At 44.4% G+C, this 68,288-nt stretch overlaps 7 protein-coding genes across 7 annotated transcripts in view; 1 reads left to right on the forward strand and 6 right to left on the reverse strand.

The window, feature by feature from the left end:
• Window positions 1-1,876: 1,876 nt before the first annotated feature.
• Window positions 1,877-9,949, reverse strand: LOC137903085 (sperm acrosome membrane-associated protein 4-like). The gene is made up of 3 exons (XM_068747212.1): window positions 9,847-9,949; window positions 3,882-3,992; window positions 1,877-3,639 (listed from the first exon to the last, which is right to left on the reverse strand). The coding sequence occupies exons 1-3, from the start codon at window positions 9,896-9,898 to the stop codon at window positions 3,416-3,418; spliced, it is 387 nt and encodes a 128-aa protein (XP_068603313.1). The 5' UTR covers window positions 9,899-9,949; the 3' UTR covers window positions 1,877-3,415.
• Window positions 9,950-14,003: 4,054 nt separating this feature from the next.
• On the reverse strand, window positions 14,004-19,204 carry csnk2b (casein kinase 2, beta polypeptide). Its single transcript, XM_068747082.1, has 7 exons — window positions 19,093-19,204; window positions 18,553-18,634; window positions 18,092-18,194; window positions 17,181-17,296; window positions 16,390-16,465; window positions 15,325-15,514; window positions 14,004-15,240 (listed from the first exon to the last, which is right to left on the reverse strand). Exons 2-7 carry the CDS (start codon window positions 18,622-18,624, stop codon window positions 15,150-15,152), a joined length of 648 nt encoding a protein of 215 aa, XP_068603183.1. The 5' UTR covers window positions 18,625-18,634; window positions 19,093-19,204; the 3' UTR covers window positions 14,004-15,149.
• A 3,460-nt stretch (window positions 19,205-22,664) lies between these two features.
• prrc2a (proline-rich coiled-coil 2A) lies at window positions 22,665-33,473 on the reverse strand. The gene is made up of 18 exons (XM_068747586.1): window positions 33,359-33,473; window positions 32,166-32,343; window positions 31,932-32,038; window positions 31,773-31,835; window positions 31,517-31,660; window positions 31,106-31,338; window positions 30,833-30,921; window positions 30,536-30,669; window positions 29,936-30,038; window positions 29,629-29,818; window positions 29,334-29,426; window positions 28,105-28,423; window positions 27,877-28,056; window positions 27,058-27,311; window positions 26,607-26,910; window positions 26,198-26,420; window positions 25,219-25,871; window positions 22,665-25,164 (listed from the first exon to the last, which is right to left on the reverse strand). Exons 1-18 carry the CDS (start codon window positions 33,471-33,473, stop codon window positions 22,859-22,861), a joined length of 5,688 nt encoding a protein of 1,895 aa, XP_068603687.1. The 3' UTR covers window positions 22,665-22,858.
• Window positions 33,474-36,881: 3,408 nt separating this feature from the next.
• On the reverse strand, window positions 36,882-41,418 carry neu1 (neuraminidase 1). Its single transcript, XM_068747252.1, has 6 exons — window positions 41,291-41,418; window positions 40,835-41,024; window positions 40,238-40,500; window positions 39,907-40,089; window positions 39,307-39,526; window positions 36,882-38,272 (listed from the first exon to the last, which is right to left on the reverse strand). Exons 1-6 carry the CDS (start codon window positions 41,375-41,377, stop codon window positions 38,052-38,054), a joined length of 1,164 nt encoding a protein of 387 aa, XP_068603353.1. The 5' UTR covers window positions 41,378-41,418; the 3' UTR covers window positions 36,882-38,051.
• Window positions 41,419-42,557: 1,139 nt separating this feature from the next.
• Window positions 42,558-48,523, forward strand: tmem268 (transmembrane protein 268). The gene is made up of 9 exons (XM_068747588.1): window positions 42,558-42,736; window positions 44,522-44,633; window positions 45,438-45,532; window positions 45,612-45,719; window positions 46,106-46,252; window positions 46,432-46,542; window positions 46,925-47,011; window positions 47,150-47,368; window positions 48,350-48,523. The coding sequence occupies exons 2-9, from the start codon at window positions 44,540-44,542 to the stop codon at window positions 48,521-48,523; spliced, it is 1,035 nt and encodes a 344-aa protein (XP_068603689.1). The 5' UTR covers window positions 42,558-42,736; window positions 44,522-44,539.
• A 4,259-nt stretch (window positions 48,524-52,782) lies between these two features.
• Window positions 52,783-57,989, reverse strand: prrt1 (proline-rich transmembrane protein 1). The gene is made up of 4 exons (XM_068747647.1): window positions 57,971-57,989; window positions 54,405-54,742; window positions 53,917-54,108; window positions 52,783-52,959 (listed from the first exon to the last, which is right to left on the reverse strand). The coding sequence occupies exons 1-4, from the start codon at window positions 57,987-57,989 to the stop codon at window positions 52,783-52,785; spliced, it is 726 nt and encodes a 241-aa protein (XP_068603748.1).
• A 616-nt stretch (window positions 57,990-58,605) lies between these two features.
• Window positions 58,606-68,288, reverse strand: part of skic2 (SKI2 subunit of superkiller complex) — an 11,531-nt gene continuing 1,848 nt past the window's right edge. The window contains exons 5-29 of the mRNA XM_068747145.1: window positions 68,190-68,288; window positions 68,034-68,108; window positions 67,891-67,944; window positions 67,637-67,797; window positions 67,230-67,385; window positions 66,878-67,023; window positions 66,636-66,782; window positions 66,468-66,552; window positions 66,254-66,360; window positions 65,802-65,948; window positions 65,616-65,712; window positions 65,303-65,515; window positions 64,848-64,958; window positions 63,876-63,987; window positions 63,644-63,762; window positions 63,052-63,183; window positions 62,777-62,914; window positions 62,596-62,700; window positions 61,891-62,026; window positions 61,676-61,802; window positions 61,071-61,281; window positions 60,339-60,449; window positions 59,486-59,704; window positions 59,015-59,155; window positions 58,606-58,902 (exon numbers count right to left, since the gene is read on the reverse strand). The exon at window positions 68,190-68,288 is cut by the window's right edge and continues 16 nt beyond it. Of these exons, the coding sequence (XP_068603246.1) occupies window positions 58,702-58,902; window positions 59,015-59,155; window positions 59,486-59,704; window positions 60,339-60,449; window positions 61,071-61,281; window positions 61,676-61,802; window positions 61,891-62,026; window positions 62,596-62,700; window positions 62,777-62,914; window positions 63,052-63,183; window positions 63,644-63,762; window positions 63,876-63,987; window positions 64,848-64,958; window positions 65,303-65,515; window positions 65,616-65,712; window positions 65,802-65,948; window positions 66,254-66,360; window positions 66,468-66,552; window positions 66,636-66,782; window positions 66,878-67,023; window positions 67,230-67,385; window positions 67,637-67,797; window positions 67,891-67,944; window positions 68,034-68,108; window positions 68,190-68,288 (3,350 nt within the window). The 3' untranslated portion in view covers window positions 58,606-58,701. The remainder of the gene's footprint in view (window positions 58,903-59,014; window positions 59,156-59,485; window positions 59,705-60,338; window positions 60,450-61,070; window positions 61,282-61,675; window positions 61,803-61,890; window positions 62,027-62,595; window positions 62,701-62,776; window positions 62,915-63,051; window positions 63,184-63,643; window positions 63,763-63,875; window positions 63,988-64,847; window positions 64,959-65,302; window positions 65,516-65,615; window positions 65,713-65,801; window positions 65,949-66,253; window positions 66,361-66,467; window positions 66,553-66,635; window positions 66,783-66,877; window positions 67,024-67,229; window positions 67,386-67,636; window positions 67,798-67,890; window positions 67,945-68,033; window positions 68,109-68,189) is intronic.

The following is a 68,288-nucleotide window of genomic DNA, read 5'->3' on the forward strand; positions in this document are numbered from 1 at the left end:
TTTCTTTTCGGATCTGAAAACACCCAAAACTAAAAAATCAAGTATTACTTATTTGACTACTGTAATACTTTTGACACTTGCAAATGAGTAGTTATCCCCTCTGGCATTGCTACTAATAATGACATTTGTACATTTAATCAGTACAAAGATAAATATATCTGGAATATCTGGTCAGACCAGATAATTGACGTGAGCCTGTGTGGCTGTTAGTATTTGGAGGTGATGCTCATGCAGTCATTCCTGTGCAGTAATGCAATGCTTCCAGGGGAAAGGTGTGAACCGCTAGGCAGGTTGGAGGTGACATACGTGCTCTGCCAGTAAAGCAGACACTGGTGTTGGTTGCGCAGGTTTCTTCGGAGGAGGACGCACAAAAGCCAAACAGACCATAATTGCAATTGTTGCAGGTCAAGGTCTCCACTGAAAGAAAAACAAAACTGCATGGTCAGTGTGACTCTAGTCATCAAAAGTTCGTCGTGGCTGAAGGAACAGAAAACCGGCTCAAAAGATCCTGATTTGCCGTGATAGAATTTAAAAACTGTATCTGGGGCTGAACTGACAGTACTTGCTTTAGTTGAAGATGGAAATTCTATTATATATATATATATATTTGCACACACACTCCTTTATCAGATCATGTACGGAAATGTTTAGCAAAAAAGACAATAGAATAATTCCAATTAATGCAAATACAATTTTAACATATCTTTAAAAAGTCCAACACTAATACGTTAGATCTTTTTTGTCCATCCTATGTCACATTGCTCTTTCCAGAATTACGTAATAAATAAGCTTACCAAGCACTAAAGATGCGATGGCTGCAAAGATTCCAACGAGGACCTTTCCCATTTTGTTGTGTTTCTTTGTTCTTGATTTCTTCTAAGTCAAAAGAATAATAATAATACAATAAATCCTCCACTCAGGTAATGTGTTGGAATGTGCTGTTAACAACTGATCAGCGCTTCTGGTGAGGGGTCATTTATAGAGCGAGACAAGTGATGGGAGGGGGCATGCGGATTTTCTTTTCAATCCTGTTGTCTACCTTTTACCTGTCAGTCAAAGCGAGGTGGGAGGGGGAGTGTTGAGCTTGACTGCATTGTGGAAGATCTGCATTGTGGAAGATCTCACTCAGTTGCACAAACTATCTGAGCATCTCTGCAAAATTGTGGAGTGCACCTTTAAACCCAGATTGGGTCATAAACTCAGCTGTGTATCTTGTGCCAATCCTACAAATCAGGAAAAAGTGGACAAAAAGAAGAAAAAGCATATACAGTATAATTTCCGAGAATCCATTGCAGCTTATTCATATTGGTTGATTTGACTACCATTTAAAATTCCGTTTACGTGATAAATGAAACCGAATGGCCCTTTTTGTGTTTAATCTGAAGGGCTACTCAGTCAAGCTGTTTCAGTTGTGCCGTTTTGTTCCTGTAATGCAAAGTCAAACAGGGAAGCAGACAGACCGGCGTCAGCGTCAACATTTACTGGGATTCACGCCGAAGTTGAAGAAATAGCAGAAGGGAAAACATTACATTTGGAATCAGGAAATTTTACCAAATGGTACATTTTTAACACGTTTGTCTCGGGTGCTTCTCCAAAGGCAATTAAAGCCTCTGGATCAAGAGGCTTGCTTGACACATAACATACTTTCTTAAAATATTATTATTGGCTTATTTACAGAATTTCTGTTTGAAAGCAGTTTCAACTGCAAATTTGTAATTTCTTCATACACCAATATTTCAGATCTGACCCCCCCCCCCCAAAAAAAACCCTAAATGAATAATTCTAGTATCTATGCTGGAGGGTACTAAAACCTGAACGACCAGTCGGCATGACGGCTTGCTGACATGAAGGAGGAAGAAACAACACAGAAAAGTCCTAGTTTTCCCAGTCGGTTTATTTATTCCTTTCTTCCATTTGTCTACTTAACAATTCCACAAAAACATGCAAACAGGACAACAAAAGGATTTAACGTCATCTAAATTATTGTTACTGATTTGTGGCGAACAATTAAAGGTCGGCCCTGAAAACTTCACTCTCGATAAAATAAAAAACATAACCAGATATTTATGATCTCCCTGTGTATGCTGTATAAGTACATTAAATGAAAATGAAAAATGAAAAACTTTTACCCTACAGATTAAAGAAATATTGTGTAGTGTGATTTGAGACTATGTGTAAATTGTAACAGATTAACTCTTTCAGTGCCATTAACGTCTAAAGATGTTTTTTATAACCCAAACATTCACTGCCAACCCTGACATTGAAATCTGCCTCTCTTCAACGGCCAATAACTCCAGAACGGAAAATGGTAGGAACACACTTTTTGTTCTGATGAAAGAAGACACTTTGATCTTTTGTTTGATGTGTTCGGTGTTTGCTTAGTCATAGTAAAGAATATTGTCTGGGGATTGGAAAATCGGGCAACATGGGCGAAAACGGGGGCATTCAGCATATAGCTGAGCTGGCACTGAAAGAGTTAATACAGATCATGCTAGTCATGTCAAAAATACAAAGGAGCCAAACAGCAGGTGTTCCCCAGGTAGTAGAATACCTAAACCCAGAAGCAATCAGCAATTAGATCAACACATAACAGAAGCACTGACTGAAAAAGTATCCTTGAATGTCAATAGTTTAACATTTTAAGAATTACATTTATTCCCCTTCTCATATTGAACTGATGAAGAACGGTGCTCTTTTCATTTGTACATAGTAAGTCCAACAAACAAACAAACAGGAGGCAGTTAGACTGGTTCTTTACAACGGTACTTGTTACTGCCTTTAAAGTTCAGAGTTCTGTCAGGAAAAATCATAAACGGTTCAAATTAAACAAGTTAGAAAAAGCTCACTCTTACTGGGATGCTATTTAATTATTATTATTATTTATGGCACGGTGTCACGCTAGCAGTTTCCCTGGTTAAAGTATTTATGCTAAGCTAAGATGGCTGTAATTTCAAATCTAAGCCATAAATAATAGTCGTATGTATCTTCTACTGTCATTCTTAGGAGTACAGGGTAGTAAATCAACAAAATATTCCAGTATTCCTTTCTGCTGTAATCGCAGTAGTTGAGCCGCGGAAGCTCCTTGATCACACTGACGTGATTTGCCGTCTATCTAAACGTTATACATCTCATATTGTACTGTACTTTGTAAATTACAGTACAATAAGTAATGGTGTCATTTTCATATCAACTTTCCTATAAACTAATAAATGAATATGCCCTTACAATGAAATGGGGTCTTGGGACAGGTTACGACCAACCTAAAGACGTTAAGGCATAAAAGAGAATTTAATTTTAACTGCTATTGAAACATCTGTGGAATCATCAGTGAGTGCAATGCACCTCAACAACAGTGAGCACACGACCCATACGTGTGTGTGTGTGTGTTTTAACGGATCACTGCTGTACTGTCCTTTCAGACCAGGATGTTGACCATCAGGGCGGCGATGGTGGCCAGGGCCAGGGCCAGGCTTGAGGTGCCTGGCAGGCCGGGGGCAGCATTACACAGGTTGGTGTTGCAGCAAGTGTTGAAGATGTTGAAGATGGTGGCGTTGCTGTCACCAGGGACGGTGACCTCTGAGGTCTTGTTGCAATCTGCCACTGCCAAGCAGCCCTTTCTCGTGATACTGAAAATGCCAGCTGCAGAGGACAGATAACACGCAGTGGGTGAGGCACCGTGGGAGGTAAGGAGGTTTTTATTATTGGTTTTATAGGATTTAATGCTACAAAACAATTTTCAAACCAAAAAGAGAAAAAAAAAAAGTCATTACATTTTTATTACTACAAGTTCTGACTCCTTAAAAACATGACTTTTGGCTTTAAAAAAAGATGAATCTACCTTGATTGCTTTTGCAGCAGTAAGCTGCTGCGATGCTCCTTACCTGCTTCCCCAGCACCGCTGAAGCATTGTTCTCCACTCTCACATGTGACCTCAGAGGTTATGCACAGATTAAACAGGCCAATGTCACATTTGTAGCACTGCAGAGCTTGACCTGGAATCAACACAAGAATTGGAGTTAGACTTCTTCACTCGGAGGACTCCGATTCTGATATTACACATTTGAGTCTTTATACACGTGACTTCGCAGGTCGTGCTGGAGCCCATCCCAGCAGTCAACGGGCGAGAGGCGGGGCACGCCCTGGACAGACACATTTGCAGTGTGTAAGCTGTGCGTCTGTGCAGACAGAAAGGTTAACAGACCCTCACGAAGTCACGCATCAAAGCTCCGTTTGAGTCATTGTTGATGTGCCTACTAAACAAAGCTGTTGTCAATCGTCAGGAACGCTACAGGAACTTAAAATGAAGTAATGTATGTGTAAATTGGAGTTTTTCTGTTAACGCTAGTCGTAAAGCCGCCAGCTAGGTATGTGTGCCTCAAGGTGAGGAGGGGAGAAACCCATTAACTGGGGGGGGCACCGCTGTCTGAAACCCGTCAGTCCGGTTCCACAGTCACCTCCCCGATGTGATAAAGTAACGCGAGTCAGCTGCAGAGAATGTGGCCAAACCAGCAAATGATTACGCAGCAAAACTTTGTGGATTTGGCAGTTTCACACATTGAAATGTTTCAGATCATCAAAACCATTTTGCAACGTGACGATGCAAGTGAACACAAATCAGTCCATTCAATTAATTAAAAAGTTATTCATAACCAACATCACCCATGTAAGATAGTAATTGCCCCCAGGCCCTTCAGTGGGTTCTTTTTTAGACTTTTAGAGGAAGATTGTTGGTGTTTTTGTGGGGGAAGAGACGGGAATTCATGGTCCCACCATTTACGAGAAGACTTCCAGGTCCTGAAGCAGCGGAGCAGCCCTAGACTGTCTCACGACCTCCTAACACCGCCACGTTTGACTGCCGGGAGGATTTCATTTTTGTGGAACGCTGTTAGGATTTTGTAGGCTGGCCACCCCTTGAAAGGTTCACCAGTCCAAGCCCGGGTCCAAGCCCGGGTTACAGTCTGAGTCCGAGCCTGTGAAATGGATTCGTAACACTTTCCGCAGCAGAAATTGCGTGCTCGAGAAATACCAGAGAAAACGTCCTCTGTGGAAATGCTACACACTGATCAATGAAAGTTGTGGTGCCACTCCCACTCAAGAGAGGCAAGAGTGAGCTCACATTAGCGCCTTTGCAGAAATGGCTGAGCCAATATTTAGATTGGACACCAACAAAGAATTATTTTTCTAAAGACACACCGTGAATTGTTCAAATGTTTGTTGAGCTTACTCGTTACCATTCAACGGATTTCAAAATAAATAGGAGTGCCGCATTGCGGAACAATCCGCTCCATTACATTATGCTCGGGAATCACGTGCACTGATAGCTTTTGTCCTTTGTATTATGAACATTAAGATAAGACCATTTGGGAAAAATATACCGTCATCGCCATCTGATGGGAACTGAACACAGACACACCTACTCATTTGAATTAAAAACACACACACCGGTTTAAATTCCACCCGAGTCAATGCAGAGCTGACCATTTATAGACTTTTAAATAAAAATCCAGACCTCTCTTATTGCTCCTACTAATACAGAACCTAGTAATCATGATTAGAATGTACAAAAGAAGAAGATTTCTTCATCTGAGATTCACAAAATGTATTTTTCTCTAGCATTAACAAGCTGATCAATAAAAGATTGCAGACCCTCGCCTCCAAGTGCCCTATCTCGCGATGTTAAAGAAGAAGATCCAGATCCGGATCAACGCCATTCTCGGGGAGGACCGAGTCACGGACAGAACCTTGCTTGTGTAAAAATGTCAAGTCGATTGGGTAACTAGTTTTTGAGTTATGCGCGCGGACAGACAAACGAGCAGACAAACAGACAGACGGACCCAATTGCAATACCCTCGCCTCCCCTTCGGCAAGGGTAAAAATCCCAGATCTGTTATAAAAAGGTGCAAAAACATTCTGCCCACCTTTTAAAACACAAATGTTTGTTCATAATTCTAAAGGCAACTGACTGGTGAGGGGAAAAATCAAAGAGTCACGCTGCCACGCCTGTTTACTCGTGACTACTTAGTCACAAGCTGCAGACGTCACTTTTGTCCTGCTGCTGTCCGAGAAGCTTCAGAAAACAAGTCAGACCTGATCCTCTGAGACATTTCAACCACAGAAGAAGAAGAAAAAAAAAACACCCAGAACAAATGCATTCATTAATAGCATTTCTGTCTGCTTTGCAGCACAAAACGCCATTATGGAGGCAAAGATATTCCTGAATCCACTTAGAAGTGAAGTCACATGGAAACTATGAGGCTACTGATGCTCTGTCACCGCAGGCTGTTCACTCGTGTCTCAACTTATAATGGGTTGTAGCTTCACCCGATACCAATAAATTGTGTTAAAATAGCTAATTCAATTCAAAGAAAAGGATTTCAAAGATGTTAAATATAAGAAAATGTATTTGTTCAAACCCAGGAGCTGCGAGTCAGTGCTGAAAAAAAAAAAGACAAGATGTTTAAGCCTAACATAGAAGACACAATCAGTTATAGCGGCCACCACAGGATTCTCTCTCTGTCCATCTATTTGTCTGTTTAATCATTTTAAAAACTATGGTATCTGCTACCCAGCTATATTTCAAGTATACATATAAGGTACTCGTGTAAAGCAGGTGCTCATAATTGTACTACTGCACTTACTTGTTATTGTATGTTATTCAATGCAACCTTTTCAGACATGTTTCCTAAATCTAAACAAGTCTTAAGTAAGATAGATTAAATTTGAAGAAATAAAAAAAGGGTCAACAAATTCTTGTAAAAATAAATCTGTATGATGCACGCCTTGGTTTTGAGCTATAAAATATCAAATTAATGACCCCTCTTAAATGAACCGAATACCATTATTGATCCCCCCCACCAGCTACTTCTGTTGTATGGAAAGGAAAATAAGAAAATAAAGATTTGTTGTTGTTTTATTGTCTCTGCTATTGTTCAGGGGGCCGGGCCAAATGTGGAGGTGGGCCGTATCCGGCCCGCGGGCCGTGGGTTGTGGACCCCCGTTTTAAATAATGATGACCGAATACTAAAGGGAGTAATTCTGCTTAAAACTGAGCACAAACAACATAAATCCGACAGCAATAAGTTTTTATGGACTCCGCCTTGGACATTGAGGTGGGACAACTCGCTTTGTCACTCCCAGTGTGGAGAGTCAGTCTTATAGCGCCCTCTACCGGCCCACCTCTACAACTACAGCTCGTTGAGTAACCGCCAAGTTTCTGCTGAAGAACAAAGAGAGAGGAAAAATACCAGTGTTTACATCATAAAGACTGAAACCGTGTTGAACCTGCTGCAAAAAAATATATACATATATAAAATAGAGAAATGCAACAACCAAAATAAATAAATAATAATACATGTTCCTATCCAGTTGGGCGGGGCCTGACATGCTCCCTGTAGTATTTGCTTTTGGAGGAGTCGGTACATTTCATGTCCACCCGAGGGCATCCATCCATGTTGCAAAGTTTGAGTTCTGTCACGATGAAACAGTTGGTTGCTTCTCATTTGCACGTCAGCAACTGATAAGGAGTGCGTCCAAGTGTGGCGAACAACAACAGCTGAAGGTTTTGCATTCTGTCGACTATCTCGGCTTATTATGTAGAATAGATGGGGGGGCTGAAGAACAAATATGAAATGAACATGAAAAATTGACATGACATGAAATGCATAAGCTCATTCGTGTGCCTTGACATATTCAAACAAGGTGTGACAACATGAGATGAGCTTGCAGACAAGTTTGCAAAGGGAACAATGAGTGTAAATATGCAAAGCTCACTGTCCTACCATGTGGCTGTCTTAAGATTCTAACATTACAAAGTACCTCAAATGTTATTTTGGATTGCATTTGGATGTAAACTGGATTCAGGCTAACAAAGCTGACATCCTTGAGGAATGTTTGGAACAAAGACAAAACCTTTTTACACTTTAAATTACTGACATTTGGTTTGCAGAGCTGACTATTACAGTCCTTTTCTCACAGCTGGTGTTGGGAGGGAAATCTCTCAGTCACCTGTAAAAGGTTGACTTCAAAAAGCCACCAGACCGTCACATGAAACGTCTGGCTTTTTCCACAGACCCCCCCCCCCCCCCCACACACACACACACACATTCATCCTTCATGCTTATTGATGGGCTACAGGGGAAACTTCACCATGTAGTCATCTGATATATGATTATGAATCACCCTTCATGAAATAGTTTCAAAGCTTCAAAACACAAGATGGACTGCAAGCTGTGTGTGGAAGTGGAAACTGAGACTTGAGCAAAGACTCAAAACTGTTGCAGGGTGAGGAATTTCTCATGCGGCGGCTGGCAGGTCGAGACATGAGTCAACTCAAGGCACACAACATATTGGCACCACAATCAAGTTACCTCACCCCCCCCCCCCCCCAACCTGTGATAACAACAGAGAGTAAACCCAGGAAATCGGCAACAGATTCCTGCGTTGTCTTCACATTTCGTCTTTTATCCAACCGACAGTACAAAACAGCCCTTCAAAAAGTGCACATGAGAACGATAAAGATAACAAGCACAGTAAATGATAGGCTGGAGCAGACATGGGCAAACCCAGGCCCGGGGGCCATATGCGGCCCGTTGATCTTTTTAATCCGGCCCGCCAAACTTGTCCAAATGATATCATTAAATAAAATTGTATTATAATTAAACGTCATTCATTTGACCTTTTCCCTGTAATGCTGCCTGTAAAAGGCCAAATCCTTTAACGCAATAGCTTTCATGTGTCATTTATATTAGCTCACAGAAATAGTCCATCCATCTGTTCTTGGTTCGGCCCCTCTGTCAAGTTTTAGAACCTATATTGTGGCCCGCGAGTCAAAAAGTTTGCCCACCCCTGGGCTGGAGACTCATTATCATTTGACTTGACTCCAGTAGTCAGTCTGGATCCAGATCCCAGATGCTGAAACACCCAGGCGCCGTTCCTCATGCAAAAAAGATCAAATGTAACCGAGCTGACATCCATGTAACTAAGTAAAAGTCAAAACACGGCTTTACTTTGAGCAAACAGTTCATCCATTACCTTTAGCTAAGCTGTTGTTCACTACTCTCCTCTATTATAACTATTCACCTGTCAATTTTCATTTTATAATTCACTTTAAGTATCTTTGTAGCATTTTATCCACTGCCTATAGCAAAAGAATGTCAACAAAGCGTTTCTTTTAACTTTATTTCTTCCGGCTGATATTTGTCCTTTAATTTTCTCTATTTTACTTTAGCAAGAAAATGTAACTGTCTTCCTATTTTTTCCAGTTACAAATGAATAATAGTTAACCCAATCTAAACTGTTTCTTTTTCTTTCTTAGTCATCAGCTGTCTGAAATCCTTTGGAGGGGTTTCGGCTCCTTCAGGCGAAGGAGGAAGAAATAAAACAGGTTTCACTGTCAGAACTCAAAACGTCACTTTTAACAGCTCAACAAAAAGAAAAAGACAGAAAATTGTGACAGAAATATACAATACGCGCGCGCGCGCGCGCACACACACACACACACTGTAAGTGAACACGCCCGGAAAACTGCCCCAAGCATCTGCTCCCCTAACACTGAGTACACACAAAATACTCCTCTATTCAAATATGACGTGTTAGTGTTAATGCCGTAAGGAAAAATGGCATCGTGAGTCATTTTCCACATTTACAAGTGAAATGGGAATGATGGAAAACGTTAGAGCTCCATATGCGAGAAAATGGCACTATAATGGGACACGTCAAATTCCATAAAGAAAAAAAACTTTGAATGAGGGTCAGTTTTAAATAAATACACGAGATTAGGTTCCTTCCAAGTAAAAACGTTGAAAATATTCCAAATTTAAAAAGGATAGGAATTTATTGTAGCCTTACCGATCGCAAAGCAGAATCCGACCGCAAATACGGAGAGGATGATTCTGTTCATCGTGGAAGACGAGAGCGACTTTCAGCAGCAGCTGAGTGACGTAATCGGCCGTTACACTTTGTGTCAGACGAAGACGTTAATTCGTTTATTTTATAATCTTCCACCTCCCGCCCGGCAGGCACCGTCATCCAATCAGATGGCGCCTTCCTAGAAACCCGCCCCGTCTTCCCACCTGTGTGATTGACAGGTAGGAGCCTAAATCCCAGAATATGGACAACATGGGCCGACATGGTTTTTTATAGAGTATAAAAAATGTATAATAAACAGATTAAATACTTATTAGTAAATAAAGTCAGTGTTTCCAATCTCATCGTCCAGTTTGATATAAAGTGAGTATATTTTGTTGATACGTCTGTACCTTGTAAGAGGGAGACTGAACGTATAGGGATCTGTATATCTTGTTCTTCTCTGATTTTAATTCACATTAATACCTTGTTAACTGGTATTAATTATGGTATTACTCCATGTTCGTCTCTAAACTCGTCTCGTAATTCAACAGAGCAGATGAAAATCGTTTTCTCGGTTAGACGGGCGAGGTTGTTCAAAAAGTCAGTACAAAGTTATCTTTATATTATTTACTTACCTGCTTGCACAAATAGACACACGTCTAGTCACATTTGTAAAATAAGAGAGAAAATCCCGCCGCTGGTATTGTCAGTTTGAACTCCTGTTTTGTCTTATCTTTGTGAATTGAGATTTTTTTTTCACAATAGTCTCTTAGGGTCTACATTTAATTTGATTTTTATCCATGTTTTATCTGTGAGTGTTTATAGTTGATCTACCCTATATGTTATTGTTACATTGATCTGAGCTTTAATTCAAGGGGACTGTTGCACCTTGGACCTGGGTGCCATCCTATTAATAGGAAAACGGAAACTGGACTCAAGAACACGACTCCAAACAATCTCCAATGAAGTTAAAGTGTTTCATCCAGACGTGCACAAAAAGGGCAAAATACAAAACTCTTGTTCCAAAAACGGTTTCAAGGAAGCAGGGCTGGGCTGCTTGTAGGAGACACTGAGACAAAAGGACAAAAGGACAGGGAGGCCGACAACTTCAAAAGACAAAGGGCGGATGATTGCAGCTCAGGTGTAGCACAATTAGGGGTAGGAGGTAGGGAGAAAACGTCAAGCTGAAACCAGGAACAGGGTAAAAAGTACTAAATAAAACAGGAAGTGAACACAGGAAAACAAAAAGACACGACACCCCTCTCCCGATTAGGGGACAAACTTTGACAAACTTTTTATTTTATTTTTTTATGTTTGTGTTTTGGATACTAAATTGGCCTTTGCCTTCACCGCATCGTAGCTCGTGGGCGGCTACGTCACCGTTATTAATGAGGGTTTATTAAAGTGTAATCCTGAATGTTTCCATATGAAGCCATCATCAGCTGAATCTCCTTTCTTTAATGCTGCTAAATTACTTATGAATATATATCTTCAGTTCCGCGCTGACAGTTGCGCCGTGTTTGCCATGTATTTAGCCCTCAGAAATTAAACAGGTCTGGCCAGCAATGCAAACATGCCAGTGTCTTTGAGCCATTCTGGGATATGGTCGCCTTAGTAATCGATTCTGAACAGAGGGAGGGAGGTTTCTGCAGGCCTCCGTGCAGGTCTGAGCATGACAGACGAGGCTCGCGGTGAATCAGCCTTTCTTGACATCATTTCAAGGAAACACCTTTTGGATCACTGAACTCATTCGCTCAGGCGAGCCTGGTCTTGTCCCGAGTCTGTCTTTCCGCATTTTCCTGCATTTATTTGTCAGTCTTTAGTGACTGCAAACAAATTTCCAGACAAAAGGAACTGACATGTTGAGAATGAGAGATGCTAAGGTTTTGTTCGCAGATGATGGGGATACTGGTTGCTTCACAGGGAGCTGCTTAACGGTTACCTCGACATTTCACTTTGAAAGGACCCCTGGTTTTAGTTTCCTGCTGGAAAGAGTTATGAAACGGTGTCTGCAGAGTCGTGGCTTTGAAACGCTCTGCAGAGGAGGAGGCCCGGTGAAATGTTCCATTGTTATAGCCACAGATCCGCTGAGTTTCTCAGCTCGTGTTACTCGGACTGAGGGAGCCTGGTAGAAACCGGCCCAACGGCTCCTCGCTTGTCGAGGCAACAACAGAAGAGTTAACTGAAAATGGAGCGAAAGAAGAAGAAGAAGAAGAAGAACAAAAGTCGGGAGGTGTCAGATATTTAAATACTGCAGCTTTGGAATATATACAGGAAAGTGGAAACGTTCAGAAAGGGAAACATTATAGACATAAACACATTCAGCTCTTTGTCTAATGATTGCCTTTAAGCACGGACACAAGGCGAGGTGTTCAGAACGGCGATATGCGGTGAGGGGATTTCTGTCCTCACAACCAAATCTGGTGTTTCCATCATTTGCTTTTACAAATTTTCAACATGATAAATGATGTTCAGGTTACATGGCTTTCTTACGCTTGAATACATTTTTTGCGGCTCAGACGTGTTTACACACGTCTGAAGCACAAAGGAGACGTGCCATTGTGGCCGCCAACAGACTGAGTAACTGAGCAAATAACTTCAAAGAAGGAGACGTGAGAAAAACACACACGAATACTTCAAGGCTAATGTCTAACATGAGCGTAGCGGCACTGATGATACGCAGCTATAACGTCAGCCTACCATGTATGAGTATATGAATGTACAGCTGAGGCTCATGGGAATGTCATTTGTTTTGCAGATCAATAAAGTAAAAACGCATCGGACAATTGATCTTTAAACTAACCTGATGAAGGCCATCGTGGTGCATCCTCTGGGAACAATGAAGGCCTGTCTGTGACTAGAGTCAGTTTACCAATGGGAGACTCTTCACACTTTTTTTTTTTTTGGACATCACAATACAGAGAAACTCCAGGTTTACCCTGCATATCTGGAGTCCGGATTTCAACCCAACTCAGAATCCCAGCAGAGAACCTTTGCAGCCTCTAGATCTGCAGAGCTAACTGAGACTAATCTAATCATTACTCTACGAAGTGCAACTAAGGAGTTACTGCAAACACCGGTATGTGTTCACTTGTGAAATTGGAAAGTCTTTTGAACATTGTAAAGAAAAGCATATTAAATCTACTTCAATGCCAGAAGGAAAAGAACATCCGAGGGGGGGGTTCTCCTCAGCAGGTAGTGATAACCATTCCCAAACTGTCAGCTTGGTAACTTTGAGCTTTAAATTCTTCGCTGCCTTCTAGCCAGCATGAGCAAAGAATAAAAAATATCCTTTATATAACAGGGATGCGTGTTTTGGTGCGTTATTGTCTCCGTGGTCGGAGCGACTCCTGAGTAGTTGCATCTGTTGGAGAGGCCTCCCAAAGGAAATCTCCCGAGAGGGGAATGGTGCAATGTCTTCTGGGTGTGGCGGCGGCAGAACGTTTCACTGGACTGCAGCCAGACTGGCATGATTATCATTACTCCATTGTCTCAGTGAGGGGGGGGGCTCAGCAGACCATTACCCCCCCCCCCCCCCCGCAGCCTCTGGATGCTTGGAATTAAATATTATTAAAGAGGGAATTCCTCCTCCAGTTAAAAGAAGGCAAGGAGGTGGAAAAGGGCAGCTCTCCAACTGTGGTTGAGGTTATCCTGAGTCACGGAGGAACTCCTCTCCCCACCCCCACCCTGGAAAAACCGACAGCCGAACCAGCTGTCAGAGGGGAAAAAAACTGTACGAGTCATATGCGAGGAAGCCAGATCATAGTGTTCACCACCATTTGTGTCCTAAGGCGGGTCTCTCCTGGGTAAAGGTGCAGCATATACGTCCAGAGTAAATTAGCTTTTAGTAATCTTTAGATTCTAGTCTCGGCCTTCAGTGCGTTGAAAACTAAATCCAAAAACAAACAAGCCTGAATGGAATCTCGTGGTTGCGCTCAGTTGTTTTCCTCTTTGGGACTTTTCACCCTCATCTCTGCTGTTACTCAAGTCACAGTGGAATACCACCGCAGCCACACCCAACAAGCCTCCCTACCCAGATTAAAAACACGCATGTACCAAGAACGCACGCACTGTTGCGTACATCATACTACAGACTAGATCAAAGGCGCTCCTGAGCTCTCTGTGGCTCCTCAAAGGAAATCAGAGTCAAACACATATGAAAAGAAAATAGAAGTTTATTAAGTATCTGAATCCTGCTCACCCTTTCACAGTGGGGGAGACAAACACAGACAATCGGCTCAAAATCTGGACACAAACACTCTGAAGGTAAAGTGGAGCAGTCTCTAAACCTGAACATAAATAATGAGGGCGTGGCGCGAGCAGTGCAGCAGCAGAGCGAGCTGAGGGAGTCAGATTGTCTCCGAGTCAATATTCTGAAGCTTGGTACCGGGACCGATCTCATCTTCTCTTCCTAGAGGGGAAATTCTGCATTTTCAAAAATAACTTCGTCAATAAAGCTATAAGGGGGGGGGGGGGTGTTTGACAAGCACGCAGACGGCGAGAGGAACGGCACACAGATTACAATTGTCTGAACCATAATAATAATTTCTACTTCACTTCTTGTAACAGCAGGAAGAAGAAAAAAATGATCCATCTCTCAAAAACCAAATAAATTCTGGGTGTGTTCTCAGAATTTACCACACCGCGAAACAGACAAAGAAACTAGTGACAAAAACAAGCATGGGGCCGATGTCGGCTGCCTCTATGAATGAGTGGACATGCATTAGGATGGGGGGGGGGGCTTAATGGGGGGGTTACCAAACTTTGCCAAATACAGAACAAACTGAGGCAGCGGTGACCCAGCTACTCAGCCCCCTGTCCAAGCCCCCGAGCGACTCCAGCGTCACCGACCTGCCGTGGAATCGTCTCATCGGCGCGTTGATAATGCGAGTGACTCGCAGAAGCAGCGCCGCCCCCCCCCCCCCATCATTCGGCTCCTCCTACTTCCTGTTTTTGGCACCGATGACTTTGGTAAGGCGTGTGCATGGAATCCCACGCTTCTGCTTGTATTTAATTATTTATTGTTCGAGAGTGTGCGTGTGCCTCTCTCTGTGTGTGTGTGTGTGTGTCTGTGCATGTGCCTCTCTGTGTGTGTGTGTGTGTGCCTCTCTCTGTGTGTGTTTGTGCATATCTTGACTGTGTCTTTGTGTCTCGCTCACACTCAAACATCTTTACACTTTTTCATTTGTCCTAACCTAATCCAAAAATAATAATACTACAGTCTTCAGGGTGGGGAGGAGGCATCTGAAGAGGTGGCCCCTCCCCTTCTGATGATGATGATGATGATTCTTCCAGCCTGGCCTCTAGCGGATGGCCTTGACGGGGCTTTTGAAGCTGGAGGCTGCCTGCAGCTGCAGCTGGTAGGCCATGGGGTGAATCTTGAACCCGTAAAGCCTGGAGACAGAAGAGAGTTATTTTAGGGTCAAGCCAGTATCTTGAATTTGCAGTGCGCATTCAGGTCGGCCCTGATAAACCCACCTCGGGACAAACTGGTTGGCGGGCCTCTTGGGTCGGTACTCTGGGTGAACCATGAAGAGCATGTGGGGGAAGCCAGTGCCAAAATAGGCTCCGTCTGTGTGGTGGTGCCTGGAGGATTTGGGGGTGTAGACATCCATACATTTGGGACAGTACAACTTCACCATGGCCTCTCCTGGGATGTCTGACAGACCTGAGGAGGAGGAGGGACAGAGGAAGGTGCCAGTCGTTAATTTTATGTCTCCCTTGGTGGGTGTGCGTAAAAATAAAACAAAGGAACGTGTTAAAGCATCAAAGGGAAAAACTAGAAAAAGCACTCGGAGCGCAGACGTCCACCAAGCAGCGCGTTCCCCTCCTAATTGGATTTACACCGTCCACATGGTGATCTGGATCATCACCAAAAAGGTTCTAAATTGTTCTGGATATCTATATAGACCAACCATAAAAGGTAAAAGTGAATCAGAGTTGACGTGTGTTTTTAACTCATTTTTGAATCCTTAAAGTTTTTAATGTTAAAATGTAATAGTTTTTCTTAACGTCATTCTGGATCCGATCCGGATGAAATCCGGTGGTGAAATAGAGCCCCCCCCCCATTGTCCATAAACATCGGTCAATAATCAACCGAGATATTGAGGAACACATTTTGAAGCTCCGTTGACTGAAATGTTACCAAAAAAAACGCCGGCGATTACATAACCTCCGTCTCAGAGATCACTATGACTCGGTGGAAACGGATCATTGTGAATAAAACGTCTATCCAAAATACAAAGTGTTAATAAAATACGATGCCAAAGGCAAAGTACGAGTCCGTTGTGCCAGAGCGGCTGCAGACATTTGACATATTCAAAGCCTGGAACAGGCTGTAGGAACGTTCAAACGTAAACTTGATGGGCGCTAACGGAGTTCAACGATATCCAAAATATAGATGCAAAGCAGCGGAACAAGGCGACGTGCGTTTTACCACGTTTGAAGCGTTGCCCAGAGCACAGCCTTCTGCTAACAGCACAAATCGTTTAAAACATTGACTTTTAAAATGGGACAGGAATTCAGAATCATGTTTTTACTCACCAATAGGAAGCATATTCTGATTTTCACAATAGACCCGGGGGCAACACCCAAAATCTGCCTGTTGGTATTTCTCTAGCTGTAAAATAAACCACAATTTATGAAACGGTAAGTAGAAATAATTGAAAACTCAGGATGGCAACAGTTTATATCCGTTTAACTATTTGACACGGCCCGGCTGTTTTGTCTCCGTCTCTAAAGAATAAAGATTTAACATTAAATATTGGATAAATAGATGGCATGGGGTTTGCAAACACTTCTTGTTTCTTCTTCAGTAGTGGAGAGTGGAACCTCTTTTGAAGTTCAATGTAAAACCACAGAGGAGGCTCAACGATTCAGTCAAAGAACATTTAAAGACTCTTCGGATAATTAAATTTAAAGGTTTCATTTAAGAAGTCACATCAATACTGGCTCATCTGTCAATCATTAAAATCTATTAAAGTCTATGAAATATCCGTAAATCCTGGAAACATTTCATCTATTTTGATCACTCATTGGTCCGAGATCAATTTACCATCATTTGAATTATTGATGACCTGACCTACGGTTATTAACCTGAATTAATTTTATTTAATTCAGGTCGGTGATTATTGACGTGATGAACTTATTAATAAATGATGAAAACAGCTCTAAACCTCTTAATTTAATCTTCACCAGACCGTATACGTATTTTATATCAAGTCAGCAACAGCTTAAACGCTATCGGAGTGTAGAAGGTCTTCCGCCCTGTTCAGTAAAGCTTAAACAGCTTCAGACGGATGGAGCGGACTTTGCGGGTGGCGCTTGGAGCCTACCATCTGTGCGATGCCCCGGTTAGTGAGGATGTAGCGCGCATGGATGAGGCCGTACAGCATCTCGGCTGCCTGCTCGATCAGGTCGCTCTGGTTGGGATTGTCCTCCAGCTCCTCGTCTGCAAACGCAAAAGAAGAAAAACATCGTCGGTCTGTGAATTTCTTTTGACAGTTGAAAGAGGTACAAAAAAAAAAAAATGGAGATCTTCAAAAGGAAAGGGAACACCGAAGAACTGAGAGACCACTCGGGTTAGACGAAGAACAGGGACACGGTAGGCTTAAATGGTTTCTGATTCATGAACGAACATCTAATAAAGCCTGAGCAACTTGCATTCTTAAAGATGTTTTGATTTGATTTGTACAAAAAGGTCAGGGGGGGGGGGGGGGGGGGGGGCAGGTATTATCTTTCCTACGTCTGCATGGATGGAAACCATTATAATATAATTATAATCGACTGTACTGAGCAGATGACACAAACTTAAGACCAAAAGCTGACATTTTAACTTAATGACTGGATCACAGTCAGGAAAGTCTCCAGAATGAAACCGCTGCAGCTCCTTTACTCGTTCTTCTTGATCTAATGCACAATGGCTGCTTAATGAACATGGTGATGATGATGATGATTTTTTTTATTTTGGTTGTCAGATTGAGACAAAAAAATTAATAAATACAACTTAAACAAAACTAAACATACATTACAACCAAAAAATGAACATTTAGCGTCAACATTTGTTTCATTTTCAAATTTGTTCAGCTTCTTCTGTTGACGTTGCTCAACTCTTCCCCTTGACATCTATTCATAGTTACATCAAACACACACAGAGAAAATAGTCTATGAGGTTTCTTTAAAAAAATATTAAAAAAAACACCACAAAATGTAAATTGTTTTATTGAGTGTAGTATAATATACAGACCTGGTTCCAGGTCCAGGATCATATCCAGTGCCTGGCGGTAATGAGGAACCTGCTCATTGAGTCCTGTCAAGTTAAACTTGTCTTGGATGTAGTCCTCGTCCACCTTTATTTGGGGGGAGGTCAGAGTAGAAATCAAGTAATTGCAGTAAATCTATACAAAATGGTATTCTGAAATACAGACAGGTACGGGGAAGGTGGTTACACATACACACACAAATCAAAAGTAAAGATTTCAGTAGACATGAGCCAATACGAGAGTACAGTAATCCATGGTTTTCAAAGCATTCAGGCCACACAGTTTGTGTCCAAACAGATTAGGACTGCGTGGTGACAATAACACGCACGATCTACCTGACTCACTATTTCCTACTCGATAACGAAGTCCAGATTGCATTTCTTGAACGTTTCCGAATGTCTCCATTGATGGAATCCATTATAACACCGAGATCAGACAGACTCACCTCACAGAAGAACTCATTTCCCCTCAGTCCGCAGAACCAGGAAATCCACGACACCTCCTCAGAACTGCTCATCTCTACCGACCTGTGAAGCAGGCGGCTAAATCAACACCCTCCGAAGTAGCATTAGCTTCTCACGTCGAGTTCATCAGACACTTTCTCACAGGGATCTCAATGCTTGCGATTTACTGACGTTAGCTGTAGCCTGATAAAGGCTAGGCTAGCTGCCATGTTCTCAACCGCTAGCTTCACAGATATACAAGAATGGTGCATTTTAGCAATGAATGTGTCAACGTCGCATGTTATTTGAGCCCGACACAAACTTTGTGAATGCGTAACGCGTTCATACGCGGTGATAAATGACTGATGTAGCACTAGCACGCTACGCTACGCTAAAAAGCCACCAAGCGGATACGACGCGAAATGAAATTCAATATGGCGCCTAGCGAGAAATATACAAATATTGCTCTACGTGGAGCCGTTTCTTCTTCCTCTGTATTTCCACGTGTCGGTACAACTACGCGCGTTCCGCCGCCAACTTACCCGCTTCACAACTGCAGCACTCCGCTAAGAATCCGCTAGAATGCAGCAAGCTCACCGGCGTAAATAAGATGGACACAACCTCCCAGCTCACCCTGTAGGCTCTTCCTCTTCCTCCACCGACTCATTGTAGCATGCAAGGCCAATTGTACACTGCTGCCCCCCGCTGGTGACTATTCACATTACACACACACTTGGAGGTTTTGGTTTGGACGGCGGCAAAGTATTTGAGACCTACCCCTTATTTCTCTCACACACACGCACACACACACACACACACACGCTTTTGAAGGTGGGAGGAAGCCGGAGAAAACACACGCAAACACCGCGCAGAGCAATCGAGCCTGAAACCTTCTTCCAACCATTTTTATTAACATGGTGTGAGATCTTAGTTTCAGGATGCTGACTTTATCTAGTAACACATTTTTAACTTGGAAAGTAAACACTATCCCGATCGAGAGGGGTGGTTTACACCGATTGATGGACCCGATCAGGGCGCATGAAAACACAAGCCGTTCTTACTGCGCATGTCTGTGACGTCACCTATACGCGCTTCTGCTATTCCCGAAAGAAAGAACTGGTCAATATTTCAGACAAACACGTTGCCGGAGATGTTAAAAGGAGAAAACTAAAAGCGCAAACGGGGAAAACGGGTGAAATAACGCTGACGCTTCACGCAGAAAAGCGCGGAGCGATGTTTTGTTTACAACGGAAGTCATTATGGCTTCTTCTTCTTCCATTTCCGGTATACTTGGTATAAATTGTGCATGTCGAAATATTTTTTCACGACCGAAAGTTTGATGAATGAACGCTCAAGTCCTAATCGTACTAGAAATCACTTCACAAAAACACAAGCGGAGAAACAACTGATAGCATCAAATGGTTAACTTTCGATTAGTTATCAATCCTTTACTTGTTTGGGCCAATTTCTATTAAAATTAAAAACTCTTACTTGCAGCTACGGTGCTTTTACGTCATACCCGCACAAAACGTTTCATTGGACCCTCCCCCCGCTATGACGTCATAGCGGATCTTTCAACTTACCACAGCTTTTCAACAATCTTCCATTTCTCCCAAAGAACAATGAGACATGCAATTGCATATTCCATTAAATCAAAAGTAGTTTATTTAACTTTGCCTTCTCTGTATAACTTTATTATAAGACACTTCTCTGCTTGTACATTGCTCCCTTCAACTAAAAAAAAATGGCAACATTTGTTTGTGGGAATGTAAGTTGGGGTAGACAAAAAAAAAAAAAACTTAGATACATACCAATATACATAAATGTGTGTATATTACGGTTCCATTAATAAAACCATAAATGCTAAAAGCAGTTTGAACCACTCCAGGTACCTCGGTAATGCTGGAAACAGTACAATCTTTGAGTATTTTTTTTTTTTTTTTAATGGAATATACAATTTGTTTCTTTCAACATGGGAACATAAAATAAATGAACACATCAACATTAATAGTTAATGAGGGAAGAAGGACTCCTTGAGCCAGTGTTAAGTGTACAACTATCCATGTATAAACCAGTAACAGTCAGGGCAAGCTGCACCCAACGGTGTGTGATCACGCTCAGTGAAAAATAAAACATGTCCAGCTTCACTTGCCTGCTGAAGAACGTAAATGCTTAAATTACACAAAAGAAAAAGAAAAAGAAAATGGTGAACTCTTCCGTTGCACGTTCATTCGGATGCTCGATATATACACACAGCTGAATGTATATACGCAGATCTATTTGAGAAACAGTATTGTCGTATAATATTGTTTAAATCAAGTGTGGGAAAACAAGGCAAAAAGTGCTTGCCAGTCATGTTAACCCTCTGGTCCCCCACCCTTGCCCCAGTTATTACACAAATACCAGAAAACACACACACGCACACACACACACACACATCAAATGCCCTACTCACAACATCCCAGAGACAATCTTCAAACTGTCAGTAAACAAACATACCCCAACTTACAGCAGTGACAGAACTGATGCATTAATCTATTTAGTTCACGCTGGACGCTGTCCCCCCCCCCCCCCGGTCATTTCCTCAAGCGGTGTCCCCTTCCGTGTCTTTTCCGTAAGATACAAAACTATTTCTGTGAGAGTTTTCCTGCTTCAATCCAACGTCTCCTAACACTTCCAGGTCGGCGTCATTCGCAGCGAGTGAAATCTTGCAAACAGTATGAACAAGGAGACGGTGACTGGCGAGACTCTTCGTCACCCTTTCAGCAATGTCCCAAATTAGCACGATTTACCGGTTGCCTCCGTGTACTCTAACAAGCCATACTAAGAACTCGCACTTTGAAAAAAATACTTCCTCAGACAGAGAGCTCTTGGTAGCAATCCTTCATAGTGTGGAAAGTCTCTACTCGGGCACAGAGAGGGGGTTGTTATCGTACAATACTCAGCGCAACGCTGTACTCTGGGCCCAGACAGAGTACCTGTCTCGTTGCCTCCCATGTAACTTGGCCATAAACACAAAAAAAGGAAAAAAAAACAGCAACCATGTACTTTTGTTACTCTAAAAAGGAGTGCTTATTGGAACAATTTCATTTACCTACTGAAGCAAAAACAATTTTGTGGAAGTCACACCTTTTTTTTCCTTCTTTATTTCATTATGACCTACATTTTCATTCCAAAAAAAAAAAAAAGAAGAGTCACTGATGAACAACATTGGAAGTTAAAAATAAAGCCATCGGGCTCGCAATGCAGCCTTCAGAGTAAACAAAACTCAAAAATAAGAGTAAAACTATCATTCCTGGGTTACCTCGGATCTTGTGGGCAGCATTTTTGCAGAAACGGGATACTATGATGAGGACCAAATAAAATGGAGCCAGTGTAGGTCAACCTGGGTCACACCGACTATGAACAAGCAGCAGAAACACTGAGACAAATCAAAGCAACGCGTAGGTGACCAGTACGCGTTAGTATTTCAGCCAGTCTCATTATAAAATCAGACAATACTCTGCAGCAGAACCAAGAAATCAGTGAAAATAGGAATTGGGAAATTTAGTAATAAAGTATTTAAATGAGCAGGGTTTTATAAGGAGGACACAAACGCACCTCTAATATTCTCCAGAGGCATAAACTGAAATGACAAGACAACAAGAAAGGACACCGAAACAACCCAAAATCTTATATTACATTGTTCTCGTTAAAAGATGAGGCTGTACTCTCTCCGTTTGATAGGGCTGTAGTGCAGTACTACACTACTGCACTACTAAATACCACTCAAGGCCAAAGTGTGGTAGAAAAATACACAAGTACGTAAATATAAAAAATTTGCCCAACCCCAAAAGCCAATTTAATCCCATTTTTCCTTTCACGCTCACACGACTGCATGAACTCGATGTTTGCAGGGATGGCATATTTGTGCTTGAATATGCGATGTGTGTGTGTGTGGGGGGGGGGGGGGGTGTATGTGCTGCGCTCTCTGAACATCATCTGTCAAAACCACATGCATCTCCAGCCACATGCTTGTCAATTCCAACTGGGGGTGGGACTCTCAAGTGACAGTAATGAGGGGGGGGGGGGGGAGCACAAATGAAGCACTAAACAAAGTGGAATATATGGAGAAATTTACAATAACGGACGGTAGATAGCAGATTGATGCAAGGGGGGGGTGATGTGAAGGGCTTAAAATGAATGCCGTCTCCATTTACTGTACAGCACAACGCGTTCAGGGACGTCGAGAGAAATGGATTCAAATGTAGAGGGCGAGTTTAATGCGTGTTGGTTTCACCTGTAATGTTTTTTTTTTAAAATATTTCATCACTTCCTATTTTTTGGGGAGGGCCAGTTGCCCCGCTTCTCCCCACGGTTGCCCCCCGCGTTACCAGGGCCGCTGGAGCCGCCTCCGGGCGGGCCTCGATGGCCCCTTCCTCCCCCGCCTCCGCCAGCGTTCACCCTGCGGTTCTGTCGCTCCATGCCAGGACGCTGGCTCGAGAAGCTTCTTTTATTGGCCGAGGGCTCTTTACCCGTCATCTCGCGCTCGACCGCGCCCCCGCCCCCGCCCTTTCCCAAGTGGTGGGGGTGGTGAGAATACGATTTCCCTCCTCCTTCCCTGTCTCTGAACTCCGTGAAGTCGCTGCTCTCCGAGGCGGTCTCCCACTCCTCATTGGCCTGGTCAGAGTTCTGGTTGGTGAAGTCGGGGGACTTTGCTCCATGGGTGTGGTGGTGCTGGGGGGGGTTCAGCCCGGCATTGCCCTGGTTGTAGTGGTGATGGTGGTGGCTGTTTGCGTTACTGAGGTGCCCGCCCCCGCTGCTGCTGCTGTTGTTGGTCGTCGCCGCAGCACTGTGGTTGGCAGCCGGGGCGTTGCCAGTCATGGGAGCGGAGACGGGGCCTCCATTACTGTCCTGAACTGAATTCAAGGATGGAGACGAGGGTCTTCCTCCCCCAATGACCCCCACGCCTCCATTGATGCGTGCTGCATTCTCCCGCTCCTTCAGTCTCCGGAAGCGGGGCGGCTTATCCTGTTGATGCTGGGAACGGCCATGACGGCGACGCCGAGGCGGTCGCTCAAACCCGCCGGGAGGGAACCCACGGCTGGGGGGGGGAGGGAGCGGATTTGGCCCTCCGGAGTTTGATGTCGGGTTGGCGGAAGCTTGTTGGGTTACAACGCCTCCGTTTTCAGTGGAACCTTGACTGATAGGAACTGCTGCAGGCAGAGGTGCCTGATGGGGATTGGACCCCTGACTTTGAATTTGGCTCGCGTCAGACATCTTGTCTTTCTTCTCTCCTCCATTCCCTCCCCTGCCCAAGTCTTTGGGCCCGGAGGTTTGAGGCGGGCCTTGCTGCTTTCGGCCCGTCGACTTGGAAGATCCACTGTGAGAGGATGAGCCGGGCCCGACCCGGTGTCCTGCAGGTGCTCCTCCAACATTACCACTGCCCCGGTATACGTTCCCACCGCCGCTACCTCCACCCCTGCCCCTTCTAGAAGGCACACCCCTGGGGGTGAAGACCCGTGCCTGTGGGCCTCTGGGGGGTGCAGACGACATGGAACCACCGCGAGTGGTGTTGGCACGATCAGAGCCGTTCTTGGTGTTGGCTTTCTGGACGTCATCCTTGTCAGATTGACCGACGTCGCTCGCCCCGCTCTCACTGCCCGTCTCTGAACCCCGCTCCCTCCTCCTCTTGGGGATCTCCTCGTATTCAGAGCCCTCGCTGCGGGTTTCGCTGCGGTTCCTGGCCCTGGCCGGGTTATGCTGGGACCGATCCTGACCGTGTCTGCCACCGCCGCCCTCGCCCTTGGACTCGTGGTGGGGGCCAAACGCAACGGAGGGGCGGTAGTCTCTGCCGCTCCTACCCCCCATTCTGCCCCGACTGCCGCCACCACCAGGCCCAGCAGTGGCTGTGTAAGAACCGCGGTAGCCACGCCCGCGTCCAAAGAACTCTCCTCGCCCACGAGCCGCCCTGCTGCCTTTCACAGGGACTCCTTGGTGGTGGGTAGAGTTGCCCCCTCTTTCAAAGGAGCGGTCCCCGTCCCTCCTGGAGGACGACCCTGAAAATCCTGATGAATTGTCGCCGTCTTTGGGACCTCTACCTGAACCTCCCCCTCCTCCTCCTCCTCCTAAGAAACGATCCCTTCCTCCACTCCGGGGTTTGGCGGTCTGGGCCGACTCACCTCTCGATGGAGCAGATGCGTTCTGGGAGATGGAGGCTTCCTGCTTCATGGACGCAGCCTGGCCGCCGTCTTGTCCTTTGTCTTTTACAAAGCCCACATTTGTTTTTTCCCCTCCGTCAACTTCCCCTCCATCTCTCTTCACCTCCTTTATCACAGGCTTTTTAATTGGACCGGCCCTCTTGTTGGCGTTGCCGCCTCCTGTCTGGTTGGAGGGTTTGTGGTCCGACGCAGCGTTTGAGGAGTCCTCTCCTCCGCGGGAGTGACTCCCACCTCCTGCATTGTTGACCCTCCGGCCATGAGAGGACCCTCCACCTGCACTGCTGCCCGGCCGCGGCCCCCAGTGGGTCTCTGTCCTGTTCTCCCGTGCTCCTCTTTGGTTTGATTTCGGATGCGGGTGATGCTGCTGTGACTGCGTGTGACTGCTATGCTGAGAGGGAGGTGGGCTAGCGGTCACTGCGGCATGAGGCGCGTACGCCAGGCCCATTTTCTCCGGCTTCGCATGCACACCCACAGTGCCGCCCCTTTCACCGAGACTGTGCCCAACACCGGCTTCACTCTCTCGCTGGGACGGGTTACGATGCGGGGCAGCTTTGACGCTCCCATCTTCTCTTGCGGAAGAGGAAGAGGAGGAAGAAGAGCTCGAAGATGAAATGGGAGGCTGCTGGATCGGGGGAGAAGAGTCCGTCTTCTTGGCAGGGGCCTCAGCAACTCTGTCGCGTTTGCTCTCTGACTTGTGGGGGTGCAGAGGGAAATGAGCCTGTTGCGGGTGGTGGCCGTGACGCTGATGGTGATTGCTCTCAACGGGAGGGAGATCAGCTCGTCCATTACGATCGTAGTGAGGGTGGGGGGCTCCCCAAATCTGTCCCTGCTGGGATCCCCGCACCGGCCCTTCATCTGGGTGGGTGAAACCATGCAGGTGGTTTCCCCTTTCACTCGCCCTCTGTTGCTGTTGATGAGGAATCATCCTCCCACCTTGGTCGGGGAAGTTGCTATAGTTGCTCCGCCCGCTCATGTAGTGGTGAGGGTGGTGGCTGCCTCCCTGGGGCCCAACTTGAGTGCCAACTGCGGGCGGAGTCTGATTGGACGTGCCAGAGTTGGAGATGGGTTGCTGAATCGGTCCCAATGCCCCTTCTCGCATGCGGTGTGGAGGAGTGTCGCTCCTAAAAAACAAATAAACATGTTTAGAAATGCAAGTAATTTCACTGCGATAAAAGCTTTTTCCTTAGTATATTGAGAACATATGAAGCTACAGCTACAGCAAACTCCGAGGCTGGAGACAGTATCATTAGCACGTATCAAAGAAATCCAGTAACTACTTTTGAAAATCTTCCAACACCGTTCTGTGTACGCTACACGTCGTAGCAAAAAGGAAATCAAAGACCAGCAAAAGCAAACGAAACTTCTCTTTGAAGATTCAGCTAAAAGGTCATTGTTTTTTTTAAATTCACCTGGAAAATGTTTAACTTCCTCTTCACTTAATTCATACCTGGGTCCTTTGGTTGCTTCATCATCCTCCAAAGCTTGCTTCTGCCTGAGGGGCGATGCAAGGCTGCGGCCCTCCACTCCACCAGGGAATACTTCCTGACCCCACGACAACTTGGGATCCATGGGGGGCGTCCCGCGGTGAGGACGCCCTGGATGCTGTTGCTGCCTGTCAAAGGGGTCTGAACCAGATCCCCCAGAATCAGACCTCTCACGCCCAATAAGACCTGCGGTGAATTTGTTTGGTTTTTAAGAAAATGCCTATAAAAAAAATATCGTAAACAATAAAAGACGGCTTGTTGACTCGAATCAACAAAGTCGTGACTTTGTCTCACTGCCCAACTACTTTCAAGCTACTGAACTTTTTGCAATACAGTCCTACTATTCCCTCTGCTAATGTCGCATCCACTCACCTGACGGGTGCATTCCAGTTGCATAGTAGTCCATTGGTGGCGGGCGTCCCTGCATCATTCGAGGGTCCATGTAGGGCATCATCATCCAGCGAGGGTCAAAATTCATTGCCAGGGGAGGAGGTCGAACCATACTTCCAGGTTGATACAGAGGCCCCCCTTGCTTGGGCCCAGGTCCCGACTGGGGAGCTGAACCTGGCGGGGGACCCTGTGGGGCTTGGGGCTGGGGAGACAGCTGGCTTTGAGTTGCTTGGTTATGCTGCTGCTGCTGTTGCTGCCACTGCTGCTGTTGCTTCAAGAGCTGCTCCTGAAGAGAAATGAACACAAAAGGCAATTTCTTACCAGCAGTGGTAGCGCCATTCGTAGCAGCCTTTGGAAATTGTGCGCTTTTATTTTTTTGAAGTTCCCAACCACTGCAACAATATTTAATTTACAGACAAGTATGCATGCTAACCTGCTGCTGCCTCTGAAATCGGGGTGGAAGAGACTTCTGGTACTTTGAGTAACCCGGGCCGGGGGGGCCGCCGGCTTGGCGACCGGCTCCCACGCCAATATTATCAATCTTCACTGGATCGACTCTTTCAGCTCCATTTCCAGAACGAATGTGAGGACTGCCGACAGTCTCTTCCTTAATTTCTCCTGGTGAAGGTACATCCGGTGTGGGCTGCTGTGGCTGTGGAACTGCCGACTGGGGACATTGGTGAGCATCTGGAGCAAGAAAGCAGGTTGAAGGGTCGATTTAGGAACCAGGCAAGAGGTGGAAGCTTTATTTAACCACATCAGAAAATAAAATCACACGTTAGTGATCCAAACGATTCAAACCAACCATCATTTGCCTCAGGGCATTCAAGTCATGGATCCCTAACCAATTTAAAATTAAATACATTTTATTTTATTAATCAATGTCTAAATCTCAGTGCAATGCTGCTGCGAGAAGGAACACAGGAGAATGCGGTGTCAATATCATTTACAACACCATCAACCAGGAACTGCACCTCACGTAGCATGTACCGGCGTTCCCCGATTGTTGGTATGTAGAATAGTGGAAAAGTAATGAGTTAAAATATCCTAATGTTGGTAAAACGGTACAAACCCGTAAAAAAAGTAGGTATTCTCACGCCCCATATTATTGCACTTTATACATTTGAATACTGGATGTTTTATCTTTATTTAATTTAAAACAGAGGGCATCTGAACATTGTTTTTAAGGCCATGGATGAAAGTTTCTTCTTTGAACTTGAACTTTGAACACCGGTCATCCTAGACTACTCACCTGCACTGGAGTCGTAGCTGCTGTTGCTGCTGGCCCGTTGATGGTCCGCCACTCCAGGACTCGGCCCGTGCTGGACACCGAGCGCCGGAGGCTCCTCGGGATCCACACACGGGGACGGGGGCTGGCTGACGTTCGGGGAGGAAGCTGAAATGGATGGACTCCGGCTGCCTGCTGTGGCAGCTGTGGAGTTTCCATCAAGGCTGGGAGTTTTGCTGCTGCTTTCACCACTGCCCACGTTGCTACCCTGCTGCTGCTGCTGTTTTTCATCCAGCATTTTTAGCTTCTCTGCACACGCTGCGCGTCTCTCCTCCTCCATCCGGCGTTCCTCCTCCTCACGGCGGCGACGGGCTCGCTCGACCGCAGCAGATATCTCAGTGGAGGACTGCTTCCTGCGCTGGCGCCACGTTTCGTCCTCGTCATCTCCCTGGGCACCGTGGGCCAGCGAGCCAGGCTGGGGGGGCGGATTAGGGCCTCCAGCTGCTTGCTGATGCTGGGCAGGGCCAGGTTTCCCCTGGACTACAGACGCGCCCTGGTTGTGGGACCGGTCCTTAACAGTAGGAAATAGTTGATGTTTTATCATGCAATTTTCAACCATCCACATCACTACAATATTTTGTGAAAAATGTTTTGCAAATGTCAACAGTCAAACCTGGTCTAGTGACCACCTCTGATTGCCTTTCGGCAGTCCTGTTTTAGTTAACACACACACACACACACACACACACACACACACACACACGACCACAAAACCAATACTCCACGCACAGCAGGAAGAGAAACTCCTGACTTACGGCAAAGGGAGAAATCAGCCGACTGATGGGAGCTTTTTAGTGACACAGAATCCCGATTCTCTCCTTGTACTAAAGCATTGCTACAGGATCGCGCCCCACAGCTTGAGGGGGACCACTGTAAAGCCTCGGCACAGCCGCCCGTTGCTGGCCGGACAGTTTCAACCAACACCATACTATTGCTGCTAACATGATGAAGGGTGAGAGTGTCAGGTTTAAAAAAATAAACAATCCCTGAAATCATAGCTGGATTCTCTTCATTGGATATCCACAGTGCAGACAGGACAGGGTGAAAGCAAACAGCCTTAAAATGTCTGATCGTCAAGTGAGACGGCGACTTGGGGTCAGCAAACGAATTTCAGGAATCAAAACACATTTTAATAAGACTATAAATACTAAAGAAAATTTACAATAATCACGAAAGTACTACATACTAAAAACTAGAAATTGCCATGCCTTGGTTGTATCGTGAATCGTTTATTTTTAATAAGACCATCTGTCTAACGTGGCCACTTTCCTTCAGATTTCTCACACAGGTTTGACTGTATAATAAAACTCAAAAGGTAAAAAGCAAACTTGAGACTGAAGATCGTCTCTCACAAGACCCGTGGGTGGCGAATGAGATAATGATAAAATGGCTTGTCTATGAGGACCTAGTCAGACGACTACCTGTCGATAAAAGGAGTAAGGCCCTTGTCCAAGGAGCGGCCCAGGTGGGGGGGAGGGCTGCTCCCGGTAACCACCCAATCCAGGCCTACGCCCCTGTATACAGGCAGACACAGTTAGCCACGGGCCACCACAATAATCTACACTGACACAAGCACATACTAGCACACGTTGGATCACAGAAACTCTTGGATTAGCAGTGTGCACAATTAGTCATGCGCTGACAATTTGGACGTTTTCACTGCTCGAGAGCGGCTCGTCTGGCCAACACCTTGTCGTCGATGCTCGGTATCTCTACCTGGTAGTTGGATGGTGCACCTGGGCCCCCCCAGCCGCTGCCTCCCTCTTCTGGCCATCCTGGCTTGCTGGAGGGGGCTTGAGGGCCATTGTCAGTATTAGAAGGAGGAGTGTAGCGAGCGTCTCCGCCACCGTCTGAGGCTCGAGAGCGAGAGGTGGCTGGAGGGCCATCCTGGGACCGCTGCTGCTCCCTGAGGACAGCCACAGAAAAACAAGCCTTTTAAAAAAAATAAAAAAAACTGCAAAGACACTACAGTCCAGTTGTTAGACAAAACATATTTCAGTTTAATTTGTTTTTGGTCACATACCGCAAGTCATTGTTAACTTCAGTTTTCTCTTCTCCCCCCTCTTCGTCTCCTTCATCATCACTGAACTTCAACTTGGCCGAGTAGTCAATCTCCTCATGAGCTCCTGTTGGAATAAAAGCAAAACGTGCAACCGCAGTTAAGATCCCATCGCCAACAAGCAAGCAAGAGAAAATGCTGAAACCTACACAAGACGTCGACCGGAATCATAAAGGAAATACCCGAGTCGAGTTGGAACAGCCTGAGATAATGCTAGAATTGACTGATACTTGGAGAATATAATGGCATTTACCCTGTTTTTCCCAGTTAGTGGAATGCAAGTTCCACAGTCCTGCATTCAACTCCAAAAATGTAAGTCTGTTCTGCATTTCCCTTTGGCGATGCTCCGAGTCTGAATTCGCCAAAGTTCACTCCTTAGTACCAGTTCTATTCAAATCAGTCTTTTTAAACCGTCGCTCACTACATTATCTAAAAATCAAATTTTTTATTTAGTCAGTTAATGATCCATTCAGGATCCCCATGTTCTTTCTCACTTCACTGGTATCAGGTTCAACAGCAAAGCCAGTCTATGGATTAGTTGTATATTTGAGACATCATTTTTACCAGCCCAGCCCTCGTCTCCATCGTGGTCAAGTTCATCGAGCTCCTTCAGGTCATTCTGCTTTAGGATCGGGGGTCGCTTCACCACCTCTCCACCCTGAGGCTTGTTGTCAGGCCCACCCTGCCCACGAGAGAACCTTGGGGGGAATATAATATATATACACATACATATATTAAGCGAGACCAATTTTTCTTCCGAAACGTTTTTTGGGGTTCTATGTTGGGTTGGGGCCTGAGCGAAAACAGGATAATTACTTGGCCTTACAAACGCTTACAACCTAAATTTTGCAAGGAGCATACCGTTGAGCGGGCCCGTCCCCAAGTGCTGGGTACCTGTAGGGAGCCTGTGGCCCGTAGGGGGCCGCGAAGGGCAGGTAGGGAGGAAACATCTAAAAGAAAAAGAAGAGACTCTGATGAAGTTTGAAAACAGATTCTTTATATTAAAGGAGAATAGAGCTGGCGGCTAAGCTTTAATGTACAAAGGAAGCACAATACAACAAAGGCCGGGCAATTCCACCGCATTACCATCATTATAAGAAAAATCAAACGGACCAAGGCAAGAAGATAACTTACGAAGGGTGGATGCATGATTCCTCTGTATTGGGGGAACCCAGGACCCACAGGGGGCTGGGGCAGCGGCAGGGCGGGGCTGCCTGCGGGAGGGTTCCTAGGTGGCCCATGGGACTGTGAGCTTGAAGGTGCTCCATCCATCACAAGAGCCCCACCAGTGCCACCCTCCGCAGCCCCCTCCCCAGAGAGGGTGGGTGCCAGGGCTCGGCCCCCACCGTCCCGCCAGCTTGTAACGTCTGGGGAAGCAAGGCCAGAGATACAACCTTAGAAACAACACACTTGGTTGACACTTTTGTCCAAGCTAGGGCTGGACGAGGAAATTGTTTTACTGTCTACATTTTGTCTTTTCTTCACACTGACTCAATTACATCAGTCAGAAGTCAATTATTGGAGATGAAGCAAACGTCTTCTCACTTTGGGGGCGGAGGCTTGGTCCGGGCCCATACCACTGATCTGCAGTGCCCTGTTCTCTGCCAGCTTTGTCCTGGTCGCCAGCCGCCTGCAGGGTGGGAAATTCCTCGCGAGAGAATGGCGATGGTTGGTTTAATCCCTTTCCACCTGCAGAAAGAGCAGAGGAAGTTTTTTTCCCTTCTGAAAGTTACACATTCTTAACAAAATAGCTTTAATTCCAGAGAAACGCATAAGGAAAAAAACAGGAATGGAGACCCACCATCCCCTACTCCATGCATAACACTGGCCTGTGCCCAGGACCTTGCCCCTGCGGCCTGGGTTGTATTTGAGACCAGAGCCTAGTAAGAGGACAATGATATGTAAAATACAGCTCGTGTGAATCATATATAGAAAAAATGACTTGGTCTTCATGTTTACTGTGTGGGTACCTCTGAAGCTGGCGGGGTTCTCGGGCGGGTCGGTGCAGGCGTCGTTGAAGCCACATTCTGCTGCAATTCCGGCTGCGGTGCTGACAATGCATCGGTACTGAAAGCAATAAATAAAAAATAAATAAAGAGTTATGCAAGGCAGGATTCAAATGCTACAGATTGCTTCAAAAGGCATCGAAGTCTAAAATTTGTGAGAGATTGGTTGCAGAAGCAAGGTTACTTACCTCTTTGGGTCCGCTTGTTCCTGTTTGCTTGCCCATCCTGTGCCGTCTTTGGGAACGAGCGAGACGTTGGGATCGTTGCCTTTGTTCTCCGCCTTCAGACTGGGCAGGTTGGCAGGAGGTGGCATACGCCGAGCGGAGGCAACTTTACCAAGAGACTGTAGGCCATGGCGGGGGGGAACTGATACAGGGACGAGAGAAGTGGTCATTAGGTGCAGGTGGAACCTGATGACTAGGACTAAGGGAAGAGGGGGGGTGGGTGCAGGTCTTCAGTGAACATCAGACCTCTCCTACACTGTAATGAGGACCTACACCCCTGTTTTTGGGTGGGCGATCGCTGCCTGTTACTATGTGATGGAAGAACCTGAAAGGGTGCAGAGAGGATGGAAAATGGCAATAAATATTCTGCTTGAAATATTTCTCTGCCCAAAACGCTCATTTCCTCAGGTTTTTGTTGAAAACTGGTGATTCCGGTACAGCACAGCAGTGCATGGCTTCATTTTATAGCAGAGGCAAGTGTGTAGTTCGGTAATGGGGACCAATGCTGAACCCTGCTGGGGAGCCCCTGAATAAAACAGACTGGGGACGCGGCACAGTCCAGCAGCTTTCACAAATAAGCCTCTGGCTCTGGTCAAACTGACATACGGAAGATCGTGAGCCACTCGTCATTATTATTCTCTATGTGGCTACAGTAGTGATTCACTAACGAAATATGTTTCTGTCAGATAATCCACACATCACTACCAGATATGCTGATAATCTCCGCCCAATTTAAGGGAGCTACTGTGAAGACGTCACATTTTCATCTAATATGGTCCAGCACTGGCCCAAATAAGAGCTTGGATGTAGGATACTATTACTCTAACAATATAATCTTGAAGAGATGGATGCGAAGCCCTGAAAACAAAGTAATAAAATATATATTTATACTCTCTGCAAATGTAGGTGTGCAGCCTGTCAGAAGATGCAGCATCATCCACTTCATGAATTGCAAATTTGCAACACAGCAATTAGGGAGACAGTAGCCTAATGCATTCGAAGGGCAAATACAAGTATCTTGCAGCAGATCTGTTACTATAGGCAACATCTGTTAAATTACAAAGGACTGACAGCCCTTCTCAAAACAAGAAATCAGAGATTAAAATTGTTAAATAGATTGCCCTTTCGTTACCCCGGACAGAACCACCAATACTCACCAACAGGCTTTTGTGTTTCAAGGCTCTTTCCTTTGTATGTATCAAACAGGTTGAGAGACGCATACTTGGTTTTGCCTTCCTTCCCCTTTGCAGTTTGCCCAGAGCGCTCTGACATTGCGCTGTCCGCTCATTGAGTATGGTGAGCCTTGAGACTGAAGAGAAGAGAGAAGATAAAGAACGCGAGTGACAGAGACAGATGTAACAGGTATACGCCGAAATTAAAAGTAATATTCGTATAGTATAATAGTATTTATTATACAAGCACGCATGCAAAAACCATGTCACATTACAAATCCTGACCAAATGATGTGTCGTGATGGAATTAAACAATTTGGCTCCTCGTCTTTTCTCACGATCGCAACAGTCTTTCTCCCTGAACCACCGTGAAAGATTCCCTGTACTAGTGAGATGCCTGAATTACGAAGCTTCATCATTGTCTCCGTCTCTTTCTGTCTTTTTCCTCATAATATACGCCAACCGCTCATTCAAAGGGGTTTAGCACATTACAGTTACACACATAACAACCAGTGTAGAACCATGGTCCCCAACCACCGGGAAGCAGCCCGGTACTGGTCAGTGAGGCATTTGTTACCGGGCCGCACAGAAAGAACAAATCATTGAGATACTTTCCACTGTATTGATTATTAGTCTGACAGGTGTGTTATTTTTGAAACATTATCTGATTTTCTCCAATGTTTAATTCAAGCATAGTTAAATCTACAAGATTTGCAGCTGACACTTTCTGCACAGTGTTTCGTCTGCATTTTTCTTGTGTTCATGTGGACAGAGACCATGCTCATGTGGCGGCGTATGTAAAAAATACCCGTGTTTGTGAAGAAGAGAAAGTGACTTTAAGTACATACAAAAGACACTTTGCTTGTTATTTATCACCAATAAATACATTTAATAACTTATCCTCATACATATTTTAAGTCAGCGGTATTGCCATGCCAATTACCTCCCATTATAGAAAAATTTGCTTTAAAAATATCAAAATGTAAACAGGTTTATATGGACATTCTACAGTAAAGCAACCGACAAATACTGTTGGAAAAAACTACTAAACACGCGCACGCACACACGCGCAAATACTCTAGCTATCTATCCATATGCACACAAATACAGGATGGTTTATTACTGAAATAACCAATAATAATAAATACATAGGAATCCCCTTTAAAGATGGTTAGTTATGGTAAAAATCAGCATTACGCCAAAGTCGATTTTGGTACAAGTAGTACAGTTCATGACTAATCACCTCATCAGATGAAAGTAAGGAAAATAGCTGGCACACAGTTCCTATGGCAACACATTATAAAGAATATCCTTCTGCATCTTGCTTTGAGACTGGGTTGGCTCCATGGCAACTTCCAGGCCTTTAGTTTGAACTCTTTCTACTGTACATGAATGAAACACACCAACCGTGCTGACATCTGGTTGTATCCTGCCCATACTCGGAGCATGTGTATCTTTTAAAAGACACTGTATAATAATACAATAAACATCTGCCATCCCATTCAGCTGTTATGAACGAAATGGTGTAATAATACGCACTACGTTTTGGAGTTAAACAAATACTAAGAGCAGCATCTGTTTGCCATATTCTTCCATTTAACAGAGGACGGCATATTTACACAGCCACAATGCAAAACAATTCAGTGAAATCACAAGTCAATGACAGGTCAATCAGACCGCAGCAACATGCGTGTCAGCAATGTGATGACAAACAGTTCTGCACTATGAAAACCAAATAATTCTACAATGGTGAAAAGTAAGCGTCAAAGCAACGCAAATTGTGAAGCTGCACGACCATAATATAAATAAGGACAAAATGCAAGAAAAAAAAAGATAATAATAATGTAAAGCCAAGGGAACCAGCGTTATGTGAAACAACGACTGCAGAAAGGCAGCGCTGCATCGTTCCACATTCGCCAGCTGAGATTAGGAAATTAGGTCGTGGGATGGCTGATCAACTACATCTTGCACGGGGATTAACGCAGGCCATCAGACACACTAGCAAGATGCTACACACCGCAGCGGCGTATAACGCTACCACAAAGGGGCCTGGGAGGGCTAAAGCTAACGACAAACGCCGATCACGTACAGCTACCCACACAATGTTGTTGTTTTTCCAAAAACAGTCGGCGACTCCGACATTTTAATCACAATTAACGCCAACAACACAAAGCACGAACTCGCGAAATTATCGGCGCATTCAAATCCTTATTATTGCAGCGCTAGCCTTAGCCGGCTAACACAGGCCCTCGGCCTCCGCGTTGGGAGAGGGGGGGGGAAGACTGCGTTGATGTTTCATAATGCATTTTCCGAACTTTACAGTAACATTAGCTCAATGCTCTTTAACACTGAAGTGCTACACACTGAATCACATCGCAACGTCGAACGTCGATGTTTCGAGCACAGTGTTGCCCATCCCTAATTCGTTACAGAAGCAGGATAACGCTGGAAATAGAAGGATTTTATTATAACAAAACAAAATGGCGGTGAAGACAGGCCCGGTATTGACGTTAACATAGAGCGGTTGTGTAGTTTTTTTTAACGTCAGTATGTTAAAAAGACGTAAATATACAGTGCGCAACATTAATAGCTCCAAATAAAATGGACATCTTAAAAAATATCATCTTAGCTCATACCATTGTGTCAAAGTACGGGACAGCTAAGGCTACTTGTCAAGACGAAGAACCTGCGCTAACGAATATTAATTTACGCTAACGTAATCGCATTCTACGATGATACAGCTTGCCATTAAACAATAAGAATTGTATTAGACTCTCATTTCACGAAATTATAACAGGCAATCATTTGTTCGGGAAACGCTGGGAAACCACTAAGGCAAGCTAGGCTAACGAGCCTGACAACCACCTAACATTAGCTTGCAACAACAATCAAACAACGGTGTCAATCGAAAAACTAAAGTGAGACGGTCCATTCACATCATATTGACAAATCAATGTATGTGTCCATTAGTAATTTGGATAATTTCTACTTAGCGTAGTGTAAGGAATCAATGTTTACATCAACATTTACCACTGACCTGCTCTTGTCCCGACTCGTCTCGAGGTTGTATCGCAGAATGAGGTTAGCTATGCTACCGCGTAGCTTTCTAGCAAGTGACCCAAGCTAGCTAACAACGTTATCCCTCTGCATAGCCAAACACACAAGGTCCTTGCAGTAATTATATCGCTCTAAACAACAAGACTCGTGTTTTTATTAAACAAAGAATATACTCCGCTTACTTGAACTCCTTTTCTTTTTTTAAAAAATCAAAAACAAATGAAAAGTGTTAAAGTAAGTTGTAATAATGGACTTGATCCGTCACCGTAAGAGCCGTCAGCGGCTACTGGGTAATCTTTAGCGATGGAAGCCGTTTGGTTTGGGACCTGAACGGCGAGGAAAAATGCGAGTCTTTATTTCTAGAAAGCCATTAACAGATACTTCATTATTGAAGTCATTATGTCATAATCAATAAATGTCATAATCAATAACGTTATTTTTATTTACGTTATGGAGAAGATGAGAACCTTCAGAAGTGTGGTCAAGCAAGTATGCAATTTGTGAGATGTGTAAAAAAATCACTTCTCATTTATAAAGTAGAAATTGTACAATTTTTACAGCCATGAGTTCAAGCAGTAACATGTAAAACTAGATATAAAATAAACAGATTTGTAATGTTTAGTTACTTTTAAGCCATTTCCTTCAGATAACAAAAAGGCATTAGTATAGCATGAACTGCTGAACAGAGACAATGACAGGTCTGATTTCTCATGGTTTAAATGGGGGGGAAATTGTCTCTCTAGATCATAAAGAAATCAAGTATTCATTCCCCAAATGGTACAATACGGTCGTCCTGCAGTAAGCCAATTTAATATTATACAATGGATACTTCAACTGAAAAAGAATCAAAACCTAATTTAAGCACAAATCAGAATAGCTGAGATTAATTGCCACACGCAAAACTTTTAAAAAAACAGCCAAGTGGAAAAAATGTTCACATGTATTATGTGTATAATACATGTGTATAATACATACATGTGTGTGTGTGTATATCATACCAAAATGTTCAAAGTTTATCCAAATTTATTTTGCTTTTACAACGGAAGAACTCTTATTTAGTATGTATTCATGGAATAATCTCTCAATTAAGGAAAACAAAAGTCAAACCAGTAACATGACATCTCTGATATTTGAGAAAATATGAGTTATTTCACATCTGCACTGGTACACAGTGAAAATGAGTTTGTGAAAGAGTTTCTGTCAGAGCTGCTTAAACACAAATTAAGCTATATCAGACATAGATAAGGCCACTCTTATTATCGGTCAAGCTTTGCAATTTCAAAACAGCTGATATTTAATCATATGATTTGAGTCACTTTTAAATTAACATGCAGGTACACGGTGCGAAAACAATCTTTACAATTTATTTTCCTCAGAAAGAAACATTGTGGCTACGCAAGTGTTGAGTAGCACTTGGTAACATTTTCAAACTGAAATATAGACTTGTAATTTCTCAAACTTCAGGAAGAAAAAGACAAGATAAGAAGTAAATTGCACTGCCTCAACCCATTCATCACAGCCTGAGTTAAACATCTCTTATCGTCATCCCAGGAATATTGTGGTTGTGACCTTCCGGTCTCCCTTTTCCCTCCACAACTGATTCTCGGAGACATCTGCTCATCTACCGGCCACCATATATGTGGATCTTTGCAAACGAGATGGTCTCGTCATAGTTCATATGGCCTTTTTCATAGATGACAAAGATGTGCTTCTGGTCCTCGACAGAACCGCTGTCCAGTGATGTCATGCAGGAATATCCGCTTGATCGTGCCCATATCTGCAGGACCTTATTCTCCCAAGTTTCACCATGGGTCACCGACCAGCGCAAGGTTAGGTTGACTCCTGCAGGGAACGAGGCAAAAAGTAAATTTATAGATTGTTGTTTTTGAAAGGTCTCACTCAAATGCTGCACTTAAACACACTATTTGAAGTACTTTTACTGAAGTATTTCCATGCTACAATCCAGTGTATTTGATCTCCATCATACTAACAGAAAATGTATGTTTAACTCCTCCAAAAAACAACCTGCAACAAAGAATGTATTATTAGCAATTACAATGTCAAAGTGCAGACCTCCGCCAAGCAGCTCAATCCCCTCCTAATTGGATTTACACCGTCCACATGGAGATCTGGATCATTATCTAAACTAAAGGTTCTAAACTGTTCTTGGTATCTTTATACACCAACAATGAAAAGTAAAAGCGAATCAGAGTTGATGTGTATTTTTTACTGAGTTTTGAATCCATAAATGGAGTTTTCAATGTTAAAATGTAATTTATTTTTCTGACTCCATTCTGGATCAGATCCAGAAGACTTTTCGCGTGATGGTTCACATCGGACTCCTTTAAAGACAGTAATTAATTTAAAAAATCCGGATTCTTTGGTATCCAGAGCACCCTCAAAAATTAATGGGATACAAGTTGGACCAAGACCCAGCTTCAGATTTATTTTCATCAAGATCCATCCAGCAGTTTTTCAGTTTTTTGTATTCTGCTGTGAACTGGTGTCTCTACATCTGGACTGTGTGATGATTTTCCCAGCACCGGTGCGTTCTACGTCTGGAGGAGGGAGCAGCGGTGGACAAGGGGGCTATAAGCCAACGAGTTTGAGGAGTCAGAGGTCGGTTGACAGTGTTTGTGTAATTATGTTCACTGCCAGAAGGGGAAGACAAACTGCATTGCTCTGCTAATACAAGCAATCTATCAAGGACATCTATCAAATAAATATTTCTACTTCAATCAGATCAGGATGCGTACGTGGTAATACTTTGGCTCTTCTGCGTGTGTAACAGTAACTTTGCTATAACTGTGTTTTTAGCTTCCATCGCGATGCATTAGTAGGAAAAGAAGAAGCGATTGCAAGCCTGCAGTTCTTACTGGAATGCTCGCTGGCAGGGTTGGTGAAAAAGAGCACGCCGCCCTTTACCAAAGCTCCAGCTGCTACCACAGGATCCACCAGCGTGTCATCGAAGTACAGATCCTCTACGGGCAGAGACTCGCCACCGTCCCTGCTGCGTATCACCACGCGACACCTGCAGTGGTAGTTGTTCTGGTTCCGCACATTGATGACGATGCTGCCATCCGGCATCTCGACCGGCTGCAGAGAAAGGTTTTCAGCCTGATAGCGTTAATACGATTTAAAATATCCGATTGGAAAAACATTCATCGTATAAATTTGAATATCTGCGATGAGCTGGCGTCTCATCCAGGCTGTATATCCAGCCTCCTGGAGTCGGCTCCAGCGTAACCCGCCAGCCGTATTTGGGATAAAAGCGGCTGAAGAATGAAATTTGAATATGATACTTTGGGAGGATTGCAGCGAAGGCACCAAACAAAAGTAAAGATATTTTCCAGGTGTTTTGAAAACCAAATTTTACAGCTGCATATTTATTTATTTTTGCCACAAGTAGAGATATCACATTCATAGGAACTGAATGGATGTAGACACAAAAAGATAACCCAGTTTCTTCTTCGTACCTGGGGCTCGTCCGGGTTGAAGTCGAGTGGCCTCTTGGTCTGGTTGAAAGGGATGCTTTTTAATGCTGCGCCGTTGTACCAGTTCAGCCCGTGATCGTCGCTCAGGATGCAGAAAACTCCATCTCCCTCCAGCGTACCGTGACCACACACCACCAACCGCCCCTTAGCCGGCTCGTAGTGCTTCTGTTGGGCGGAGACACATAAATAAAAGCCATGAAGCGACACAAACAGAAGGTTCCAAAGAGCAAACGGCACCACTTTAGCACTCGGCTGCTGTGACGGACAGACAGACGACTAGGAAACGGAACGGTCACGGCTTCTCGCTCCTCACCTGGATGCCGGAGCCCGGTCCGGGAGCGAAGGACTGGACCCCAAGCTGGGTGGAGAGGTTTCTGGGTATGCCCCAACTGAGGCCGTCGTCCACGCTCTGCACCATCATGGTGCTCGACGGCTGGCAGTGGAAGCGGTGGAAGCAGAGGGAGTAGATGAGGATGACCGAGCCCGTGTCCTCGTCCACCACCACCGAGCCCAGGTTCAGGCCATCCGGCTGGGTTCCATCATCCAGGATGAAGGCGGTCGGGGACCAGGTGGCTCCTGGAGGAACAGGACAAGCTTTTAGACATCGTTCCCCTCAGCCTTCCTCTCCTACTAACATTTTGTTACCTCCGCCGAGGCGGACGTTCGGCAACTGCCGGCGTCGGTTTGTCCGCTAAGCATGACAACTCAGAATGTTAGACGGAATATTACGAAAATAAAGTCATAACTTTCTTGGACGCAATTTAGTTTTTCTTGTGGTAAGAATACTATAAAATATATACTACGTACATAACTATATACACTTCATTTGTGGCTGTAGTAATATTTTCCTGTGGCCTCGCCACCGCTCTGCTCGTTTTCTGAGACTGTGGCCGACCGATGGCCGTCTTGCCTTTATCTGTAGACCGCCGTAATGCGATGAACTTTGCCCCCACGTCGCTGGACGAGGACTTCCTGGCCTCTGCGAAGGCCAGCAGGCTGCCTTTGGGCGTGAAGGTGAGCAGAGGGACCCGGTAGGTGTCCACCTGGCCCTGGACGCCGCTCACCCAGAGCAGCTGCTCGTCATAGAGCAACGGGTCAATCTGAGGAGGAAGAGCGAGATGAACACAGGGGCTCAAAAAGAGTCATGTCCGCATGAGGAAGTCAGGTTAAAAGGGGGTTAATACACTTATGGGCGCCAATAATCAATATGTGCATTGATTACTAGATTCAACCACGGGGCGGCAGAAGATGATTTGAAAACATCCTAAAATATTAAAACCTCGAAAAAGTTAGGAAGGAACCGTTTTGGACACAATCAGCACCCGTTTAACACGCAGAGCTACCGGGTTGGAGCGAAGCGCGTCACCTGATCAGGACCGACTCCATCGCAGAAAGGAAGCACGGAAGAGACGAGCAGCGACAGAACCGCGACCCGCCGGGCTGCCGCCTCCATGTCGGCTCCACGAGACGAAAGAGACGCTGTAGGTCGCAAAGATACGGAAGCGTCCACGCTTATTGCTGGTTCACAGGGTCACGTGACCGGGTTGGGTGGTCACATGACTTCCGTCACAAACCAAAATAAAATACAGCGCAATATTGAGCAAGTATGTTTGGGCAACAGTACGACAGAGTATTAGGGTCACACTAAGAATTGTTAAAAAACACATTACGAGATTAAAATCGTAATATTACGAGGTTAAAGTTGTATTAAAATCATAATATTATGAGATTAAAGTCATAATATTATGAGATTAAAGTCATAATTTTACGAGATTAAAATCATAATATTACGAGATTAAAATCATAATATTACGAGGAACAATAAGTCATAATAAACCCTGTAATTGATACACTTACTACTTTTATCCACACGGGGGCATACATTTTCTCCAAGACGCATTGTATTCACAAACTACATTGTTGTTTAAAATTCTTTCAGACTTTGAAGTTTAAAATTGAATATAATAGAACATAGTAACAGAAGGTTCTATCTCCAGTTGAAGAATCGAATATTTTATGTTTTAAGGCCTTTGGTGTAAGTTTGAGGTTAAAATATGAACCATATCCATTGTGCTGCACTACTAATGTAAGTAAAATTATGATGCACTATTGTTGTAATCTGTGTATAAAGTAAAGATGAGAATGAAAGGATTCTGGTCTTCCTAGAATATGTTAATGGTGGTTTATTGCATTATTTCTCTATTTGTTTATTGTTTGGCTTTTTTTTTCCCCTGATTTTTTTTCCCTGACATTTCTCCTCATGCTTTGGGGATAATCAAATACTTTACCTTTGTTAATCTATCTATGTTATTGGCTCTGTTGTTTTGATGCTCTCTTATATGATACAAGTTTATTTGCAACTAATCATTGACATATACTGATAAAATAATTGATAAAACTGTGACTCACTACCAAATAAAACAAACAGGCTTCTCTTCTTAATCATAAAACATTTTCATTGAAAGAAAGACTTTGGTTTATGACACAATATCCAATTAAGACATCAGACGTCCAGCCCTGCAAGAGTTTTATTTTCTTAATGAAATGAAGTTGTTAAGCAAACATTGCTGCCTCTTATTTCTGCTCTCGCCTGAGCTGGCATCCCCAAACCACATTCCTGTGGTCATGAGACCAGTTCATCTGAGTCACACATCGGGAGAGAGGGAGAAACAGAAAGAGAGAAGTTGGAAGCAGACTCGCTTGAGTTTGAGGTCGCATATGCCACAGTCTATTTGTGCAGTTTGTTGCTGTCAATGGATTCATCAAATTGTTTCTGGTTTATCGGCATGATGGACTTTCATCTAGAACGTCGGTATGAAGAGTTGACTCGTGTGAAATTGATTTGTGTTTAATGTACTGCATGTTGATTTTGGTTTCAAAGTTTATTTAAGCAAACTTTTGTTCCGACAAATAAATGTGACATAACTTCCTCCTTCCGATTACAAAGAGCTTTCGAAAGCAACAAATAAAAAGTGCATTTTTTGCCCAATAGGTCAGCAACAGTTTAAATGACTGTAAAAAAAGATTTTTTTGAAATGTGTTTACAAAATCAGGAAGTTTTTTTGTAAATATTTAACTAGTTATGCTCAGCAGTGTTCAAAATCCACACGGACATGAAAACATCACTTGTTTAGATAAGATAGCTGATTTTTGACAGATAAGATCAAGGTCGTACTATTTCCTTCTCGTAGAAGTGAAACATTTGAAGCAGCTTCCTGCTTAAACAAGGTAAATGCTTTTCATTTTCTTCTGCTTGTGAGTAGGTCATGATAAACCGGTCTGGCGTCAGTTGGAATTCACTGGCAGGCAAAGAAGTTAGAATGAAAAAAGCAGGAAAAGAAATCAGTAAGCAGGCGAACATGTCGAAGAAAGAGGGCCGGAAGTATTCTTATTTTTACTGTGGTGTTAAAGTGAAATCAGGACTGTAGCAGTGGGCTTTAACACCTCGCTGCTAATAGGTGGTTATGTCACAGAGAGAGCGGAGCTGGAGAGACACCAGAGCTGGTTTTACCACAAGGTTGTGTTTTGATAGTTTCAGCTTGTTTTATTCTTATTGCATGTTGAAACCTGCCTCTGGACAAGTTCCCCAACTTCATTAAATGCAGTGAATACTTTCAGAGTTGACTGTCACAACTGCGAAATGTCAGTTTCATTGAACAGTTAATTAATTAATAGTGTTTACGTAACATTAGCTGCATCGCAGAGAAAAATAAAGTGCTTTTTTATAGCGAAAAAAAATAACATCTTTAAGCACCCCTATCCTTTAGGGATAAACAGAGCTAAACCGCTGTGATAAAGCGAGTATTGAGTATTTTAAGCAATAAGGATGTGAGTGAAGTAAAGATAAATGTGATAATTCATTTTAGTGCTAAGATTCTTAAGGGATCCTTAAAGGGTCCCGGACACTGGTGGTGGTGGTGGCTGATGACACTGTTCAAACCGATGGTGCTGATGAAGTAGTAAAGTTGGTGAGTTGGGGAGATGGAGGTCATGCAAAACAACAGCATGAAAGAACGGCAGGTAACAGGATGAATCAAAAAGACGGAAGCAACATGTCAAGTTAACATTTAAGATGAAGGTGCCAATAAAAATCTGATCTGACAGATTAATAAATCCTACAAGTCTCATAAAAACTATTAATACTGTTTACTAATCATCGAATCTAATCTAATCTAATCTAATGGCCTTCCAAGTAAGTGATTATCCTCATCTAGTATAAATTCAAATGGGACAACTTGAAGTCTCATTCATGTCGACACGCTGGTTTCCAAACTGCCTCAGGATAAGGGAGAAATTAAAGATACTTTAAGTTCCATTGCTTACATTATAGAATAGAATAGAATAGCACTTTATTGTCATTTCACACAGTGATGCAATGAAATTAAGTCAAGTCAATTATTCTCGTCTTCCTGATAGCTTCCCCTGCTCGTTGATGCTGTATTGTTTAATCAACTGGGCTCTCTGAGGAGCTTTGGTATGAGGTTCAATTTCCTGAGGCCACTTTCAAATATTCTCTTCTTATTAAGGCAGCTGCTGCTTTACCTCTTAGGAACTTTGGAGTTCCCCCCTGGTGTCTCATGGTCTGTATCTGCTTTAGGACCTGCACGCCTATGTGATGGTGGAGAACGGACACACGAGGGAGGAGAGTGAGGAGGATGCTCAGATTAGGCAAACCCAAACTCAGTCGCAGGCCACGAACTGGTCAAATGGTAATGGATGCTTCTTTATTTGTCTCTGATTTGTTAATTGTACTGCAAAAAACACTCTTTATCTAGATCCCCATCAAATGAGTGTTCCTGAATGTTTACTTGGCACGTGATTGCCACAGCTGAGTCTGCGTCAAAGCACAAACCTTCGCCCTGTTTCAGAAAAGCATGACCTTTTTTTTTCTGATCTTGTGATCAATCTTTCTGTGTACAAACACTTACCACAGACTTATCAAGAGAGTAAAAGCATGCAGTCATCACATTATGGCGCTTTAGATCTTAGCAATCAGTCCCCCCCCAAAAAGCATGAATAAATATTGTTTTAACCACTTTATACTAACACGAACGTATCAGCCTTATTTCAGCTCTCAATTTTGTTATGTATATTGTAGAGTGATTGAAAATGTGCTATTTGTGAATGGACACACCGAATTACTTAAAATCTCTGTAGGTTTAAAATAATATATATATATATATATAAATGCATGCATTTGTACTGCACTGTTTAAGATTGACACTTCTTGAAGCAACTTCAGAAAATCTCTGCTGTTGTTGGACAGATTATAGATAATTTTCTTCTATGCAATAAATCGGGCTAAATGGCATTACATCCTGAATACTTGATCGCCACAGCATTACTTTATTTCTCAGCTCAGTCAACTGCTAAATACAGATCATGGCTCAGATGATCATTAATCTCTCCTGCAAGTGCTGCAGAATGATGTTTCCTCACAGACAAGTTCAATTTGCGATTACAACATTTATGTGACAATGATCCTGATGCCGATTGTTGTCTTTGGTTCTCAGGTCAGTGTGTTCTGGCAGTCCAGAGCTGTTCCATGCTAAAGCCTAAATTCGATCTGTCTGTGTGTCGCACCAAATTGGAAAATGCCGGATTCCAGGTCAGCACAAACACACACATTCAAATTATCCTTTGTGGCACACATATGAATTTTAATTGATATATTTTAATCCTGTTAGATTCCAGTCGGAGACCTTGAGGCTCCTCTGAGGACGGCTCTGGACACAGCCTCAGTCAGGAGATTCATGGTTTTCAATTCAGCTCTCTTCCAGTTCATACTGGCACCGGTATAATAAACCACTCCTACCGCATTTTTATGTTCAAAAGAGCACAAGAAATATTTAACATTTGACTTGCTTGAAGTTTTAACATTTAAAGCACTGATATGTCCAGCCTTTTATTTCCAAGTGTGAGTAAAATGTGGAAGATAAAGAAATATACAAGTTAAAAAACAAACAAACTGCAATTATGTTTTGTGGTTTAAACTTTTCCCACCAAATCATGCGTTTGAGAGGCGTACAGAGCATGGGGGGGGGGGGGGGGGGCAGGAGGCTATTACTTTAGCTTATTATTACTAATGGCAAGAGAGAGTCTGGCTGTGTCAAAAGGGTAAAACAACTACCAGCGGCTCAGAGGATCATTGAATCGTGTTTAACCCCCCACCCCCCAACAGGTCCTCTACGTGGTGATATGGTGCTCTGTGTTCTCCACCCTACACCTTTACATCACTGGCTACTGGGCCCTCTCTCTATCCGTCACGCTGCTCTCCATCTTCCCCACCACTGCCATCATCTTCATCCTCCAACACAGTAACAAGGAGGTAAAGAAGGTTTTATACAGTAGCTCGACTGACATCTTCGTGCTCGGCTTCATTTGATTGGGTTCTTTAAATGTTCTTGCAGGAGATCCAATGTCGTACACACCAAGCGGATAAAAATGATCAAACTTGTTTCTTTGCCTCTTCTTCTTCTTCTTCTTCTTCTTCTTCTTCTTCTTCAGCTCAATGTGAACTTAGATGTGCGGTTAGTCCAGGTGAATGAGAGGATGGTGAAGCACAAGCTGCTGGTAGCTGTGGCCGACTGGATGCAGAACTGCACAGGAAACATGAAGGTTATTCTTATAATCCCAAATGGAAAGAGAGATTAAGGAGGCTTAAATAATAATAAAGATCTTCTCTGGATGATCCATTTTGGCATTTAAGAGGTTGTGTGCTGTATTGCTATAGTTTAAATGTTTTTTAAATTAGGGAATATCATAAAACAAGACGATGGTTGAGGTGCAATAAGTAATAAAACAGGAAGAGAATAGCAATACAAAATTAATTGGATATTTTGGAGGTAAGTAGTAAAAGAAAAAGGAGAGTAATTTCAATGTTGCAAAGAGATGCCCTAATTAGATGATAAAACTATTTATGGCTTGTGTATCTCTGTTAACCTGGAGCAAAGGGCTATATTTCAACAATAAAAATACATTTGTGTGTGTATCCCTGCAGCTGTACTTTGTCTATTGGGACATGTCCCACTGTCTGAGGACACTGACTGAAACTTTAGAGGAGCACAGCACTGTAGTGAACATTCAGGTGATTTTTTGTTTTGCTCCTCCTTCTGCTGCTTTTGAGAGGAAATTACTTCCTGGATTTCACAGCCTTCATTCATTCATTCATTCATTCAATGTGAAGGAAGTTAAATTGATTGAATTGTTGTTGAACTGTCATCAGGACAAGCTGAAGAAAAAAATGTCCCACCTCATCCTCGTTGCCGAGGATACAGCTGCTGAGGACGAGGGCGGGGCCTCAGATGTGGAGCAGGGCTCTGACGAACAGAGGCCTCTCCTGATGAATGAAGCGGCAAGCTGCAGTACATCCGCCAGGCCGAAGGAGGGCGCCAAAGCCACTGCCAACTACAGCCTGCTCCCTGACTCGTCATTGCCTGCTCAGGTGAGGAAGAAAAGCCTGCTGACTTTCTGGGGAGCGTGTAAATGTAAATAGAGAGGAGCCGGTAAAATATCTAGATCTAGCAGGGTTCTCGAGCCAACAGAACCACCAACGGTTTATTTTATGAGGGAGAATAAACTTCAGCCATCATACTACAAAAGGCTCTTCATCCAAATAAAATCAATGCACCAATTGATTTATTAAAGGGCAGCATGGTGGTGCAGTGGTTAGCACTGTTGCCTCCACATCAAAAAGGTCACAGGTTCAAACCCAACTTGAGGAGTTTGGATGTTCTCTGCGTGGGTTCTCTCCGGGTTCTCCGGCTTCCTCCCACCACTAGAAACAAGCAAGGCTGTGTGTGTGTGTGTGTGTGTGTGTGTGTGTATGCGTGTGTATGTGGGAATGATTGTCTGTCTATGTGTGACCCTGCGATGAACTGGTGGCTTGTCCAGGGTGTACCCCGCCTCTCACCCGTTGACTGCTGGGATATGCTCCAGCACGACCTGCGAATGAATGAATGAATGATTTACACAATAAAATATGGAAGTAATGCAAAACGTCAGTGTAAAATATGACAATTGGATTTCATACTCGTAATGCAATGGAATATACTGTATTTGCCAAGATTGTAGTTAATACAGAAATATGGAGGTTTAGGAATACAGTAGACATAAAAACTTGTTTAGGTGGAAAGAGTCCGGGAGCAGGAGTGTGTGGGTTTAGTATAATGGCTCATATTGAAACACGTGTGTGTGTGTTTGTGTGTGTGTGTGTGTGTGTGTGCCCTGATTGGTACTTGGAACAAAAGTTGGGAGATAAATTTCATTCTGAAATTGCTCGTCTTTAATTATGGTTTTAACGTAGTTTCAGTGCAATGGCGACTCTCACTTCTGTTGTACGGATCTCCGTACAAGGAGACCAAAGAAAAGACTCGGGATAAAAGCAGCTAAACTGAACGTACGTGTCGCCATGCTTGTTTTGCAGGCTAAAGCTCACCAGCTTCTGATGACTTACAGCGCTCTTTATGTGAAACTGCTGGTGTCTGAGAAGCTAAATCGGCGACCCCCCTGTCCCCGGGGGGGGACTCACTGCGGCACCGCGCCTTTCTGCCTCTGCCAGTTCATCAAGAAGAAGATCATCGAATCGGAGACCTGTTGAGCCATGAATGCAGTACACGGACCGGTGGATTTGTTTTAACCACTTGCTTTGCACACATTCGACATCGAGAAACAAGCATGGATCAGGATGCACGTCCAAGGACATTTTGATCAAATGAAGGTGCTGTTTGGAGCTTCACACCGTTTCACTTATTTGTTTTTAAGACTTCATTTCCCATTCAAAGTTTTCTGTACCTCCTCCGCTGTTTACACGCCATCATGCTTTGCCAGGCCCAACTGGATACTTGATACTGGATAGTCCGTTTGCTGCCAAATGCTGTCAAAATGAAAAACACTGAGGTCCGGTCCAGCTGCTGTAAAACGATATTTGTTCTCATGCACACGTGGAAAGCACAGCCTTAGTAACCGCTGCTTCATTTTACTGTGCAAATACAACATATTGATTTCCAGTAGATTATACATAATTTGTCTTTGTGGTTCAGATGAAGAATGCAGAGGAGTGTAACTAAATTACAAGTTCTGTATTTAGATACTATTTTGATGAACTCACACTTTACTATTTCTAGTCCTGATGGATCATACTTCTGTTCCACTACATTTTAGAGGGAAATATTATGCATTTTACCCCATTTTTTCCCACGTATCTGCCAACTAGTTATGATATTTCAGGCTCGGAGTTTACATTAAAAACATGAGTTAATTCTATTAAACGATAAAACATCAGAAGACAACAAAGTGAGTGCTATAGCGTAATATATTACATATATATATTTAATGGTTATTTATTTGTGATGTAATCTATGATTTGTAGCTACTGTAATTACTTTATATAATTTAAGGTCATTTTATCTGTAAAATTCTTTATAATATATAAACTAAATACCATTTACATGCAATCTAAATCAGCAAAACACATATAGATTTATAAAACCACAACATTTCCCTCTAAAATGAAAAATGAGCTAACAGTTCTAAGATTGTAAAAATAATTTCATCTTTGACAGAGGTGGTAAGTATTATTGTGTGTCATCTGCATAGGAGTCAAAATGTATGAAATATTTTCTCATAGTAATACTGAAATGAAGCGTATTTTGTATAGGGTTTTAGCTGTGCTTTTATGTTGGTAGCGGCTGGGATTACTTCCCACATTACCAGCTGTGTCCAAATGCTCAGTCTCAATGCTGTGGCTGAGATGACAGCGGCAGGATGAAAAACACACACAGGGAAACAGACAGCATGGTTAACCCAGCAGAAGCTGTGGCAGCATCATGGAGGCGAAAGGCATGCAGCATGAGGCCACATTAAATGATCCTAGAGATGCTGGGTCGCCGCACGAGGCTAAATGGCCATCTGTGATCCTGCACACACACACACACACACACACACACACACACACACACAAGCTGGCTCAGCTCCCACCTTTAGTTTCTCCTCCACACCTTCGCTTTGACTTGGCCTGTTTGGGTCCGAACCTTTGGTATACATAGTTTGAAACAACCTGTGATTATTGTTGCCTCACAGCGTGAAGGTTCTGGGTTCAAATACAGTTCCTTCTATGCCTGCGTGGCTTTTCTCCTCCCACTGTTACAAACAAGCATTATGGGTGAATTGGTGACTGCAGTGCAAACTTAATCACACAGCCCTGCAAGCAGCTCTGTAAGTCTGCACTCAGTGCAAGCTAATATGCACTGTTAAATATGAGTTAGTCCGAACCGATCACCTTAAATCATTTAAGTATGAACTCAATATAACTTGTCCAGGGTGTACCCCGCCTCTCACCCGCTGACTGCTGGGATAGGCTCAACCCAGGATCCGGTAACGGACAAAGTGGTTCACCCTACTTTCAATTTTTGAACTAAATTCATCTGACAATGGTTGCAGTTATTAGAATTTCTCCTTGGGGGGTCAATAATGTCTGTGCAAAAAAGTAGTACCCATAAAATAAAATACATGCCTGCATGGGTGGGGAGGACTTCCATTTTTCTTTTGTATTACAGATCATGCACAATACCAATTGACACAATAATTGATCAAATAATCAGCTGTGAAATACCATATACTGCGATTTAAAACAATGTAGTGATCATGAGGAGATACTGCTGTTCATGTTCTGACAGAGAGACAGAGGGGGAGAAAACCGGGGCAACTATAAATAGCACCTTGGCGAGGGGAGAGAGGAGAGACCCCAGAGCTCAACTGAAGGATGTGAGGATTGAGATGTGAAAAACAGACCTGAAGAATGAGACCTTCATCCCCAAATTATTATTTTTATTCATTACTCAAACTAAGGAAAGTCAGAAAACATCCAATGCATGTGCAACACAGCCATGAACGTAATAATAGTAATGAACCCAAAGAGAATCACATGTACATCGGTAATTCTTGGCTCATTGAACAAGCAGCCTAAAGCATTTACCAGCCCAAAAACAAACAAACAAACAAACAAACAAAACAAAACGAAAATTAAAAAGGAAACTAGAAACACATCTCCCAGTTGTGTTGCAACTAAACGATTCATGATGGTGATGGGTCCAATCAGAAAGCACACAGGAAGATGCAGCCTATAAACCCTGTATAAACTAGTTAATCAATTATTCAGCAGACAAACACTCACTACCAGAGCCATATACGATAATAACAATGAGCAGCACTGCGCTTCCTCTTTTAACACGAAATATCACTGTGTCAATCACATACAGGGCCAGTATTTATTCAACTTTAGCTATTAGAGAAATACAGGCTTTGTTCACTGTACTTAATATCACACATTTCTGATACAAATTGTATTCAAAATACTGATTACACTGCATTGATACTGTCTATGTTTCCTAGTCAACAACAGTAATTTCCATATCTCTCTGTATTAACTTTTAAAAACAATACAAATCACCATTTTAGGGACCAACAGAAGCAGAGGAGCCATAATAACAGGTCCAGGACCAGAGGAAAGATTTCAGAGAGCGGAAAGTGCTACAATACAGTAAAGGCATTAACATTTTCCATCACTCTCTTATTGAAAACATTCATTTTCCGTTCTTCCACAATGTCTCATTATAGTTCATACTGTAACGACTGCACTGTAAAAAAACAACAGCACTGTAAGGGAACCACGTGGGGTGGACCCGGACTCACTGTGTTACAACAGCTACATGTTACAGGAGCTCCAACTCATGTCTCTAGAGAATGGGAGAATAACTCAGGATGCCATGCAGGGCTATGTTGCCTCATAAGTTGCACATCAATTGAATATCCAATGTCTGATTCAATTGCCTAGAGATGTGCAACGCATGAAAGAACTCCCAAAAACAGTATTTGCAAAACAAAAAACTTTTTAGCAATTAGATTGTCGCCGTTTCTTATTCTGACAGTAGCCTGAATTACATTTAAAATAAAATCCAATAGATGCAGAGAAAATGTTCCCACGAAGAACTGGTGGGGAGACATTATTGCACTAGACGCCCCTTAGCTGAATTAATTGTTTTAGCCATCATGCACTACTATATACGTAAGCAGCTGCAGCACCTTAGCTGTTCACTAAAAAGTACAAGATCATCACCATCAGAAATTAAATGAAGCCAATTTCAAAGTGTCACGTACCTGCATTAAACTACTGATGTAAACGACAGCAGACACTCTGTGCAATGTAGATACTGAATGAATAATAAATAAGCTTTAAAATTAATAACAACATGTAATGCATAATGTATTTAGCACATCATAAAATGTTCCTGTTATGTACAAACAACCAGCCTCAATAAATACACTGTTTGGTTATATCAGACAAGCCTCTCAGACTCCCTGTAACGCCGGCGCATCAGCATCAACACTGCAGGTTAAATCAGCTGCTTCAACATGGCACTTTTTTTGCTTTTAAGGAGAAAATATAGGCATTCTTATAACCTAAAATATGCTTTAAACATCCTAAAAATAACTCTGTGTGGGCCCATTTAGTAGATGTATTTGTTTGAATACGAAACAGTCCAACTACATGAATTCATTGTTATTCCCCTTCTGCAGCTCAGCGCAGTGTAAATATCAAACAGTCGTCGTGTTAACAGCAATACTGGAGCTCATGGGAACGCTGTTTGGCAATTGAACATCAGGTTTGATCGGTTGTTTTTTTTGGTCATCAGTGTGTGTGTGTTTGATGCGGTTATGTCAGAGCTGTGTGTGTGTGTGTGTGTGTGTGTGTGTGTGTAGCTGTAAGCAGAGGGCCAGCGATGCAGTAGCAGTTTGTGTGCATGCTCAGAGCTCCCGTTTCATCCAAACACTTGAGAGTAGTTATAGCAGTGTCCGCGGTTACGGCTCCCAGTCGTCATCGTGGTGCTGCGAGGCGATGATGACGACCACGGTGAGGATGGTGCACAGCACGATGGACGCGATGCCGACGGCCAGGCTGATGAAGGAGAAGTTGCGAGCTTCGCGGGAGGCTATTTCTGCCGACACCATGTCCCCTCTGGCTATCGCCATGCGCACCTAAATGATACGAGAGAGAAAGGGGTGGAAATGTGGGCGGGAGGAGAAATTAGAACAACTGTTATGCAATGAGGAGGTGCATGAGGAGGGGGGGGGGGGGCTAACGCTCCATAAACGGATCGATTTCACCGCAGCACAGCCTGAATGTGCAGAAAGAGGTCGCTCCGGTCGACATTAGCACACCTCAGACCAGTGACCATGCCTTGTCAGTATGACTCAACTCAAGGCCAGATGAGCTGCCCCAGAGGGGGGGGGGGGGGGGGGGGGTCCATTCTATCCCATTCCACTGACAATGTGCAGTTACGTAATGTCCGCTGTGTGCATCATGGTCAGCTCAGTCGGCTGTTTCAGAGCTAAGCGGCAGCATCATGAGGTCTGAGAGCCAGCAGGCTGAGCCTTTACATTTCTACCGTCGCTCTCAGGTTAGCTTACATGTTAGCAGGGCTCGTGTACCTATGATAATGGTCAAAGCATCCCAATGATATATATTCTGTCCCCTTTGCTGTTGATCAATTCGCACAGACCAGAGTCTTGCTTTTCTCTAATGATTTGCTTGCAGCCCAAGAATTCAGCTGAACCAAACTTTTCAGAAAAGCAAAGAAACCTCGTCCAGACTTTGTGAGTGACATCACAGAAGAAGTCCTTAGGAGCCTCCAACCTCTGGGAGGTTGTGCTTGTGAACGTTCTCAGACACCAGCGTAGTAAACGTCACGACGACACTTTAGCAGTACAGCCAGGGTGGCCAGAACTCAGAAACCACATGTAGTGGCTGCATGTTATAGGATCGATCTTACTCTTCTACATCCCATTTATCAGCCTCAGTCTGAAAGGCAGGCCTCCGCCTGGGCATAAATCGATGGAGAATGTGACTCCAACATGAATTTACATTTCAAAGTCCCTGCTGAAGGCTTGATCTATGCTAATAATGCTCAAAGATGAAAAGGTAATGCGCTCAACCTTCACTGCTTTGATGATTGCAATGATGCCCGTCGGCCAGAAGCAGCAGACGGTGGTCAGCACAGCGATGGGCAGGTAGTCGTGTGGCGGTCGACGATCCATCAGGGTGATGCTGGGCGGTATTTGCATGGGGTGAATCTGGCCCGGTGGGATCCCCGGGTGGCCTCCCCCGGCCGGCATGTAGGGCTGACCCTGGGCAGAGACAGGAAGTGAGTATAAGTGCCCTCTAAAAGCTTAGTAAAACACCACAAAGGGGGCACAGTCAGAAAACAGGACGGTATTCTACCGCTGCACGTATAAAAGCGTTGCTGTTGTAGAGCTCAGCTTTAGAAACAGAGATCAGCAGAAGCGCAGACTTTGACACTTCGTTCATTCATTCATTCATTCATTCATTCATTCATTCATTGAAACAGAGTCTGGTGTAATTCTGCGACACTCTGATGTCACATCTGTGGAATATGAACATTTTCTAAAGCCCTTTGACTCACTGATGCCATGGAGTAGACAGGCACGTAAGCAGTGCATGGCTGCAGCTGGAGTGGGTAGCCCGGGTGGAGGTATCCCACAGGAGGGTGAGGCATGGCACCCCCCGGGCCCTGGCTCTGGACTGTGTAGCCCTGCGGGGCTCCTTGGGGTCCTAGTGGGCCACAGTGGAACTGGGTTTCCTGGAGATAACCCTCTGGACCCGGAGGAGGAGGTGGAGGGGGATAGTTGGGTTGGGTGCCCGGTGCAGACTGCACGTTGGGGTGTTGGGACACGTTTGGGTCTTGTGGTCCGGGGAGGTACGGAGGGGGCTGCATTGTCTGACGGCCAGAGTCATCAAGACCTGAGAGAAAGAGAGAAGAAAGAAGAAGGAGGAAGGATAAGAATAAAGAAGGTGGGAGAGGAACCAGAAGCAGAAAACGCAGAGGAAGGACAACAGGAGCGGTTCCGAATAAGGGCTCGCTATCCGAGCGCCGTTGCAGCACATTTCTCTGCGTGTTGAACGTACAGCTGGAAGTAAAACCATTCAACTCTCACTGTTTGTTAGCACATTGCTAAAATTATCATTGATGTTTATCAATTGTTTGCAATAACCATTTCAATCAGGAGCAATTTCAATAAGTCAATACAGCAGATATTTAAATGACATTTAATGACTCTGAATGATTCTACCCTTAAATAATAGTGCTTTGGAGAAACACTTTAGTTGCGACTCCCTGCTGCAGAACCACACATCAGTTTCTGGCAACGATCCCAAGGAACTGCAACTTAAACCTTATCCCCATTCCTCATAGATTGAGGACTCCTGTTCTGGAATATTCCTGGGAATATTGCTATCCCGTCAGTGATATGCTATGGGACTGTCAGGTCACTGTTGTGTCCTTCTCCTGAAGCCAAACATGAGTGGACTCTGTGGTCTGCTTGGGATCATTGCCCCTTTTGGAACGTCCCAACATGCCCAAGCTTCAGCTTCCTCGCCGATGGTGAGACGTTTATTTCTGGGACCTTTTCCCTCAACATCATCCAGGTTTCCAATGTCAGGGGGAGCAAAGCAGACCCAGAGCGCCACTGACCACCGCCATGCTTCAGCATCAGCTTCATTCGTCCTCCTCCTCCAGACATGCTGCTGATCTAGAGACGTCTGGACCAGCGTGGGGAGAATTATTGGAGTTTGTCCTTTGAGCTCCAAAGTAAATCCATGAAGGTCGCCAGTGTTTGTTATCTAACTTGGACTTGACGAAGCTAATGAGGGAGGATATTCTTTGTTCACGCTTTGACAGTGCAGTAATGAATAAGTATTATATTTTGCGTTGCTTAGAGCAAATTGATTTGGTTGCTGCAAACAGCTGATGAATACCGTATGTATAAATATCAAAATATTATGCCACAAAGGGGACTGAATGATTTTCCTCCCAAATATCAAATGTCCTGTCCCACTGTTGAGGAAAGAAAAGATTGGCGGCTCCCGAAGCGTTCACAAAGAAAGAAACCTGTGCAGTCTTTGTGCTAATGATGGCATTGATTGACATTTTATCCTCCAAAGAATAAAGGAGTTTTTCTGTTCGCCTTCAAAAATGAAGATTATTAGCTGCTTAAAATTCCGCATCGCCGAGGCAGACGTCTTCATCCGATGACGTGTCAGCCTGAAGCATCCGTCTGCTTTTGGGCATCTGAGCATTTCACGCGTTCACGACTCGGCTCCCTTTGTGTTAGCTTGACATTGAAAGTGACTGAGAGGGTGTCGTATTTTCCCAGCAGAGAAGTGGCTCGTGGTGCGGTAATCCAGTTTGACAGAGACGGGAGGAAGAGAGAGACGGAAATGGACGATGTGGACGGAAGAGGAAGGCTCGGATAGGACAGAAGGAGAGAAAGGGGTCAGATAGTGGAGCCGTGTGAGTAAGGAGGGATGACGAGTTGCGCTCGGGGACCAGCTTTATATAACACATCTCCAACTCTGTCACAAGCAGAGACAGACTGAGGGGGGGGGGGGGGGGGGCACCTTTAAAAGGTCATGATGGGACAAACAGCTTGGCAAACATTGGAAGGAGAAGACATGTTGGAGCTTCTTTATTTAAAGTGTGAATCCAAACACTGTCGAGGACTAAAGTTGAGCCTGAGAGTAAAAGCTTTTCATTTCCACCTGCGTCCAAACGATGCATCACTGGACAAACTATATACGAGGTGCCGCAGGGAATAACACAATTCTCAAAAAATAAATAAATAAATACATGTTTGGTGGATCAAAGCGGCTGCTAGTCCGAAAAGAATATCAGCTCTCGTTTCTACAAATTACAAATAAATATGTTTTTGGAGAAAAATAGCATGCATGTGTTTATTTTAATAAAATGTTTTCAAGGTTACAATCGAAGGGTGGCATGTTTCAACTTGTGACCTTTATGACGATGACCCTGATGAAGGCCACAAGACAAAGCACAGCCAGTCTGTAAGAAAGGAGTTCCAAATACGACAAGTGTTGCTTTGACACACACACACACACACACACACACACACACACACACACACACACACACACACACACACCTAATTTGCATGTTTTTGATGGTGGGAGGAACCAGGAGAACTGGAGAACTGGAGAACCCACGCAGACACAGGGAGAACACACAAATTCCTCACAGAAAGGCCTCGAGTTTGATTTGAACCTGTGGTCTTCTTGCTGCGAGGTAACAGCACAACCCACTGCGCCACCGTGCTGCCACTGAACAGATTTTCACAGACAAAAAGAGAAAAGAATTCTAAACACATGTAGAGAATCGGTGGGCTTTGAAGGAGGTGTACCAAGAGAGGCATGCTATTGGTGTGTTTGTTTTTAATTAGAAGGTTTTGCTATTAAAACCGTCATATCTTGTGTTTATACATTATTTAAGAATGGATCAATGAAAATAAAGATTCTTGGTGACCCCCCCACTCCCCCCTGGTATCTCCTCGTGACCCCTGCCTTAGAGGTTGCTGATTTTCTATAGAATCAAATTTAAATACCATTGCTTCAAAAATAATTCCAAGCCAGTTATATTTATCAGATACACATGGTTGACGCACGGACACAGGAGCCACGCCTCCAAGCCAGTTTCTTTATGAATGACTATTATTCTGTTCAGCGTAAAGCTGTCCGGGCTCGATGACGTCAAACATATTTAAATATCAGAGGAGAGTCAACAAACAAAGACAAGAATGTTATTAAAATATAAGGATTCTATTCATAAAGACTGTAAAACGCGCGCCAGTGACGCCGTGCACGCGCATTTAACACCCACACAGATGTCAATAGTCAGGAGAGATGCGCGTAGGCCTGTGCGTAATGGCAACAGGACACGCAGAGGAAAGGAAAATCACACAAATTGAACTAGAGCCGCATCTTGTCGGATCGTCGGCGCGCGTTCAGCCCAAAAAACAGAATCACAAAGTCTGATAAATGTCACAGGAAACTATTGAACGCCGTGGATGTAATAACAGGCCTTTTAAAAGCCCCCCCAGCGGTGCGTCACCCCATGGAGCCAGCGCTGTGCAGACGGATCGGATGGTTTCCATCTCGAACCTAAAGCATCCATCTCACCGTGCTTTTCCGCCGCCATGCCTTCCCCGCGTTCTGCCCCGCTCCTTCCGACGGATAACGTGTTGTCTGCGCCGACGCTGAACGGCTCTTCTCCGGGTGCAACGATGCTGTTACTCCAACGAGAGGGTGCGCGCCATCCTCAAGATGCTTTCATCTCCACGACTCCGTTCATCGATCCTGTATCTATTATAGCTTCAGGTGTTTCTAATGTCTCAACAGGGTCCAGGTCTCTCCGGGCGCGCAGCTCCGAAGCGCGTCTGGTCGGTTCCTCTCCGGTTTCTCCGCTAACGCGTCTCCGTACATTGAATTAATCAGACACAAAGCTATCTCTGTCTTAAAGCGACAGTCCGGAACAAACCTCCTCCACGCCTCAGCCCGTCTAAACAATCATTTCCTTTGCGTGACATTTTAGCATCACAGGTTTTCCTTCTGACGCATTTTGCCCTCAGATAATCTCCTCTGGAAGATTCGTTTTTTTTTTTTTGAGGAAGACGTTATTCATAGGAAGTCAGAGACCCCGGAGAAAAGGACATTCACACATAATCTTAATTTCTAAAACAATATCTGCGTTAAAAGGAAAGGACACTGCTTCTTCATGAATACATCTTTTATTACTGAACAATAAATTACAACGATTTCATCTGTTGGTTAAAAACATTTCCTTCTTCTAAGTCAGGAATTCTCATGTAAATTCATCTCCATCTTACGCTTAAACGTCCGCCTGCCTCTCCTCAGTGGGTGTACAGGGAGGCGGTGAAGACAATGTCTCTGCGGATGGCCAGGGAGGCCTTCTCCATCTTGCTCCCCAGGACGGAGTCTCCAACAATGCGAGCGGCCTGACGCACCTCCTTCAGCACCTCGTCCAGCCGCTGGATGCATCGCACCACGGTGCCCTCCTGGACGTCCGTCAGGAGGGCGATCTCCGCAAACGGCTGCGACGGGACCCCGAGAAGGTCGAGTAAGGAGAACGGTGCAAGACGAGGAAAAAGGGTTGCACAGGTCCAGCATCAAATATCAATAACAACCAAAGCGGGCGCGACTCACCATCCCTCTGGCCCAGCAGTACACCACTTCTGTCAGGCCAAACTTGAACTGGGCCACAAACTCCTCGGCCGTCTGCGGTATGTCACAATCCCTCTGCAGCTCGCCAATGCGCCGCGCCACCGATACCACCTGACCAATGCCCTGGACAGAGAGAGGTGCGAGAAAAACAGACGTTTCTGTTGTGCGGGTGACCCTGAACGCACCGTGTCAGCAGGACGGTCTTGTCATTTACTTCCGAGACATTTGCTTCACAAACGTTACTGTGGCGTGTCCGCCGCTCTCCGGCTGCAGGCCTGCAGCGCCGCATCACTCATTCATGTGCTCATAAAGCAGTTCCGTGTACCGGAGGAGGTTCGCAGCACAGGAACGAATGAATAAGTGAGTGAGTGAAAGGTTTCAGGAACACATGCTCTCACTTTCTCTTTCATATCTGTGTTGCAGGAGATACGAGAGAACCAGCCTCCTCCTTACCTCTTGCAGCGTGCTGGTAATGTGAGGCTCCACTTGCGTTTTCTGGGTGAAGACCAGGCAGGACAGCAGGGCGGCGCTCTCTTCCGGCGCCAACGGGCTCAGGACGTTCTCGAAGAGCAGCTCGGTGAGCAGCAGCTCGTGGCTGCTGATCCGACAGGCGACACGGCCTTTCAGCTGCACCGCCCCGCCACCGTCGACGTACTGCAGGGACTTCAGCACCTGAGGAAGACCAGCAAGGGTCCATAAACCTCTTAACGCTTGAGCGGCACCAGCAGAATCGGACCACAATTTAAAAAGAAAACACTGCCCTAAATAAAAGAAAGAAAGAATTATAGTGAAATAGCTCAAATTCAATCACAAAAATCAGATCAAGCCAGTCAGAATTGATTCGATCCATGCAGACATCTTTTTTTTTTCAACTACTTGTGATCCATGACAGTTCTTAACATTTTAATCGCAACTAAGATTTTAATTAAGTTAAATTACATTTTAGGCTCTGAGATCTAAACATCTTAAAATATATTAAATTTGAAATTATCTAAAAAAAAAACCTTTAAAGGTTCCCAGAAGACCAACCGTAATGACTTTTGTCAGCATCACCTGCCTTTCAATTAATGGGCGGGCAAATAATAATTTAAAATCTTTACAGGCCTCAAGGCCAATCTAACCGTTAGAGTTCAGTAAACTCAGGCAGGCGTATTAAAGGGCCTGGACACAGATGTGACGTTTTAACATCGGCAGTATCTCAGAAACATGAATCAGAAAAAATGAACCAAACAAAGTATCACAAAATGGATTGAAATTTGAGACGAGAACTCCAAACCGCCTGGTCAGAAACACGTCTGGTCCGAACCTTGATCCTCTGGTGATATTCAGGCAGCAGAGACAGAGACTGGTCCGACACCAGGAACATCAGCTTATCCAGCTCCTCCTGAACGCTCACCCTCTCCTTCACTCTGGCAAACTGATGAGAGCGCGCACACACACACACACAGACAGACCCCCCCCCACACACACACACACACAAACTCTTAAAGTGATTATATCAGCTTCTGACCTCATTTCAGCGCAACAAATAAAGGCGACACTGCATCACAGTGGAGATGAAAACACTTCCTGTCGTGTCGTCACTGAAAGCCCAGATGAGTCCGAACACCGTACACTACCAGCATGCACTGCAGGCAATACTGCATTAGCCGTAGCTTTAGATTACCCACAATGCCACATGGATATACGAGGAAGCGCGAATCTACTGTGAAGAGAAGAGAGTTTCTGCAAATGAGAGCTTAGGAACTTTGTAAAGTCACATGATCGGTGTGTGTGGTGCTTGTTAGAAGGCTCGACCGAGACGCTGATGATCCGCAGCGACGAGTCTGTGCGGCTAATTATAGATTCTCTCATCTTATCTCCTCGGGCAGAGCCGCCAGGAAGGCGGGCGACACGAAGCAAAAATGTTGTGGCTGGGCTTTGATGCCATTATTGTGAAACGAGAGGAGAAATGAAGGAGGCGTCTAAAGGAGGATGAGAGGAGCCATCGAAAGGGAGCCAATCGCAAAACAAGCGTCTTACGAAAGCAAGCACACACCTGCTCAGCGAACGTGGGCGAGTAGATGCAGTTGAACTCCTTGAGGCCGTCTTGGAGCACGCGGAGCCTCAAGGAGTCCTCGACCACGTCGACGCCCTTCAGGTGGAGGTCGTTCACGGGGTCGAGGCTCGCCACGCCGCCGGGGCTGTCCTCTGCCAATCGAAGGAGCTCTTGGGTTGCCATGGAAATGGCTTGGCCAGGAGGGTCGAGTCTGAAGCACGAGCGGGTTGAAGGAGATAATGAAAAAAGAGGAGAGGAAGGAAAAAGAACAACGACGCTACAAAAGACAAATATAGATTTAGGTTTTGTCCTCATGCAGAGCTACCGGTTGCATGGCAACCCCGCAGGTGAACACCACAGCGACTAACATTCTGTTCACAACGGGAGCTGGAGTTAGGAATCTTGGTGGAAAACTAAAACATTGGTTTAAAGAGGAAGGAATAGGGAAGATAAAAAAACTAAAAAGAACATGGACAACGCAAGAAGAGAGCCAACAGAGTCGAGATAGTCCACTCTCAAAATGTCCAGCTTCGTAGGGGGCACTCGTCTTATTCTTAACGTCTTATTATACCGAGTCCACACCAACCGAGCGCCTCGGAACAGACCTGAATCGCGGCTGTTGCCTCTTGTTGTAGTTGTCGATGATCCTGTCGGGGATCACTTTGAGGGTTTCCACTGTGATAGCGGAGACGTCCTCGAGCTTCAGCTTCTGCACCGTGTGGCTGCTAGGGCCTGGCACAAGCAGGAAAGACAATGTCACGCATTCCAGCAGAGTTCTGCTCGACAGAAATATAAAACGATCTGCAGACGTCCAGCCAACCTTCAGGGATGAAGAGCGCCGTGTTGTAGAGGTGAGGGAAGGTGTCGCTCTTCAGGTCTTTGCCTTCACGTTCCTCGTTGCCCTTCTCACAGAGGATGAGAGCTGTGAAGGTGCGGTTGACGGAGTCACTGGACACCTGGTAGCGAGAGAGGATCAATGGTTAGTGAAGGGATTGAATATGTTCTCACACAGAACAATCCTTTGTCTGTAACGTCTAATATAATTGCATTTGGATCCTCATATTTCTGAACACAATCCTTTTTGTCTCATGTACTTTTAATCTATAATGTCTTTGACAATATCAACAGCGCCCTCTACAGCAAGAAAGATCAAATCATCTTCATCTATTCGGCTGGAGGCGGTGAGCGTCCACGGTCAAAGACATGTTGGTCATCTGAGTCAAGAGAAATTAAATGGACATAATAAGGACTCAGACTGCGTAGATTTTATGTAACTATATATACAGTCGTATTCACTATTTATGTGGACTCTGGATGTTGGTTCTCTGCAGCTTTTAGCCTCCTCGGTTTTGCCGTTTCTACTGATGGGCCTGATTTTGCATTATTTTTGCTTTCGACTACAGAGTCGACTTAAGGAGGGTTTTCAATCTCACTGGCTTTCCAGTCCAGGTGAGTTTAATGCATTTAATTCTTCCTCTACTGCTGTGTTTTTTTTTTAGAGCTACGGTTACAGCCGCGCACCGACCTGTAGAATGACTCCCAGGGCGTTGCGATGCTGATGGTTGTTCACCACCACAACCCGACCCACAGACAGAGCTTTCAGCCCGCTGACAGAGCCCAGCATGGCCCGCTGAAACCAGACAAGGGTGCGGGTTCAAAGCAGCGCGACGACTCTCATCTCCACCGTGGGCGTGGGTTGTTTGTACCTGGAGGGCCTTCGTGGTCGTCTGCAGCTCGGTCACCGTGTGGTAGTAAGGCAGCAGGTCGGACAGCTGGCCCTTCGTGTCCAGAGGCGGCAGAGACGACAACGTCTGCTTCAACTGGCTGATCCTTTTCTCGTGGGCCTACGGCAGGAAGAGAGAGAGAGAGAGAGAGAGAGGAAGAGGAGGGTGGTCATGGTGAAACAGGAATTAAATGGAAAACAATGCTGCAGTTATTTGTGGAGATCACTAAACTCTCACGCTCCACCGGCGTTCAGTACCTGAGTGTCTCTGTGGTTTTCAGAAAAGCTCCGCCTCATCATGTCGGTGACACGGAGGGCCTCGACCCGCAGCAGGTTGAGGATCATCGTGTAGGTGAGTCTGAACTGAGACTGGAGGACGGTCGGTTTACCCTGAGGCACACCGAGAGGACGGCGTCAATGAAAGACCTTTCTTCAAGAAAAACGGCGGAGAGCTGCTGCAGTCAGGATTCTGTCAACTTTCAGAATATTTTAGTACACTCTTATTTCTCTACTAGAGTGCCACAAACTAGCTGCGTAATGCAGAACTGAAGGAAACTGATCCTGCGTGTCTTTGGAAGGATGCCGGAACAATCCTATTCCGTATCGCTTATCGAGTCCGTTGTGATGTCTCGAGATCCAAGATGTTCCCATTCATGTAAAACTGGATTCAAAACTAGCGAATGTTAATTTGGTTCCACCTGAAGACATAGAGCAGCTTCAGATATTTCCAAACGGCAGATTAAGAAGAGGCCCGAGCTCCGCCTCAAGCAGATTACGATACACGCGGATAGATTTGCCCCGGTGGTAAATAAACGACATGATACATAAACCCAGGCAGCGGATTCGTCACCTGCATCATGACTTGCAGATCTGCCATCTCGTTAACGCCAGCTTTGCACAGAATGATAACGGTGCCCGTGGCATCCAGGCCTCTCCTGCCCGCTCTGCCCGCCATCTGAATGTACTCGCCTGGAGCACGGGACATAAAAGAGAGATCAAAATTCAGGTTTCCCTCAGCTGGCAAATCGTCCTCGGAGATGAAAGGCTGGACAGATGTTGCTGCGGATGAAAGGGGAGGAAACCTGGCAGCAGATTTCTGAAGCCGGTCCCGTCATGCTTCCTGATGCTGTCAAACACCACGGTCCTGGCCGGCATGTTCACGCCCATTGCAAACGTCTCTGTGGCGAACAGCACCTGGGAGGCGGAGGAGAGGGATGCGTTTAAGCACCTATGAGCCCGCGTGTCTTTGAAGATTAAGCTTCATGTGGCAGATAAATCCCGTTTGGTCTCCTTGAGTGTTTGATTTGAGGTAAAAACCATCACATCCTCCGATCCTCTTTCTTTTGTTAACCTCCGCCGAGGCGGTTATGAAATCGCCGCCGTTGATTTGTTTGTCTGTTAGCAAGCTAACGCAAAAAAAAGTTACAGACGGATCTTGATGGAATTTTCAGGAAATGTTAACTAAAAGGAACAGATGATAAAATCTTGATGATGATCCAAAAGAGATCCTGGACTCTGGATCACTTTGAAATTTGAGTCGAAGGAGCTTCAAAATTTGTTCAATATCTCAGTTGATTATTGATTGGTGTTTATGGATGGTTTATGGTCATGTATGGTGGGGATCTCTACCTCACCACCAAATTTCATCCGGATCAGATCTGTATTTTCCCATTTACTTATAATGGAGGCTTTTCCCAAAAATCATATCTTGTAAAATATGCATTCAATTCACTCACCAAAAATGGCAGTCCGATATGCTCTATCATGAAAAATGTCTTCTGTATAAGATCCAGAATGAGGTCAGGAAAGAATCTTACATTTTAACATTGAAAACTCCATTTAAGGATTCAAAGATCAGTTAAAAAAACACATCAACCCTGATTCACTTTTACTTTTCATGGTTGGTGTATAAAGATACCAAGAACAATTTAGAACCTTTTCATGATGATCCAGATCACCATGTGGACGGTGTAAATCCAATTAGGAGGGGAACGAGCTGCTTGGCGGAGGTCAGCGCTCTCAGAGTGCTTTCTTAGTTTAGCTGTCTGACTCACCTTCACAAGACCTCGTGAAAAAAGCATCTCGGTGACTTCCTTCAGTATTGGCAGAATCCCGCTGTGGTGGACTGCTATTCCTCTCTTCAGCAAGTCCCTCATGAGCAAAATCTAAATATAGCATTTGTATGTTAGCATTGCATATTGTGGTTATTGCTTATTAATTCCACGAATGCTAAACATAATATATGTCCTCTCTCAACTTGGGTGGGACGTTTCCATCTCACCGGACTTCCAATGCAATAAGAATGCATGTCATTGTTTCTTTTCTAGCAATTCTTCTTAACATTCCAATGATCCTATAATACGCGATGACCTCATTTCGGCATGATTAGATTCTAGTCTGATATATAGACTAGCTTCTCTTCCCTCTGCCCTTCCTAGCCTTCCTTTATCGATGTACTTTGTACTTCCTGACAGAGGCTGAGGGAAGACACTCTAAAGGCGGGATTGACCTGAGGCAGTTGTCTGTCTCCTCCTCGGAGGCGACTCAGGCTCTTCTGGAAGAACAAGTGGATCTCAGCCTTCTCTATGGAGGTGGTCATGTCCATGGAGTCCAGTGATCGGGCATTCTCATCGCAGCGCGATCGAGAGAAAGTGAAGGCCACCACGGGCGTCTGCTGCCGCTGAGACAGGAAGTGCAGGAGTGTGAGCCACACTGACCTGTCCTGGGGGGGTGGGGGGGGTGGGGTGGGGTGGACATGAAGCATGAGGATGCTGCAAGTAAAATCTGAAAATGCTTTGAGGTGACACGAGCGAAGGCGTCACCTGACTCGCTGTGGTGTTTTGAGAAGTGCTTTTTGTGCCGAATGATTGGGCGTGTTTGCTGGTGCGCTCCTTCTTGGCGTCGACAGCTGCGTAGTATCTGAAGGGGCAAACGTCCTAATAAAAATGGCTTCCAAGATTCATCTCCAACGTCAAACATCTGAGGAAATGGGAAAAACCTCTTTGTACCCTTTATTGAGGAAGTTTCCCGCAGCATCCACCAGCAGGAACATCTCTTTCTGAGTCCTGGTGCTGTTGCCAGTGTACAGATAATGCTCCAAAGGCACGGGTCTCTTCTTTGTGCTGATCACATAAATGTGCTTCTTCTTTATACGACTAGAAATGAAAGAAATTATGGAGCAGAGTGGGAAATCTTCAACAACAACAACAAAGAAAAGCTGTGTATCAATATTCATCACAGAATTGTGCAGCATCACAATGCATTTTTTTTTTACGAAGGACACTCATTTTTGCAGGGAAATATAAAGTAACACAAAACCGATACGCCCCCCCCCCCCAAGAATCAATATAATGTGACGAATGCTGATATTTACCAGCACACGTTCAAAACATAATAAAGACGCAGCTGTTGTCTTTCTGTTTCAGATAAACTCTCTCGTATTCGGCAAATGTGAACCTACCCGATCCATTCGCTGAACTCCAGTGCATTTGGCACAGTGGCACTGAGAAGGATGATGCTGACGTGATCCGGAAGCATGATCAAAACCTCCTCCCAGACGACCCCTCTCTGAGGAAAAACAAAGGAATGAAAAATACTAAAAGGAGGACCGTTTGTCCCGACTTTCAACCCAAAGATGGATAAATACAAAAAAAATGCAAGAAGCAGTTCCTGACCTCAGCGTTATTGATGTAGTGAACCTCATCAAATATCACCCACTCCAAGTCTCTGATCACCTCCGACCCATTGTAAAGCATGGATCTGAAAGAGCACGAGACATCTAAAAGTGCGTTCTATCAAAAACATGCTCTTAATTTTCACAACAAGCAAGCCCGCCCGTGCACCTGAGGATCTCTGTGGTCATGATGAGACACGAAGAATCGGGACTGATCTGGACATCTCCCGTCAGGAGCCCAACGTCTCCAAAGGTGCTCCTGAAGTCTCTGAACTTCTGATTGGACAGAGCCTTGATAGGTGAAGTGTAGATGGTCCTGTCACGGAGTAGAGAGAGTCATGTCTCCCACATTACTTCGGCTCTGCGAGTAATTTGGAGCGGGCGCCCGAACGATACCAACACATCCCACACCTTGTCATGTGTTTCTGGGAGAGAGCAATGGCGTATTCGGCCGCCACCGTTTTGCCAGCCGATGTGTGTGCAGCTATAAACACGGAGTCGTGAGCCTCCAGCCTCATCACGGCCTGTTTCTGGAAAACATCCAGCTCAAATGACCACTGGAGCAGAGGAGGAAAGGGAAAGAAGATCGGTAAAACCCAGGATGCTCAGCCAACAGGGAAAGTGATTTTGATGTGATGAGTCAGAGGGAGACAGGAAAGGGACAGGAACCACTTTGAAAATAGCACATATGCAAAGGCACAAACGTGCGTTTTTATCATACGTTAGACTTCCTGTTCTGTTTTACGAATTCGCTAACTCTTACCTTGAAAGCTGGGTTGGGGATGCGTTTATAGAAATCTTCACAGGGTGACGTTATGTTCACGGGGATGGCCCACTTCTTTCTTTCCTCTGGGTTCTCTTTAACCTTTGATTTGCCAGCTTTTCCTTTGTCTGTGGGAGACAAGGATGACAAAGCATCCTGAAGACAAAGGAGGAGAGCTTTCATTGCTGCTAGGGTTGAGTCAGAAACATACTTGTTGTGGTTTGGAAAAGCAAGAACGGCATTTTTCTTTTTTTACAAACGATTTCAGTTTGCAAAATAAGCTAGTCAAATTGATTTTTTTTTTCCAGTACAAAACTATTTGATTTCAATTATTCAACAAATATCTGAATTTTAGTTCCACTTTATTCCTACAGAGAACTAATATTAAAATGAGCAAACTGCTGCACCTTGATGCCGAGGTCCTCCAGACTGTTTGTTCTGGGCAGTTTGGGAGCTTCTTTTTCTTTGCCTTCCTCTTTGTCCTCCGTTTCAAGCTGGAAATCAGTGATGCCATCCAACGTGGACAAGAGCGACATGAGGTTGACCTCAGCCTTCGCCATCTTAACATCTTCAATTCAAAAATAACATTTAACGGCTGTTAAATAATAATATCATTTTTGTCTCCTGCAAAGGATTTTAGGAGAACACTTTGATATTACACCTTTGTCACTGAAGTCCATGCCAACTTTAAGTCCAGGTGGGACTTTGAGTAAATCTATAATGGAGGGAAATTAGAAATTCAAGCACAAAAATATAACTTTTCACCATTATTTTACACACTTTCAGGAAAAATGAATGAATCACCATTCTCAAAATCTATGTCTTCTTCCAGCTCAGATTTCTTCTTGATCTGCTCCAGACTAAGCTCCTCCATTCCTCCTGTAAATACGTTTATTTGAAGACAATAAAGACACTTGGAAACATCCTATGGAGGAAAAAAAATATCTAAATATATCTCACCAGGGAGGAAAGGGTAATTGGTGTTGCTTCCTCGAAGGCTCTCTGCAGGAGGGCCGGGTTGTCGTTGAAAGGAAAGTGAGTTTTTTGCAGACAGATCAG

Source organism: Brachionichthys hirsutus, chromosome 13 (assembly GCF_040956055.1).
Source record: "Brachionichthys hirsutus isolate HB-005 chromosome 13, CSIRO-AGI_Bhir_v1, whole genome shotgun sequence".
Classification (NCBI taxonomy): Eukaryota; Metazoa; Chordata; class Actinopteri; order Lophiiformes; family Brachionichthyidae; genus Brachionichthys; species Brachionichthys hirsutus.

Bases quoted from the DNA above. Each gene is read 5' to 3' on its own strand.
- neu1 (XM_068747252.1), bottom strand. From the start codon at position 41,377: ATGGAGGCGGCAGCCCGGCGGGTCGCGGTTCTGTCGCTGCTCGTCTCT. The intron at 40,090-40,237 runs GTGAGGAGCGAG...TCCGCCCAACAG, and splicing joins GACCGGGCTCCGGCATCCAG to AAGCACTACGAGCCGGCTAA. The intron at 38,273-39,306 runs GTAAGAACTGCA...CGTTCCCTGCAG, and splicing joins CCCTGCCAGCGAGCATTCCA to GAGTCAACCTAACCTTGCGC.
- prrt1 (XM_068747647.1), bottom strand. The intron at 54,109-54,404 runs GTGAGTCAAAGG...GTCTCTGCCCAG, and splicing joins CTGTCTACTCCATGGCATCA to GGTCAGCCCTACATGCCGGC. The intron at 52,960-53,916 runs GTTGAGCGCATT...CGTATCATTTAG, and splicing joins CAATCATCAAAGCAGTGAAG to GTGCGCATGGCGATAGCCAG.
- csnk2b (XM_068747082.1), bottom strand. From the start codon at position 18,624: ATGAGCAGTTCTGAGGAGGTGTCGTGGATTTCCTGGTTCTGCGGACTG. The intron at 17,297-18,091 runs GTCTGTATATTA...TTGCGTTTGCAG, and splicing joins GATCCTGGACCTGGAACCAG to ACGAGGAGCTGGAGGACAAT. The intron at 16,466-17,180 runs GTAGGCTCCAAG...TTTATTTTACAG, and splicing joins ACCGGGGCATCGCACAGATG to CTAGAGAAATACCAACAGGC.
- tmem268 (XM_068747588.1), top strand. From the start codon at position 44,540: ATGGTGGAGAACGGACACACGAGGGAGGAGAGTGAGGAGGATGCTCAG. The intron at 46,253-46,431 runs GTAAAGAAGGTT...CTTCTTCTTCAG, and splicing joins TCCAACACAGTAACAAGGAG to CTCAATGTGAACTTAGATGT. The intron at 46,543-46,924 runs GTTATTCTTATA...GTATCCCTGCAG, and splicing joins ACTGCACAGGAAACATGAAG to CTGTACTTTGTCTATTGGGA.
- prrc2a (XM_068747586.1), bottom strand. From the start codon at position 33,473: ATGTCAGAGCGCTCTGGGCAAACTGCAAAGGGGAAGGAAGGCAAAACC. The intron at 31,661-31,772 runs GTGGGTCTCCAT...CTCTTTCTGCAG, and splicing joins TATGCATGGAGTAGGGGATG to GTGGAAAGGGATTAAACCAA. The intron at 25,165-25,218 runs GTGTGCATGCGA...CTCATGCCGCAG, and splicing joins TGAAAGGGGCGGCACTGTGG to TGACCGCTAGCCCACCTCCC.
- LOC137903085 (XM_068747212.1), bottom strand. From the start codon at position 9,898: ATGAACAGAATCATCCTCTCCGTATTTGCGGTCGGATTCTGCTTTGCG. The intron at 3,993-9,846 runs GTAAGGCTACAA...TGTTGATTCCAG, and splicing joins CGGATTCTGCTTTGCGATCG to GTCAAGCTCTGCAGTGCTAC. The intron at 3,640-3,881 runs GTAAGGAGCATC...TGTCCTCTGCAG, and splicing joins CAGCGGTGCTGGGGAAGCAG to CTGGCATTTTCAGTATCACG.